This window comes from Dunckerocampus dactyliophorus, chromosome 10, assembly GCF_027744805.1.
Source record: "Dunckerocampus dactyliophorus isolate RoL2022-P2 chromosome 10, RoL_Ddac_1.1, whole genome shotgun sequence".
In the NCBI taxonomy this organism is placed as follows: Eukaryota; Metazoa; Chordata; class Actinopteri; order Syngnathiformes; family Syngnathidae; genus Dunckerocampus; species Dunckerocampus dactyliophorus.
Genome location: NC_072828.1, coordinates 6,077,909 through 6,149,997, shown reverse-complemented (window position 1 = coordinate 6,149,997; position 72,089 = coordinate 6,077,909). Strand labels below are relative to the sequence as shown.

Genomic DNA, 72,089 nt, shown 5'->3' with positions numbered 1-72,089 from the left:
TTGACTAGCGTTTTTGTTTGAATCTATTTTCCTTGCAGTAGGACCTTAAAAAGAGCAGAGTGTTGCTGTTATCAGGAGGACCTTTAACTAGTGTTGTTTTTTTTACTACTTGTAGTACTGTAAGTCCTGAAAATCAACAGAGTATTACAGTCACATACTCTGACAGGCATTTTTACAGTGGGACTTTAAAACAGCAGAGTGCTCCTGTTATATAGATGATCTCGTGCAGTTGACCTGTAGAAACGCCATATAGCGCTTCTGTCACATACAGCAGTGGTCCCCAACCTTTTTTGACCCACGGACCGGCTGGTGTTCCCACAAATGTCCCGCGGACCTGGGGGAAAGTGTCGTACATTACAGCGATCTAATGTATCTTATTTATGATGTATTGTGTAAAACTAACACATGAATAACATCACATTTAAGCACAAAATGAATGCAGACCCACCATCCACCAGTTCAAGCCTGGAGTTTTTCCAGAGAGATGATTACATGGCTGTTTGACGTGTGTGGTAAAAGGCAGTGTGCTAGCATGAATTACCTTGAGACAAATGTGCACATTAGCACTCAATAAGTCATCAAAACTTACCTTTATGCATTCCCACATAGTATCAGCATTTGACACCAAATATGAGGTGAAAGAAAAATGGTAAAAATACAGTAGTAGTCTATCTGTGTGGCATGAGATAAAGTTAGCACACGCACAATGGACATGCGTCAAGTGAGACGGATGTAACAGCGAGAATCCGGCCACTTTTCAAAATAAAACATACAAAAAAAATGAAATAATGGAAATTATTTTTTCTTTCTGTGCGGCCCGGTACCAAACGACCTGCGGCCCGGGGATCACTGACATAGAGGATCTTGCAGTCAGACTTTTAACACAGCAGAGCGTCCCTGTTATGTACTGTAGAGGATCTTTGACTAACGTTTTATCTGCTAGTAGGTCCTTAAAAACGGCAGAGTGTCCTGTCAGATACGTGTAGAGGATCTTTGACTTTTGCCGTCGCCCATTCGAATCGTCAGAGAGCTTCTGTTATATAGAGGAGCTTTGATTCATGCTTTTGCGGTGTAGGACCTTTAAATCAACAGAGTACTCCTGTCATATAGAGGATCTTTGACTCGCATTTTTGCAGTAGTACCTTAACAGCAGCATGCTCTTGTTTTATAGATGATCTTTGACTCGCATTTTTACGACCTTTAAAAGCTGTCGTTCAGAGGATCTTTAAACTCACATTTTTTCAGCAGGACATTAAAAGCAGCAGAGTGCTCCTGTTATATTGAGGATCTTTGACTTATGCAGTCAGCCTTTTCGAAACAGCAGAGCACTGCTGTCATGTAGAGGATCTTTGACTTGCTTCGCTTTGTTTTTAAGCAGGGTCGTAAAAACAGCACAGCCCTCCTGTCATGCAGAGGATCTTTCGCTCGCATTTTTGCAGTAGGACCTTCAAACCTGCAGAGTGCTCCTGTTTTGTCTTCTTTGCCCCCAGCGCCTTTTCGTCATGGTCATATCATGAGTACCCCCTCGCTCGTACGTGTCGACAATTCTCCACAAGCAGAACGTAACACAACTGATCATTCAATGGAAACTAGTTCATTTCAACTCCTTCATTTTGGCAGCTCATTCCCAGCCATTTTATTCTTTTTTCACTCAAATGAATTCAACATAAAAATAAATATGTTGCCTTGAAAATAAATAATAAATACAACATCAAAATAAATAATAAATCTGCATCTTTCTTTGCGTGTGTTTCGGCCATTCATCTACTTGCTCGCAGGTAGCAGCTGCTAGCATCTTGGCGCAGCGGTGCCACACGTTATTGGGAGACTAGTTGGAGCAAAACACGAAATGATCATTTTGGAAATCCATCCATCTTCTATGCCGCTTATCTTCACTGGGGTCGCGGGTATGCTGGAGCCTATCCCAGCTGACTTCAGGCGACTTCTTCCCGTCAGTCTTCTGACTGTGTGGCCAACATGCTAACCACTCGGCCACCGTGCAGCCCCAGTTTATGAAATGTTTCCACGGACCCCCTGCAGTTTGCTTGCACACTATTAGGGGTACGCGTACGCCGGGTTGGGAACCACTGATATAGATGATCTTCCCATTACATGCTAGCATCAAGCTAGTGGAACAACCGCTAGCTGTTTCTGCATAGCTGCATTTTTAAAATAAGATGTAACCCTGTTCGGTTATCAGAACATGCGTCATACGTTTTATTTTGTGTGCTTCACTTTTCCAGTGACTTCATTTGGAGGCGATCAACTTGCAACCTTGTGTCTCTACCGTGAAGGACTGTTAACATTTTGCCAAACTCGTTCATTTGGGGCAGAAATGGTGCTCCCCCACCAACGAACAATGACGGAAGATGGGTAGAAGAGATGGAACCCAAGTCACGGTGGAGCCTTTAGCCTGGTTGTCAGACTCGAACTACAACTGCGTTCGCTCCACCTGCTACTAAAGTGCAATGAACGGGTGTGCTTTCCCACAAATCATTTTATTTTGGAACGCAAAAGCCGCAAATGCGAGGATCAGCTGTATTGGAAGTCATGATGAATGGAAGACGGGCCAGCTTGCGGCGGTGTGTAATTCCTAAATAAAGGCCAAACAATCCATCTTTTTTCCCCCCCACTTGTTGACGAAAACAAGTTTGCGGCGTCAGCTGCTGCTTTCAAGTCTTCCTGGCGACAAAGCGATGGCCGAGCACACGATTGGGGGGGGGAGCAGCCTGGCGCGCGTCTGTGGGAGTCGCTAAGCAGCCGCGCGGAATGAAAACCTTCACAAATTTGCCAGCATTTCTTTGACAGCTGCACATTACAGCTGGATTGGGTTCCAAGGTCCAACGAGGCGTTCGAGAGCTCCCTGCCAGCGTGAGAAATAGCGGCCTGGCTGCGTGCGCCGTGTCACAAAGCGTTAGCTTACGCGCTGATTGACGCCTCAATGGCGCTGCTATTTTTCCAGGATTTGGGGGAGGAAAGATCTTATTTGCTTTGTGTGATGTTTTATTGTCACGTGGTGCAGTAAACACCATTGAGTGATATTTTCGGAGATGTCAAGGCAGGGATATGAGATTCACAAATCTTCATGTCCGCATTGTGCTCATCTGGACACGTGTCACGTCTACTCCGACGTTTCCTGACACTTAAATGCAAGCTGTCGTGAAAGACCCCCATCCCCATGCGCACACCGTCATTAAGTGAGGCAACACCCTTTTTCTGTGTGTAGTTAAGCTCTCTGTTGTTTGCAGGAAACAATCTTTGTGCACATGGTGCAGAAAAAGTGCTCATGACACCAAAACACATGTTAATCCGTGAAAACTAGCATTGACAGGCATGTTTCCTGTGGTACCCTCCGTCCTTCGTGGAGAACCCTCCCACTCGGAAGTGCCCGTGGAATTACACTCCTGGTCCCAATTTTAAGACCATTTGAAAAATGCCAAGAATTGACATTTTGCACTGTTTGGTGTTCAGGAGGTTCTAAGTCAGGGGCGTGCACATGCGGCCGAGGCCATTTGTGGCTGTGCTTTTTTTTTATTGGCATATTATAAAAATATATTATTTAACAAGAAAAAATAAAAAAAAAAACAGAACAAAACTGGTAAAATCAGCAGTAATTTTAAAAGTCCAAACATTTGTAGAAAAACAAAATACATTTTATGAGAATAAAGTTTTATTATGAGGAAAATTATGATAGGATTATTATGAGGAAAAATATCCTAATTTTAGTAGCATTGTTACGTTCCAAAAGTGTCTAGAGTAAGTTGGGACGAACAAAGTTGAAGAAAGAAAAAGTCTTGGGCAGGCAAAAATAACACACTGGTACGTCAACGGAAAATCAAGTATTTGATTCCAGGAATAACAAAAAACAATCCCCACAAAAACTGGGGACGGAACAAAAAACAATCCTCAAAACCAGGACGGAAAAAAAATAAATATTGACACAAAAGGCTCAAAACTACAAAAAGGGAAACACGCTCACTAGAAAATGGTCAGAGTGAGTTCACCTCTCCATGAAAAGTAACAGCGCCAAACTACAGGGTTTCCCCTAAGGGTTTTTGAAGCTGTGGTGGTGGGCCGCATGGGAGGGCGGACTGCCGCCGCTGTGTCGGGCTGCTGCTGTGTCTGCAATTTTTTCTTTTTTTAATGACAAATACCATTTTTTTATGATTTATTTATTTATGAACTTACTTATTTAACTTTTTCAACAACTAGCTGAACATGAACCGCAAACATTGCAAAACTGTTCATTTAATTGCAAAATTGCTGAGAGCACTGCCAACATTAAAATGGCACTACGGTATTTACAAAGCACATCTCCACTCAGTGTGCTCATTTGTCATTAAATATAGGTGTCATGTTTGAATAGAACACTTATAAAAACACTAGAGGTGAAGCAGATATTCTTTGGTGAGTTACTCAACATCAGCTGGTGAGCTACTGCTAGCTTACATGCTACCTGTTGGAGACCCCCGTGACTGTCACTGTCCAAAGCTGTACACACTACGTGTTTCAGGTGCACAACTTGGACACACAACGAGTGTTTTGAAGACAAGCCAGAAGTATTTTAACGATAACAAGAGAGCAAGATTGTTAAGTGACACTTTAAAAGACATACGTTGTGATGATAATCGATGATTGATGTATCCCATGAACATAATAACCACTTGTAGCTCCGAGTTAGCGAGATGCCGCCAGAGCCAGGCATGTAAACAAAGATGCCAAAAAGTGGAATGAGATTGAAACGTGAGTGATCTCACACGCTGGCATAGATAGGCTTAGCATGTGACAACCTGTCGTCAATTGGCTGCACATTTTCCGGGTTATTGTTCATTCTCCCGATAATACGTAACAAAGTGAAAGTCAACACAAGACGTGTCGCCTATCTGTTCACTGATCAAGTTCCCGCAAGGCAGACAGGCGATTCCGGTGCATGCTTATCAAAATAAAGTGCAATGAAACATTTTTATGATATTTTAAATCGATTTCAAAGTAATTGTGGTCGATATGTGCGTAAATAATAAGCTTTATATGTAAAAATCATACAGCTTGATGGGACAACGGAGAGGATTCTCGAGATCTTCCACCTGCTCGTCGTACAAGTCTTTTTTATGTGAACTTTGTATAGCATATATATATATACACACACATTCATACAATATTTTACTTAAAATTGTTTTCAAGTTTTATAAAAAAAACAACTCCTCTTTAAGGTGCGGGGCTTTTATTTTGTAGTGGCGCACCGCCACGATCAAATACATGTAGTGGAAACCCTGCACTAAACAAAACACATTTGAATTGTGAATTGCAACGTGACGCATTCAATGTAAACTGCATGCATGTTTGAAATGAATGAAAGCAGCACAGATATGACAAACAGCACTTCTGTCTTCATCCCACAGGAGAGATGGAGGGAGAGGAAGAGAGCGAGCTGCTTGCTGTCTGCCTCCTTCACCTGATTGCCAATCACCTACACCTGCGATGCACCTTCCACGTGTGTCACCACTCTGCAAAGGGGAGAAAACACACAAACACACACACACGTACACACAAGCAGCCACACCCGCTACGGGACAGAACAGCCCCCCTTTTCTTAGTGTCATAACCATCAACACTCACTATGAGCCATCAAATGAAGGAACAACGCAGGGCCTGCCATGATAGGTTGGAGCTGTCGGAAGCTTGACCCCCAGTGTGCAGAGACGAGGCGATGGAGTGCAAAAATAAAGGTTCTTTAATAGTGTAAAACAGGAGCAAACAAAAGGCGACAGAGAAGAGGCTCTGTGATAAAAAGCGCAGGTAGTCCAGGTAAGTGGATGGTTCAAGTGACGGCACCGATTAGGAGACGAGGTGCATAGGAAGCACAGACAATAGCAATGAACCAGCGCCGCACATACGACGGCACTGGCCTTTTAACCGCCGTTAATAACAACTGGCCGCAGCTGTGCGGCCACCAGGCGTGATGCGGCTGTCTCCTCCACCATGCAGGAAGTACAGCTCGCCAAAATAAAGGCGCAGGACAGGAAGACCTCGCTCCTGTCCTGCGAAACATAACAGGGCCAAGTCAGTCTATGAAGTCATCCAAAGGGAATGAATCTTACACAGTAACTGTATTTACTTTACAAAAGTATAAAATCTGGGAGTTTGGTCAGACTTGGGCGCCACCACGCATGGTGAATTCCATGGGCTACCACTGGCTAAAGCTTAGCACAACGCTTACCAAGTAATTGGCTTCTTGTTGCATGACCGCCCTCTTTTCAGGTGGACAGCAGTACGCATGCAACATGAGTACGCATTGGCACGTCACCCAACACTACCGGGTATGCGCCAAGCGGATTAATTATGTCTCGTTTGGGAAATCTTGACAGATAAGCCAAGTGGTCCTCAACTGTGGACAATCCAATCCAATCCACTTTATTTATACACACATTTTATAAACACTGTTTCCTAAGTGCTGCACAGACAAGTAAAACCATAAATAATAAGTAAAAATAGAAATTACTACAGTAGAAACTAAAAGATCAAATAAAAACAAAGATACTTGAAGCAGTAAAATATTTGAAACAAGAAGTAAAAACAATAAATACAAGAAGTAGGTAAAAAATAAATAAATAAATCAAATAGAATAAAAACTAAATAAAAGAAAATAATAAAAGACCACACGACTCACGCCGAGTTAAAAGCCAGAGAATAAAAGTGGGTTTTAAGATGAGACTTAAAGCTTTCAAGTGTGGGGGTCGTTTTTACATGAGGGGGGAGAGTGTTCCACAGCTTTGGGCCGACTACAGAAAAAGGCCCGGTCTCCCCTGGTCGTAAGTCTCGTTTTGGGCACCACCAGTCGGAGCTGGCCTTCGGACCTCAATGTGCGCGCTGGAGTGTAAATTTGGATGAGGTCCGAGATGTACTGAGGGGCCAGCCCATTCAAAGCCTTAAAAACAAACAATAAAATCTTAAAATCAATTCTAAAACACACAGGCAACCAGTCCAGGGAGGCTACAATTGGGGTCATGTGCTCCCTCTTTTTGGTTCCTGTTAAAAGCCGTGCCACAGAGTTCTGGACTAACTGTAAGCGAGAGTGTAATTTAAAAAAGCGCATTACAGTCGTCCACACGTGATGAAATAAAAGCGTGCATGGCTTGTTCGAAATGTCGCAAAGATAAAAATGATTTAATTTGGGATAAAAGCCGAAGATGATAAAAACAGGATTTTACAGCGGCATTGATTTGTTTATTAAGTTTTAAATCACTTTCTATTATAACGCCAAGGGATGAAACATCTACCATTGCGGACTGTGATTTTCCCCCAGTGGCATCTGTGGAATGGTACAATTCCAGCATGTTACAGTTTGGTTTGACTCTTTTCTTGACAGAAATGACACTCTCAAAACAGCATGGACAAACCTCCAAAACACTTGGCAGTTGTTCACAACAGAATGGAATTTCTCATTCATTCATTCAAATTGCAAATGTAGTACACGTTTCAATGTCTACGCACAGCTTTGGAAATGATTGAGTACAGGTAGCAGACAGTTAGCACAGTTAGCCTACATTTAGCACAATTTACAATCGAATAGATCTTGTTGAGCTAAACCAGGGGTGTCCAAACCTTCTGAAAAATGAAAGGATGCTAGGGCCACTTTGATATTTTGTAAAGCAACACATGGAGATATGCTAAGAAGCTACATGTAGCTCATTTCAGCTTTGTAAAAGAGGTGAAATGATACTAAAAATTATTTTTTTCCATTTAAAATATTTATTCTTGTAAAATTGCGACTTTTGTTCTTCATTCGATTATGACTTGTTTTCTTCATATTTTGACTTTATACTTGTAAAATTACAGCTGTTCTGCTGTTTCTGCTGGTTCCCCCCCCCCACTATTTCATTTCAGCTTGTGGTGTGCTGTGTACTGCGATACTGCCCTCTCCTGTGCTCTTTTTGCAGTACACCCTGCACACCAACATGAGGAGCTAATTGGCAACACCTGGAGCTGATTACCTGTGCTGCTTTTAAGATGCAAGCTCCCCAGCCAATGTTGATCGTTGACTCTTACTCCTCGACCCAGGCTCCTCTGCTACCATCCTATTCTCATTGTTACTAGTAACACTTGCCTAGCCTTTTGCTAACCTTTCCGCTGCGTGGATACTCCAGCAGCGTAAGCTTTCTGCTAGTTTTCTCCTGCTTGATCTCTCAGCAGCCTTTTTCGTTACTAGCTCTACTCTTTTGGTAGCTCCTTTTGTTCCATTGGCTTTTTCCCGTGTGACATTCGGGTCCCCCTTAGTTACTAGATCCTTGTTTGTATTTTTGCCTGTGTTGTATATTTTTCTCCTTTTGAGTTTTGGAATAAACACTTCTTCCAAGCTCACGTCGTCTCACGCATCTTGGGTTCCAAAGTGTGGCTCACTCCGTTCCTGACAGAACGATCTGGCCAAAGATATGGACCCCGCGGAGATTGACCGTTTTCGTTCAGCTCTCTCGCACCAGGGTGCGCTCGTGGGAGAACACTCACACTCCCTGCGAGAGATTATGGAGGCGCTCGCTGCCATGTCCACCAACATACAATCGTTGGACTCACGCATGGAACAGGTGCTCGCCACCAGCGGCACGGGAGGCGCCAGTTCCGCCTCTGAATTAACTTCTACCCGCGAGTCCCAGGCCTCACGCTCTCCTCCCACCTCACACAGAGAGCCCAACATTCCACCGCCACCTCGCTTCTCAGGTAATGAGGCTTCGTGTGAACAATTCATCCATCAATGCACTCTGGTATTCGACCAACAGCCTAACACATATGGCTCAGACTCAGCCAAAGTGGCTTTTATCATGAGTTTATTAGTGGACAAGGCAGCAGCGTGGGCTATCGCCTTAAGTAAATCTAACCCAGCGATACGCACCTCCTTGACTGTTTTTTTGATCGAGTTACGAAAAGTTTTTGAGCACCCCGTGGGGGACCGTGAGGCTGGCAGCCGCCTTCTGGACCTCAGACAAGGCAACCAGTCTGTCGCCACCTTCTCGGTGGAGTTCCGTGTATTAGCGGCAGCGAGCGGCTTTAATGATGCAGCCCTCCGCGGCATATTCCGCAAAGGATTTCAGAGACGTGTTATGGACGAGATCACCGTCCGGGATGATACCACCACACTCGATCAGCTGATCGACCTCGCTATCCGCCTCGATGACCGTTTGAGGGAAAGGGACCGCGCACACCGGGAACGGACCAATCACGGCGGAGCAACGGCATCCACGCCTTGCCGAACCAGGACCCCGCCTCCCAGAGGACACTCCCACAGCACCTCGGATTCGGGTTGGGACTCCTCCTCTACCGACGAACCCATGCAGCTTGGGGGACGACGCCTTTCATCGGCTGAACGTTCCCGCCGGCGGCGTTTGCAACTATGCCTGTATTGTGCTGGAAACAACCACTAACTGTCGAGGTGTCCAGACAGACCCAGACGCCGTTCCGGATCGCCCGCGGGTTCAGAGAGCCCCGACATGCCGGTATCACCGCAGGATTGACCCTCAGGGGGGGATCGATCCAAACCACCTATCTGTGAGTATGCGGCGAGGGGCTCCCTTGGGCCAACGTCGACTCCAATTGGCTGGGACTATAACGGGGCAAGGAATAAACATTTCCGTGGTTGCGCTCGTTGACTCAGGCGCCGATGACAATTTTTTGGATTCAGACTTTGCCAAGAAACATAGGTTGGCTACTATTAGGTTGTCTAATCCCAAAGAAACTGGAAAGCTATTAGCCATTATAACCCATCAAACCGAATCCTTATCCCTACAACTTTCCGGTAATCACCTTGAGAGGATTAGGTTTTATGTCATTCCTTCTCAGTCGGCCCCGGTCGTCCTGGGTCTTCCCTGGTTGCAACTACATAACCCCACCTTTAACTGGGAGTCTGGCAGAGTTATCAACTGGGGGGGGAATTGCTATGCCCGGTGTCTCGTTTCCGCGTTTTCTAAGGACCCACCGCCAAAGAGGCACGCGGAAAATATTAACCTCACCGGGGTTCCCCGGGATTATCACGACCTTAGCGCTGTTTTTAGCAAAGACTCGGCGCTAAGCCTACCCCTCATCGCCCGTATGATTGCGCCATTAAACTTGTTCTGGATGCGCCATTTCCTAGTTCAAAACTGTATAATGTTTCCCAACCGGAACAAAAGGCCCTGAGAGACTACATCTCTTCATCCCTCACTGCGGGTCTTATTCGGCCATCCTCCTCGCCATTGGGGGCCGTTTTTTTCTTTGTGTCGAAGAAGGATGGTTCCTTGCGCCCATGTATCGATTATCGGGGACTAAATGATATTACCATTAAGAACAAGTACCCTCTTCCGCTTATGGACACCGCCTTTTCCTCGCTCCACTCTGCTAGCATTTTTACTAAATTAGACCTGCGAAACGCCTATCACCTGGTTCGCATACGGGAGGGAGACGAGTGGAAAACAGCCTTCAACACACCTTTGGGTCATTACGAGTACCTCGTGATGCCGTTCGGGCTCACCAATGCACCCGCCGTGTTTCAAGCTCTTAATGACGTGCTTGGAGACATGATTGGCCAATGCTGTTTCGTATATCTAGACGACATACTGATATTTTCCAATTCTCCACAGGAGCATGTGCAGCATGTGAGACAGATCCTCCAGCGGCTCTTGGAGAATAAGTTATTTGTAAAAGCTGAAAAGTGTGAGTTTCACTCCTCCTGTGACCAAGGTACTGGGGGCGGTCCTATGGGAGGTGGAGAAGCAAGTCACCGAAGCCTTAAGGGAGGTCGACACGCCGGAGGGGTGTCCAAGGGGTAAGCTGTTTGTTCCTCCCAACCTCAGGTCAGAGGTCCTGCAGTGGGCACACACAGCCAAGGTGTCATGCCACCCGGGCGTCCAACGCACCCTATTTTTGGCTTCTCAACGCTTCTGGTGGCCATCCATGGCCAGGGACGCCAAGGAGTTTGTGGCAGCCTGCTCTGTCTGTGCCAGGAGCAAAGCTTCCCACCGTCCTCCTGCAGGCCTACTCCACGCACTCCCGGTTCCACCCAGACCCTGGTCCCACATCGCGCTGGATTTCGTCACCGGACTACCTGCATCCAGGGGTAACACTGTCATACTGAATATCGTGGATCGTTTTTCAAAGATGACTCACTTCGTCGCACTGCAGAAATTACCCTCAGCTCTAGAGACTGCACGCCTGCTCGTCAGACACGTGTTTCGCATCCATGGCATTCCTATGGATATTGCGTCAGACCGGGGTCCCCAATTCACGTCACGAGTATGGAAGGATTTCTGCCGGGCTCTTGGCGCCACTGTCAGCCTATCTTCTGGTTACCACCCTCAAAGCAACGGCCAGACAGAGCGAGCCAACCAAGACTTGGAAGCAGCGCTACGCTGTGTGTGCCACCGACACCCCTCCTCCTGGGCGGCACACCTCCCATGGGTGGAATACGCCCATAATTCCCTCATCAGCACGGCCACAGGCATGTCCCCGTTCAAGAGGGCTTACGGATACCAGCCCCCCCCTGTTCCCCTCACAGGAAACGGAGATTGCCATCCCCACTGTGGACTCTCATCTCAAGCAAGCACACCGTGTCTGGCGGGACACCCGCACTGCGCTTGAGCGTACAGCGGATCAAAATAAGCTACTCGCCGACCGTCATCGCATCCCGGCTCCTACATTCCGACCTGGACAGGAGGTATGGCTTTCCTCCCGGGACTTGCCACTGGCGGGGACGCACAGGAAACTCGCGCCGAGGTTCGTGGGACCTTACAAGGTGGAGTCTATAATTAACAAGTCTGCAGTCAAGCTCAAGTTACCTCCCGCACTGAAGATACACCCGGTCTTCCACGTGTCCTGCCTCAAGCCTGTCAACGCCACCCCTCTGTGCCCTCCGGTTGAGGCTCCGCCCTCTCCTCGCATCATCGATGGCCAGCCAGCGTACACCGTGAGAGCCATATTGGACGTGAGAAAAAGGGGGAGGGGGGTGCAGTATCTGGTGGACTGGGAGGGTTATGGGCCTGAGGAACGCTCCTGGGTCGCCCGCTCCTGTGTTCTCGACCCGCAACTTCTCCATGATTTCCACTCGTCTCACCCCAACAAGCCAGGTATGCCGCCAGGGGGCGTTTTATAAGAGGGGGATACTGTGGTGTGCTGTGTACTGCGATACTGCCCTCTCCTGTGCTCTTTTTGCAGTACACCCTGCACACCAGCATGAGGAGCTAATTGGCAACACCTGGAGCTGATTACCTGTGCTGCTTTTAAGATGCAAGCTCCCCAGCCAATGTTGATCGTTGACTCTTACTCCTCGACCCAGGCTCCTCTGCTACCATCCTATTCTCATTGTTACTAGTAACACTTGCCTAGCCTTTTGCTAACCTTTCCCCTGCGTGGATACTTCAGCAGCGTAAGCTTTCTGCTAGTTTTCTCCTGCTTGATCTCTCAGCAGCCTTTTTCGTTACTAGCTCTACTCTTTTGGTAGCTCCTTTTGTTCCATTGACTTTTTCCCGTGTGACATTCGGGTCCCCCTTAGTTGCTAGATCCTTGTTTGTATTTTTGCCTGTGTTGTATATTTTTCTCCTTTTGAGTTTTGGAATAAACACTTCTTCCAAGCTCACGTCGTCTCACGCATCTTGGGTTCCAACCTGCGGCTCACTCCGTTCCTGACACAGCTTCCCTCTTGTAAATTTTCTTCTTGTTATTATAACTTTAAAAAAAAATTTAAAAATTCTTTATTTCAACATTGTTACTAAAATGATATATTTTCTCATTTTACAAGTTTATTCTCATAAAATTGCAACTTTTTTCTCATGAGAAAACAATTTTTTTTCTCTTAATATTTTGACTTTAATCTGGTAAAAATTTCTGCTGTTTTCCATTTCTGCTGTAGATTTTTGTTTAATTTTCCAAATATCTCAACTTTCTTCTTGTATATTTTCTTCTCCTAATAGTTTGACTTTATTCACATGTTATACATTTTCCCCCAACTTAAGTTTTCAAAAATTATGACTTTATTCATTGTTTTTTACTTTAAAAAACCAAACCTTTCTTTAATATTTCAACTTCATGCTACTAAAAATGACATTTCTTGACATCCTCATATTATTTTATTCTTGTGATTTTAATTATGGCTTTTTTTCTTTGCTAGATCACAGCTCTTATTCTTAAATTAATATTTTAACTTTCCCATTTTTGCTGGTGGTGTTTTTTGTTAAATTAGAATTATGGTAAAGTTACTCTAAATGCAACAATACAATTTCTTAAGTAACTCATAAAGAAAAGGCATCCATAACAAATGGTAATAGAGTGTCGTCCTTTGAATTTCATGTCTAGGATTGGACGTCAACCCACATGGGTGGCGGAGGAAAACTTCTCAATGAACAAACTGTACCGTGGTGATGGCAAATAATGCCATCACATTGACGCAGATCCACGCTGCGATCCTACAAGACATTGGCATCTTGGCAAGCATCTCCACAATCGATGGGACGTTGAACAGGCATCGGATGACCTTGAAGCAACTTTACAGAGCAGCATTTGAGAGGAACTCTGATAGAGTGAGACAGCTGCGGTACCAGTACGTATACCAGTACATATACCAGTACGTATACCAGTACGTATACTGGTAAGTAAGTCAGTTACTGGTCGTCTATCATTGTGACCTTTTTGTACTTCAGCAGTGCTTCATAAACTTTTTGGGCTTCACTACCCCCTTTACCTCATTGCTGCATCCAAGTATTTACTTTATCTGACGGGACCAAATGGGGGGGAAGTCCCTGCTGATATAGTCCACTGCCGATGGGGATGTCATTCAACTTCATGTCAAAAAATCCACACTGTCCCTTCAAAACTGTACCTGCAAAACTGTAGCCTTAGCCTTATTTTGAAGAATACAGTATGACATGTAATCAAAGAGCTGCAGTTAGGGGCCCCAAGCACAAGCAGATCCATCTAATACTGTGCTTTGACTGTAACATTTCAGTAACAATGATTTCCCCTTCCCTTTCGCTCAAATACCCCCTTGCATAGGCCCTGGCGTTCATGTACCCCAGGTTTGGAACCACCGGAGTGGTGGCCCATATACTGCACTGGAGAACATAGAACCTTCCTATGTAACTTTCTGTTACTCTGACTCTTCTTATGGCTGTATTCTTATGGCTGTAGAGACTAAGGCATTGGAAGGAAACCAGACCGCTCTCATCCTCGTGTTTGTGGATGAAGCTGGCTTCAACCTGGCCGAAAACGTGGCTGTAATATTATTGGCCATCGAGCCACGGTGGATGTCCCAGGCCAGCGTGGGGGCGATTGCTATTTGCCAGAATGGTGTGGCCACTCGCATCCCCCGTCTTGGCCCATACAATACACAGAAGCCGCTCAACTTCTTAGGGAATTTAGGTTTTGTTGAGCTGCATCTTAAGCACAAAGCCTGGGTTTGTATACCCTTCCCAGGTTTGGGAACTAACATCACTTTGTCACCTGGCTGAGACTGCTGCTCTACTGTTTTTTTGTCATCTCTAGTTTTCATCTTGGTTTGATCAGAAGAAAGTGACTCTCTAGCCATCTTGTTACATTGAGACTTCTCCATGACAACAGATTTTATACGTTTTATACGATTTTATTTATTTAAGATAGGGACGGTACATATTAATGAAGAAATACCTGATATGTAAATATGTCAGATTCCAACCAAAGGCTAATTTCCATCTGTTGTCCCTGGACAGGTTGATGTTCAGCACATTAACACACGGTTAAAACACATTAAGACACTAGAAACATAATAAAACACATAATAAAAAAAAGGTAAAACTGAATTAGATTGCACAACATGAGACACTTACAGAATACACATACTGTATCAACTGTAGTTAAAATGATTGAAGCAAAGTGCTGAAATGCATAGTCCAGAATAAATACAAAATAAAATACATTGGCTGTAGTCATGGACAGCACGCTACACCTGGCCATTGTCGTGATCACATACCTGCTTGGACACAAGCCACTTCTCTAGTTGACGTTTGAAGGCAGCAAAACTAGAGAATCTCTCCAGCTAACTGGCGGAGTGTTCCAAAACTTACTGCCTTTGAAGGAGAGGACATTTTTTTGTCCGAGGTACGTGACAATCACCTCTGGATATGGCCTGTAATTTGGACCAACTAGTCATTCAGTAAATTATGTGAAAAACATAGCAGCTTCATCAGTCAAAGACCTCCTTATTTGCGCAAAATAGTTTAGATTACCGTATATTAAACAGTCTTCGACACAATTTTAATATAACCTTTGAATGAGAGCGTTGAATCCAATATTACACCTAAGTATTTAACCTCATTAACTACCTGTAGTTCTTCACATTTAAAGAATATATTTGATCATGACATTAGCTGCCTTTTTTGAAAGAATTTGCGTATTTATTAAGAGGCAAGATTTTGAGAGCCAGCTGTGTATGTGTCCAAGAGCTGAGGAGAGCACAAGAGCAGCTTCCTTGGGACTTTTGGCTCTTCACTGCATCATCAGCATATAATTGAATGTCCATTTGCTTGCAGATTTCAGGAAGATCATTGATATACAAACAAAATGGTATGGGCTCCAGGATGGATCCTTGAGGGACCCCTGCATCACAGTTCATAAGGGATGATCACACCCGATTAGCCGCAGTGCGCTGTTTTCTATTAGCCAAATAAGGTTCAATCCAATTTATAGCTTTGCTTGAAAAATTAAAATGTGACAGCTTAGCTTTTTTTTTTTTTAATCAAGATATCCTTTTACTTTCAATGAATGTTTTGCTCCAAAAGCAAATTTCATGGGGTGCAAGCATGTTTGTCTTGAGATGAGATGTTTGATCAACTGCTTAGCAACCCATCTTTCAAGCACGGGACCAAGTGGGGCGTGAGTCACTGCTGATGGACTACACTGCTGATGGACTACACTGCTGATGGGGATGTCACCCAAACTATCCCTTTAAGGCTGCTCAGCTCAGGATTGGCCACAAACTTGTCCAACATAAAGGCCATGCTCACAAAATAAGCCACGTGACCATCTTCACGATTCACCAAGAAAAATTTGCTTCACTTAAACACATCGGTTGAGTCTTCCACCAAAAACTCAAAAATCACAAATAACTCCACAGAAAACAATCATCCTCAGTACCTTCCGAATGCAACTCACCTATCTTCTGAAGTCGTGCTCGAGGCGATTTTTCAGGCACACATCAGCACCAAGAGCCCTGAAATGCCAGCCCCCTTTGGAGAGCGAAGTCTCCGCCCAGAAGTGACTCCGAAAATAAAAAAGGAATGCAGCTCAGCTGGACACTCCCCTATCTAGCTTGAGAAAGCAGTTTCACAAGTGAGTGAAGTTTCACTCAACACACAGGCAGGCACCAACACACATGGCGAACAATACTTCATTTATGATCACTACCAATGGCTCATCAAAAACCCTTACAAAATTAAATCCCGCACGAGCCCCCAAATGTTACATCCCAAAAGCGTCAAGAGTAAGTTTAAGAAAGAAAAAATATTGGGCAGGGAAAAATAACACACTGATAGGTCAAAGGAAAATGAAGTATTTAATTCCAGGAATAACAAAACAATTCCCACAAAAACTGGGAACGGAACCAAAAAATTCTCAAAACCGGGACGTAAAAAGAAAATACAAGAAGGGAAACACAAAGACTCACCAGAATCGGATCAGAGTGAGTACACCTCTCTATGAAAACTGAACTTGCCACACTACAACAACAACACACAGTTATAAGGAAAATGGCCGAGCACTAGCGATGTTACGAGATGTGTGTGTCGAGAAATGGAGGGAGCGTTTCCGCGAAGCGCGTATCGAGGCTTGCTGCATTTAGGGGAGGAGCTAAAATGATGATGTCTGAAGCCTGGCTGCCCAGCTGTACCACGTGGCTGCTTCGGGTTCAGATTTTGTCAAGAGGTTTGACGGCAATTTAAACCCCTCAGGCACCAATCAAAATGTGGGTTTTTGATGAGGAGTTGCAGTCAGTTCAGCGTTTGGATAGAGGTTATAGAGTTTGGATAGCATTTATATACAGTAGTTTGGAGATAGCTTGGAGAGAAATAGTTTGAAGATTTAGGAGAGTGAGGAGAGACTACGTAAGAGGATGGAGCCAGTGAGGAAGAGGAGGATTTCCCCTGTGTGGGAACAAGCTTAATGGAACATTATTTCTGACACACGAGGTTTGTTTATCAAGAACAGTAGTTTTAACTGTTTCATATTTTTTCACAAGGTGAGGTGTTTGCTGTGTTCCAAGGAGTTGGGGTACAATAACAACACCTCATCCATGCTGAGGCGCTACCGTGCCTTGCATGGGGATAAGGAGGGAACCGGAGCTTCACCCAGCCAAGGTAAGTCATTACAGGCTATCACAGTGTTTCCCATATTGACTGTTTATTGTGTAAATAAAGATGCTGAACAGACACTTCATTTGTTCTCTTTTAACGAGCCACCAGAACACAAGAGCTGGATGACGCGCTCGTCTCCATGGTAGTGAAGGATACACAGCCCTTCAGCATTGTGGATGATGTTGGGTTCAGGACATTCGTGTACAAATTGGATCCCAGTTATGTTCTCCCTACAAGGCAGGTGTGTATGGCTGCATGCATGAAACACATGAGTCCTTTATTGGATGTTACCAATGTTATTGTATGTGGTTTTCCTTTAGGCTCTGAAAGCCATGGTGCAGGCCCAAAAAAGACGGCTAAGGCTAAAGTGGAGACGGTGGCTGCTGTTAGCCTTACGTCTGATATGTGGACATCCATCAATATGGATGCCTACCTGGCTGTGACATGCCAATTTGTGGATGGGAAAACCAGGCTTGGTTCAGTGCTGATGGGAGTGCAGGCCTTCCCCCAGTCTCTGAATGACTGCTGGTAATATTGCTCGTGTGAAAGCCTCCATGATGGAGGAATGGGGAATCACTAATAAGGTGACATGTACGGTCACTGGTGGTGCTCCCAATATGGTTGCCTGTGTGAGAGAGCTGAAGCTTGGGCACCATATTTGCATCCGTACCTGCACGTGACCAGCACCGATGTGCTCTCTGACATTCGAGCCAAAGCAAGGAAGCTGGTTGGCTACTTTAGAAGCAGCACGGCTGCTGCGGTATGCTTTTCCCCTTTATTCCAATTGATAATAACGCTAATAGTTTGTCTGTGTTCCTGCTGCAGTGATTTAATAGCCTACTCATCTGTATCTTTAAAGGAGATGCTTACTCAAGTGCAGCTTCATCTGGGGATGGATAAATGAAGTTAATTCAGGAAGTGGGGACCAGGTGGAACAGCACGTATTCAATGCTGCAACGTTTGGTTGAGCTCAGGGAGCCAGCTGTAGCAGCATTAGCTGGGCTGCAACACGACATCCCCTTCTTGACCTCAGATGAATTCAGCGACATTGGAGGTGCCTTTCTTTACCTTCTCCATTCTACGATGCCACTGTAGAGCTGTCAGCAGAGGAAAACGCGTCTGCCTCTAAAGTTGTACCCCTCATGTAAATGCTGGAACAAAGACTTCAGGAGGAGGTAACAAAGCCAGCACCTGCAGAGGCACTGGAAATGGGTGACCAGCTCATCAGGCAACTCCGTGAGAAGCTGTACACTTTGCAGTGGATGAGCATCATGTCACTGGCTACACTTCTGGACCCCGCTTTAAAGTCATCGGATTTTTCAGCCAAATAAAAGCCGTGTGCCACCATTACAAGATCAAAACAAAGCAGAGAAGAAATTCCCCAGGCTTCCACCTCTCGTGCATGATGTCACTGGAGGTAATCTATTATTTTACATTTATTCTTATTAGAACACTTACTAACATGATCGGTGGTTTCTTTTTAGGTAGCAAACTGTGGCATCGTCTGGACACCAGTGTCATGGAAGCACGAAAAACCCAAAATATAACTGCAGATGCCACTGGAGGTCCAGCGCTACATTTCTGAACCAAATATCAGCAGGCTGGAAAACCATCTGGTGTACTGGGAGAGGCAAAAACTGTACCCAAATTTATATAATCTGGCAATTGCATTTTTGTGCACGCCAGCGCCTTCTGTCCCCTGTGAAAGGGCGTTTTCAAAGGCTGGAGAAGTTGTGTCAGTAAAAAGAAAACCAAAAACTGTTGAGAAAGTGTTATTTCCTAATAAAAATGAATAAAATCTACCCTGTCCCGTACATCATTGTCCTAGTTACACAAGCATATTCAGTGCCATCTTCATAGTTCCACAAGCACTTGCACTGTCCTGTACCTGCATAAGGCCATGCCATCTTTCTAAAGTGGCAAAGAAACATGATTACACAACCTGTCATATCAATAGATGGTACCTTTTGGGGAAAATTTACACAATACATTGAAAAAATATATTATACACATGCTGTATGTGCTAATTTATGGAGAGATATTTGGTCATTTTTGTTATTCATGGACACAAATTCAATGAATCAGACACAAAGCGGTTCAGATACAGCTGCCCGTGATTATACACCTGGCCTGTAGGAGGTTTCATGTGCACATGAAGTTTCGAGAAATGAAACCTTTCTTGAACCAATCGGCTCAAGCGGTTCGATGCCTCATGAGGCTCACCGGGCTAACAGCACAGATATGGCAAAGAGCACTTCTGCCTTCATCCCACATGCAGAGATGATTGAGAGAGTAAGAAAAGAGAGTAAGAAAGCGAGCTGCTTGCTGTCTGCCTCCTTTCTGCCAACTCCACCTGATTGCCAATCACCTACACCTGGGATGCACCTTCCATGTGTGTCATCACTCATCAAAGGGGAGAAAACACACAAACCCACACACGCACGTACACACAAGCAGCCACACCCACTATGGAACGCAACAAGCATAATGTAGAAATTTTAAAGAAAAGACATTTTTTTCAATATGAGAAACAAACAAAACAAAAGATAAAGTTGTGATTTTTGAAAGTGTAGTGCTCCTGTTTATATAGAAGATCTTTGACTACGTTTTTGGAGCAGGTCCTTAAAAACAGCAAAATGATCCTGTTCTATCGATGATCTTTGACTTGTGCAGTCGACCATTCGAAATGGCAGAGCGCTTTTGTCATATAGAGGATCTTTGACCAGATTTTTAAATTTTTTTTTGCAATTGAGTCTTAACAGTCTAGTGTTTCTGTTATCTGCGATTGGCTGGCGACCAGTCCAGGGTGTACCCCGTCTGTCGCCCAAAGTCAGCTGGGATAGGCTCCAGCATGCCCCCGCGACCCTAATGAGGATAAAGCGGTATAGAAAATGGATGGATGGATGTTCCTTTTATATAGAGGATCTTTGACTCATGCAGTGGAAGGTTAAAAACAGCAAAGTGCTCCTGTTAAATAGGGCCTCTTTGACTACTGTTTTTGCAGTCGGTGGTTAAAAGCAGCAGAATACGCCTGTTATGTAGAGGAGCTTTGACGAGCTGTCACGGGAGGCGATGCACCTGTAATTCGGATCCCAAGATGCAGAGAGAACAGTGTCCGTGTTACAAAAATTAACAACAACAAAAAAAAAAACAAGCACAAAAAATGTTCACAGGTGGAAAGTACAACATAAAACTCCAAAAAAAACACAAACAGAAACGGCTGCTGAGAACCAAGCAGTATCAAAAAGGGTAACAATTTTTTCAAGAATATTTCAAGTCAAGTATTTGTGTATCATTCAGAGCGCCGTTACGATGCATACAAACAGGAAAACAAATTATTTGTAGCGCATGATGGGGAAAGCAGTATAGTACGTGACAGAGAGCAGTCATCTTTCCCGCAGCGCTCCAGTATCCAACTGATAACATAGCTAGTTAGCTACGTCAGCGAGTGCAGCTTGTATGGCTGAGATGCCATTGCGTGTCAACGCAAGTTGCCAGTGTGAACCAAGAAAAGTTGTAGGAGACTTGTAGATTTCTATACAGATGTGTGGGTTTATCGCCCAGGCCTAATATATATACATATGGTAATATATATATTTTTTTACATTTTTGTCAACATTACCTTGTTGTTAAAAAGGAGGATAGAATTTAAGATAAATCATTAACTCATTAATAGAAAGCACTAATTATTAATTCACAAATTTCACACAATAAAGAAAAAGCTAAAATTACGACGAGGTTGAAAATATATAATTTGTCTAACTTTATGAATATATTATTTATCTAAATATAGTATGTCAAATTTACAGAATTTAAATAAAAATAAAAATTAGTGACGTTATCATTGCATCACAGACAATAGAGTATTTAAAAAAATGAAATAGTATCGCATCAGTCCGGGGTGTACCCTGCCTCTCGTCCGATGTCAGCTGGGATAGGCTCCAACATACACCCGCGACCCCAATGAGGATAAGCGGCACAGTAAATGGATGGATGGAAAATATATATATTTTTTTATTATTATTATTATTTTTTTTTTCAATCAACTTTATTAATGCCTTACAACAGGGGTCACCAACATTTTTCCTTGTGAGAGCTACTTTTACAAAATGAAAATGACCAAGAGCTACTCATATTTGTAACATTTATTTCCAGAGCTTATTTTAAACCCAAACAAAGCGAATATGCTTGTTTTACCAGAACATTAACAAAATGCTGGTGTCCACAACTCACATTTTGTATTTCAGAATGCATTTCTTTCTACTCTTCTTTCATTATTAACTGAAAACCTGAATGAAAAGCAGGCTTGGGGGCACCTCATGTGGTCGTGGGGGGCTACCTGGTGCCCACGGACACCACGTTGGTGACCCCTGCCTTACAAGTTACACTAACAGTGCATCAAACCATGGGCATTAAAAAATAACAGTTGGTTAACAAAAACACAAATAAAAACGTAGAGAAAAGTGATAAATAAATAAATAAATAATAAAAAAAATAAAGATAATAATAATAATAAGAATTAAAGTAAGATACATGAGGGGACATGAGCAATGAAAACTAAATTGAATTAAGGATATTGAAGTGGGAGCACAGATTTATAGTCTTGATAGTTTTCTTGTTATTAGCAGAGGATATTGATTTGAAGTACAGCTTCAGTTCTTTCATGTAAACATCAAATGGATGGAAAACAGTATAGCAGTAAATTATGCCATCCGTGACATCACACCCGGAAGCAGGAAATGCTGCACCTGTTGCTGTTTGATAGTGAACGAAGGAGCAATAAGCTTTGACGTTAAATCTTTGTTTTGTTTAAAAAACCGCCTTCAATTGACACTTTAAAAAAATTCTCCAAACAATCGTTAAAGAAGAGTTCAATGGAGAAGACGGCGCAGGTGGGAAAGGTGACCGGAGATGACCGCCCTGAGACGGCCGAGCAGGGGCCAGCTGAAGGCGAAAGAAGCAGCTCGCAGTTCGGCCACTCGTCCGAAGAACCACCGCTGCCTCTGGATCAGTTTAAACGCAACAAGTTCTTCGTCCTAAGGGTAAATAATGCTGAGATTTACTTTATAAAAAGCCACAATGTCCCGCTTGAAAGCCAAATAAACAGCACAGAAAACATCTTTAGATACTGTTAAGTGATGTACAGTGTAGTAGTGTTTGTGTTTATCGGCTAATAGTAACAAAATTCTTCTATTTGATCACTTTTGTCACCTTTGGACTACAAAGGTAATGGTTTAATTTATTTTGAACATGCATAAAAGTTATATTGGAATACATCACAAAGTGCAATTCACTGTTCCACACGTCCAAAAAGGAGTAGGAAGAGGAAAACATACAATATTTAGACTCTAAAATTTAGATTTATTTAACCCCTAATACTGGAGTGTCCAAACCATACTGTATATGTCAATATTTGACATGACATATTAATGGGACATTTTCAGGAAAATTAGGGAAAATGATAATAGTAATCACACACATACACAGTAGCCCCTCCAAAAAGATGTAGTTATTAAAAAATGAAAAGGGCAAAGTCAATCATTCAAATCTTTTTCCACTGAGGAACGGATACTTAAAAAATCGAAGAATACGGGAGGGCCACTTTATTATTTTTCTTTTTCTTTTTATTCCATTCCATTCCATTTTCTTCTGCTTATCTGGGTCCGGGTCACGAGGGCAGCAGTCTCAGTAGGGAAGACTTCCTGGTCTCCAGCCACCTCGGTCCACATAATCCCTCCGGTGTGTCCTAGGTCTTCCCCGGGCCTCCTCCGGGCATGCCCGGACCACCTCACCAGGGAGATGGCTCGGACGCATCCGGACTAGAAAACCTTAACTGGCTCCTCTCGATGTGAAGGTGCAGCGGCTCTACTTTGAGCAGCCGTTGTATTTTTAGTCTTAGTCTTCCTCTTTTGGATGAAAATTCTTCTTGTTTTAGTCACATTTTAGTCTGTGAAAACTTAAAACGTTTTAGTCAGTTCAGTTTTAGTAAAACAGGTATGTCAAAAAAATAGAATGCTCTTAACTATCAAACAAGCATAAGTATCCACACAGTACTGAAGCCTTCTGACTTTTCTTAGAAGGCTAAATTTAACCTGAAGTTAGCACTAAGTTTGCATCAAGACTTACATGGAAAGCTTTAAGCTTACTATGAAATGTATCACAATCCAATTGTCAAGTAACATTGTATGTACAGTATATACTGTATGTTAACACAACTTGTTGTAAATTACCTGCAAAAGAATATCAGTGTGATGAGCTTTCAGGTGCTGCTTCAGATTGCAGCCAAATTGCGTTCAGTTTTTCTTTTGGATAGATTATATTTAAAGTATATCTACAAATCAGTGTGTTGTTTCCCACCAAAGGTGCTTTGGTGGCCCACATCAGCGGCCAGTGTTCCGCAGCAAGTACGCTGCATGCTAAGCTGGTCTGCATTGCTATGTTGTAGTTTTTGACTAAAAGATTACACATACAATAGGCGGAAATGTCGTACATTTTAAACATCTGATAGACTACCCATTAACATTTTCATCCAGGATCGTCTTGTCAACGACTCGTCATGTTATATTCATCAAAGAGCCATGTTTAGCTAGTGACCGTCTTGTTTTTGTCATGAAAAAAGGTTTGTCAATGAAACAATTTTGTTATCGTCATCCTCACCCCATCTCTTAGAGTAAGACCAGCCACTTTATGGAGGAAACTTATTTTGGCCGTTTGTATCCGTGATCTCGTTCTTTTGGTCACACCGCAAAGTTAATGACCAGAGGTAAGGGTAACGTTGGGCATCGTTTGAATTTGAGCGATTCCAGTTCCAATTTCGATTCCGGTTCCTATCGATTCTTGATTCAAGTTCTTTTCAGAGGTAGCGTCATAAAAGTTTGCAATGGTTTAAATGAGTTCTTGGGTGAGATGTCTTAATGTCTCCATGATTGTTTTAAATTATATTAACTTTTTATGAATTACTTTACTATGAATTTCTCAGAGGGCTATTTTTAAGAAGAATATAAATATCAAACCATTAAACTTGAACATAAAAAGTATCTCTACATAGGGGCACACGTTGACGATTTTTATTTTTGAAAATCTCATGAGAAACAATTACACATATCCTGTTGTTTATGTGTTGGCGAGTTTCTTATGATGCAGACTAGCCAAAGTGTAACCATGTTACCGAGTTCCTGTTAACCTGCGTGCATAATATTAAACAAGTACGGTGAATAGAGTAACACTTAACGCACGATCTGGTGAACTTCCTGGCTTAATCTAACGTTAACGTCAGGTTTGTTTGTCTATGAAAAAGTACGCAGCCTGACGTTAGCTGGATATTTGAGTTGGCCACCGTATTCGCAGTATAGAGTACAATTTGTTTGCTGCTTCAAAGTTGGCATAAGATAATTTATTGTTTTACTCAATGACTGGTAGGAAGAAGTCCGGCGTAGCGCGTCAAAAACGGGGCACTCTGTACACCAAGAATCTGGCTAAGTTTAATCCTGCAAGTGGTGCACCCTCCTTTGCACGATGTGATGGCGTTGCAAATGTTGCATGACGCCAGCTGTTTATTTTTTAGCAGAATTTCAGCCAAACTTTCTAGCGCCCTTGCACACTGTCCATGGCTGACATGGATGAACACAAACGCTTGCTGCAGCTTCTTCTTCGTGGGTGTTCGCCGGCTTCTTTTTTATTGGAGTTATGCGGCCATTTTTGCCGCTCGGCAGGCTGGTCGATCACCGAACATAAGGATTGAAATTTTAAAAAATTAATGATTTTGGGAGAATTGGAATGTTAGTCCCGATTCCCATTGATGCTCAATGCCGAAAGCCTAGGTCAGGGTGGGAACATAGATCGACCGGTAAATGGAGAGCTTTGCATTCTGGCTCAGCTCTCTCTTCACCACAGTGGTCCGGTACAGCGACAGGATTACAGCAGACGCTTCGCCAATCCGCCAGTCGACCTCACGCTCCAACCTCCAACCTCACTTGTGAACAAGACTCCGAGATACTTGAACTCCTCCACCTGGGGCAAGACCTCACTCCCAGGGTGCAATCCACCCTTTTCCGACTGAGAACCATGGCCTGGGATTTGGATGTACTGAGTCTCATCTCAGCTTCACACTAAGCTGCAAACCTCCCTACTAAACACTGACAGCCTGATGAGGGCATCAGAACCACATCGTCTGCGAATAGCAGAGACGAGATCCTAAGGCCCCCAAACCGGACCACCTTGATGCCTTGGCTGCGACTAGAAATTCTGTCCATACAAATTCTGAACAGAATCGATGACAAAGGACAGCCTTGGCGGAGGCCAATGTTCACCGGGAACAGACTGGACTTACTGCTGGCAATGCAAACCAGGCTCCTGCATTGTTGTACAAGGACCGAATGACACGTAGTAGCATGCCGCCAGTCTCATACTCCCACCCCCCACAGGACACCATGAGAGACACGGTTGAATGCCTTTTCCAAGTCCGCAAAGCACATGTAGACTAGTTGTGCAAACTCCCATGTATCCTTCCATACCCTTGCAAGGGTGAGTTTGTCCTGTGTTCCACGACTGGCAGATTGGCAGACTTGGGTGGTGGTGACCGGACGGAGGGTGTGCTCCAACTATTACTTTTATATATTTTAAAAATGTTGTATGAAGACTACAACCACCCCCGTCATACAATATATATGTAAAGACAAAGCTTTGTGTTAGTCGGCCCTCACCGCATCATGGTTCGAATTTTACAGCTTCACGCTAGCATGGTTTTTAAATATATATTAATGAATAAATCATGCAGTTTTGGGGTTGAATATGGCCTATTATTATTTTTAAAAAATGCATATTAAAGCAAATTGGATGTACTTTTTGCCGTAGTTAAGCATTTTCAAGAATGCAAAAATGGCTAAATGAATGATCTATCTTCAAATATAAGCTGTTAAGAAGACGCATTGAAATTGTGAATGTAGTATTCTACATTGGTCACTAGGTGTCAGTAATTGTTCGGTGAGACAAGCACCAGACTTGATCGCTGGGACAACAGGTTTTTAATTCAGGTTTAAATGATCTCACAACAGGCACAATAATAATAATAACACCATCATCATCATCATAACACAGACTACTGTTGAGGCCGTAACCCGCGACAAATTACAACTCAACTCTGAACCACCGACGTCACTGCCTGTCACCCACATGGAACACCTTTACTACGACACACACGAGCACGAGTCTTATTGATGTCTTAAATGGCTTATTTTCTCTTATTATGTTTACTATATTGGGTAATAGTGTAAAGGTGACTTTAGGGGTGTTATTTCCTGTATACAGTCCTCTCATATGTGATTTAGTGTGACGCCGTGACATGATTGTGTTGTCTGCACACATTGCGGGTGTTCTGTCGGTGGATACAGTTTAGCGAATGACACCTCTGTGTTTGTCTCTCCTTCACCCAGCCTGGCACGCTGCACGAAGCCGTCAAGGAGGTGAAATCTCTGGTGGATAAACAAGTCGACGGCAACATTCTCGGCGTGTGGCTGCTGGCAGAGTGAGTCGGCAACACACCAACCTGCACGAGTCCATCTTTCCGATGATCAAATGTGAACACGAAACCACAAACTCCAAGAACACGGCAGGGAACGCTGTTTAACTGGCACACGGAAAGTAGCTTGGACGTTTATCCAGCGGGTGCTTTGTTGCGCCTGCTCCGAGCTTTCAGGAAACATTTACAGTAACAGGCCGGCCGTGTGGTAATAAATTATAAATACACTTTTCACGTTCAGGTTTGTCCTACATTTGGTTGTCAGATTTGGACGCTGCAGGACTTTTGTCGCATTTCATGCTTAAAGACGCTAGTGACCTATGGCAGGACAGTGCGCAGCATTCATAGCTTGTGTTAGATTTGGGTTTGATTCACTCCATTTGACTGTTTTCTCTTTGTTTGTTCTGTTGGGACCCTCTTTGCAACTGGGTTTGTGTTGTATGGTGTGGCAGTGGTTCAGAGGGTAGATCAGTTTATCCAGAAACCGGAGGACGGGAATCCCTCGAATCCCTTCTCCATCCCAGTCACTGCTGTTGTGTCCTTGGGCAAGACACTTCACCCACCTATAAATGTGAATAAGTAATGAGTAGCTCCACCGTTCTTGTTAATCACTTCAAACATTGGCTTGATGCGAGTGTTTCCAGGAGGCTAGTGGGAACATTGCTCCAAGTGGTGAAGATGGCTTCACCAAGGGCATCAACTGTCTGGAACTGATGGCCATTTTGATAAACTTCCCTTGCCATCCATCCCCAAATGTTCTCTATGGGATTTAAATGAGGGGAACATGCAGGATGGTCCAAAAGAGTGATGTTATTCTCCCTGAAGAAGTCCTTGGTCAAGCCAGCATTGTGAACTGCAGCGTTGTCCTGTTGAAAAAGCCAGCTGTTACCACACAGACGAGGGCCCTCAGTCATGAGGGATGCCCGCCGCAACATCTGCAGGTAAGCGGCCGCCGTTTGACGACCCCGCACCACCTGAAGCTCCAGTGTTCCACTGAATGAAAAAGCCGCCCCAGACCATGATGGACCCCCCTCCACAGTGCCGGGTAGAAGACATCTCAGGTGGGATCTCCTTGTCATGCCAGTAACCTTGAAAGCCATCTGGACCGTCAAGGTTACATTTTTTCTCATCAGAGAATAAAACTTTTGTCCACCTTTCAATGTCCCATGTTTGATGCTCCCTGGCAAAGTCTAAACGGGCAGTTTGGTGGCGTTGAAGGAGACAAGGACTTTGAATTCCTTTTTTGTTTTTTAAACCCTTTTCCCGCAGATGCCGTCTGATGGTTATTGCGCTGCAGTCGGCACCAGTAAGGGCCTTAATGTGGGTGGAAGACCGCCCTGTGTCTTGATGGACAGCCAATCGGATCCTCCGGCTCAGCGCAGGTGTGATTTTTTTTGGGGAGGGGGTTTACCACTTGACTTTTGTTCCATAATGCTCAGGATCCTTAAAAAAATGTAGAATGAATGATTTACTGCGGCCAACCTCAGCAGCAATGGCACGCTGTGAGAGGCCTTGCTTATGCAGCTCCACAATCCAACCACGTTGAAAAAGAGAAAGCTTCTTAGCTTTAGCCATCAGGAGGGCATTTTTGTTTTTTTTGTTTGTTTGTTTTTTGGTTAAATTACAACTTCCAAATCTTTTTTGTCTCACTCACCCTTCTTGTTTTTGTATATTGTAGCTCTACTTAAAACCTCATTAAGATCCAAATGTGCAAAATGCAAATTCTAGCAATTTTTCAACTGGTCTTAAGATTTTGATATATATATATATATATATATATATATATATATATATATATATATATATATATATATATATATATATATATATATATATATATGTATGTGTGTGTGTGTATATATATGTTTGTATATGTGTGTGTGTGTATATATAATATATATATGTATATATATATGTATATATATGTATATATATATATATATATATATATATATATATATGTATGTGTATGTATGTATGTGTATGTATGTATATGTATATATATGTATGTATGTGTGTGTATATATATGTATGTGTGTGTGTGTATATATATGTATGTGTGTGTGTGTATATATATATGTATGTATGTGTGTGTCTGTTTAAATGTGTATATATATATACACACATACTGTATATGTATTAAGTATTCACAGCACTTCACTTTTTCCACATCTTTTTTTTTTTATCTTACCGCCTTTTTTCAAAATGGAATAAATTAAATTTTTCCCCTCAAAATGTCAAACTTTTTTTTTTATGTTTGCAACGGTATTAAAAACATTAAAAAAAGTAAGAAATCCCATGCACATAAGTATTTGCAGCCTTTGCTCAATACTTTGTTGCAATTACAGTCTTTTAGCAGCAAAGACTCCACATTTTCTTCACTTTTCACTTCCTGTAGGTGTCCAAACACTTTTGTGCTGGGTGTAGCCCCGAGCCTAGCGGAGGTTAACTCATGTCGTTAGCACAGTCAAAGCTCTTTACCCACAATTTTCCCATGATGCTTCAGTCAAGTGGCTGTCATGCAGGATTTTCGCGTTTAACTCGGAGGCCACGTGAAGAAAGAATTAGCAGTGTTTGTGTGTTTGTTTATTAAAACGTTTGAAGACAGACTTTCAAGACAAAGGGGGGACGCAGTCATTTGCATTGCTGCTTTGAAAGGTGACTCTCTTAATGACTTTTTCTTTATTTGCTGGTTGCTGTCGGAGGCCTTAGAAACACTCGCATGCATAGTTTATGATCTTTGCCCAGGGCATTTTTGGAAATTGTGAAGCTTTTATAGTACATAATTGAGCAGCTTTCCTATACATGTTTTTTGGATTAACTTTGAAGGCAGCTCATGCAGAAACACTAACAGCGTGTCTGCTCCCGTCCTCTCTCCACAGAAAAAGTGATTTTGTTTTGCTGCCATTGAAGAGGGTGTTTTTAAAGGCAAAAAGGGAAAATATCGGACCAAACATCAATCATCTTGCTAGCAGCACTTAACAGAATAGGCCAGCTATTTCCGCACACACCACATTGTTGTTGTCAGTAATTGCCATAATTTCTATTTGGTCCTCTGCTTTGGAATTAATCCAGTAAAAATCCGGTGGGAACGTCATGCCAGTATTGCACGTTACTCATGCTAAAGACATTCATTACAAAAAAAACTTGTGTTGATCTGCATCCAATTTGCATAACTGGCCATACCGGAGAAGCAAAACTAATGTGTTGAAAAATGCAAATGAACTTTCTTGTGGCTTTTTTTGTGGGGCAGTTTTTATGTCACAATCAAGACTGAGTTGTCTGTGAGTACATTTAAATTGGGGGTGGGGGTGGGGGGTGGGGGGGTCAGCACTCGCTGCTCATTGAGAAGAGCAATGCAGTAATACCTTGTTTATCACAATTAATTGGAAGTCGGATTCCTTATTTAGAAATAAAATATTTCATAATTATGGCATACAAAACCTGTTTACGACCCTCTAAATAAGCTTTTTAACATTATTAGAGCCCTTTAGACATGAAATAACACCCCATAGTCACCTTTACACTCCTGTTACCCAATATAGTAGACATAATAAGAGAAAATAAGACACATAAGACTCATGCTCGTGTGTATCCCTGTAAATGTGTTCAGGTGCTAGGGGAGCTGAGTCGGGGACTGGACAGGAAGTGACGATGTGGGTTCAGACTTGAGTTTTAGCTTGGCGTGTTTTATGGCCACAACAGCTGACCGCGTTGGGGATTATTGTGTCTGTTGTGAGGCCATTCAAACCTGCAATAAAAGTCTGTTGTTCCGGCGCAAGTCTGGTGCTTGTGTGTCTCGTGTCTCACAACATTGCTGACACATTACAGCAGTGTAGAATACTACATATCATCACATCGTCTTCTGAATGCCTTATATTGGTACAGTATTTTAGGTAATTTTTATGCTTGAAAATTCTTAATTTAGTCAAAAATATGTAACATTTACTTAAATATGCACATTTTTGTGTAATAATAAGCCGTACTAAACCACAAAACAGAATGTTTTTTTTAATTGATATATTTTGGAAAAAAAGTGAAGCGCGAAGTGCCGAGGGATGACTGTACGTGCTTTCATGTTAGACTCCAAAATGTCCAATTAGACCAGAAAAAGTCGCTAGATTTATCTCTAGTCGCTTTTTTGGAAAACCAGAATCAAGAGGGATCTGAAATACTTGTTAAATATACCAACAAAGATGCTAATTTGCAACACTGATCCCTCCTGCTACATCTTTTTATTCTCTGGCAGACCAGGTGCATACGAGGTGCGTTGAGAAGCACAGCCACGATGCCATCTACTGTACGGAGTTGGAATGACAAACTACATTCACAGACAATCCCATTATAATGTGTTGTGAGCAAGGGCCAACAGGTGGCTTCAAATGTACAGTCAAACTTGTCTATAGCGGCCACTAGAGGGAGTCTGCAAAAGTAGCCGCTATAGACAGGTTGGCGTCCAGTTTGAATGTTGACCAGTAGAGGAAAAAAAAAAAAGGGAAAAAAATAATAATAATAATGTTGACCAGTAGAGGGCACTGCGGCCTGCGGATAAAAGTTGTACAGCACTACTCGGCTTGTTATGATCATGGTTCATGGTTTTAATTCATCCTGAACATGCATATGAGTCAAACAGTAGCACATCACATAGTACAATTCACAATTTTGCATGTCCAAAAAGGAGTAGGAAGAAGCAAAGCTTATTTAATCCTACCCCTCATCAGTTTCACATCAGTTGCAATACATTTATTCACCTCTTGTTCTTCCAAGTGTACTTTGTAGGTCTACATGACAATGTAGTGCAATCATAGCCAAGGTTTTTACTTACTAAAAGGAAGCTAGAGGCTTAATAATAACTGATAGAATATATCCACGACCCACAGAACAAAGCTGTGCTAGTAATGTCTTACGCTTGTTTTTAATATTTTACTTTTTATACGGCAGAGTGTCATTACAGCTTTAGTTCATCAGGAAGTGACGGTGGGCGTCCCGAGCAGGAGAGCTAAGCTCAGTGCTAGCTGTGAGTTTGGAGAGAGTTGGGAAGTGTGTTTATGTTGGCGTGGATGTAAAGTCCTGCAGTGTTCTCCGCTGTTAATAAAGCCATTAAAGTGCATCGGCGACGTGAGTCTCTCCTTCCCCACAACAAGCGGCATTACAGTATTGACCAGTGCACACCAGGAAATAAACGGTGTCACTTGTTACAGGCATTGCCTGGACAGCTATGTAGTGGGGCTTGTTTAACCTTTGCCTTGTGGGCAAGCAGGAAGGAGAGACGATGCTGAGAGATGTGTGTGTGTTCTGAGCTGCTGTCTGGTGGCCGCGTTCAGTAAATAAAGTTGGCAGAAGCAACAGGAGAAGTTTCCTTCTTTGCTTCGGAGCTGAATAACACTGACAAGTTTGATGAAAAATAACGTGAGTACATTCTAAAATACTTCAATTAAGTACAACCGAACTCAGTTTTGCTCCCGCTGCCGCATGCATGCTGGCCTATGGTTTTTTTTTTTTTTTATTGTAGCGTCGATGGGAGAACGTCCTGTTCCCAGCCTACTTTGCGGTAATGTTTTGGTGCAAATGCTCTTAAAGTTACATGTTTGACCAGGAAATGGTAAGCTCAAAAGAAGACGGCTTTTTTATGTGGAACAACTGACAGTTTGTGTGGATCTTGTGAATGATTGTGACTGAGCTAGGACTCAGTAATTAAAGTCTACACACGACGGCTTCATTGATTGAAAAACAAAACTTTTTCGTGCATGAAGCTTCGTGCATGAAGCTTCTACTTGAGTCAACTTCTACTTGAGTATTGACCAAGGGAGACAAAATGGGTGGCCGCTGGCCGCGTTGGACAGGTGACTGCTATACACAGGGTCTATAACATGTAAATTTGCTGCGGGGGATTTTTCAGTGGCTGCTATAGGCAGGTGGCCGTTCTATACAGGTGGCCGCTAAGACAGGTTTGACTGTATTAACTGCATGTGAAAAGCTTCCACAAATTAATGTATGGGAAACACTGCCATGTGAAAAACAAATGGCTATAGTGAGGTGTACCTCAGGGTTTGGTCTATGTCAGGCATTTTTAGGTGCATTAGATCAGCGGTCGTCAACTGATCATCAGTTTTTAATGTCAAGGGGCGACCCAAAATGCGGAAACGTTTTAATTACAATTCAACAGTTTAAGGAAAAGACTGAGAAATGACACAGTGTGCCAGCACTAAACAAGTTGAATGAACATTTCAGAAACAACATGTTTTTATCCACAAACTAGCTAGCTTTGCAGGTTCTCAGTAAAGGCTCCTGTGGTTCCGAGCCTTTATGTTGAAGCACTGTCAAACTCGACATACAGAAGTAAACTTACTTACATAAGATACAAAATAATTACTCTGTGACATCCAACAAAAACATTCTTATGGCTGTAGACTAAACATTGTTGGTCTTCTATGACAGCGGGGTTTCAAATAGCTCTGCAGAGTGTTGTCAAAACCTGTAGGACTCTCAATAAACGACACTTTACTACATAAAAAAATCCCCTTCAGAGTAAAAGTGCAAGATTAATGTTGTATTTATTTTGCCCAGACAAAGACCTACGATCTGCAGAAACCGTTCACAGACCCACCAGTTGAGCATAACTGCGCTGGAAAATGCACACATTTTTCTTGAAACATTGGATCCGTGCGCAACCAGAGCTACACCATGACCTGGAATCAAACCATAGACTGGCAAACGCATATGTTTGCTGAGCATAAGTAAACCCGGTGTCTGTCTGTGTCTTCAGGGTGGATCACTGGAACAACGAGAAGGAGCGTCTTGCAATCATCACAGACAACTTCCTGTTGCTCTTCAAGTATGACTTCATCATTTTTAAATGTGAGCAGATCCAGAAGATCCCGCTCAACATCGTGGACCGAATCTGCTACGGCACCTTTACCTTCCCCGTGAAGTACCTACTGCAGTAAGTAATCACTTCAACCTGATACTTTTTATGGCTTTTCCACGCAATAGTCCCAGCTCGGCCTTGGTTTTGTTTCCCGTGAAAACCACCCTGCATTGAAAGCTTTATGCGCAATGGAGGCACTTAACGGAGGAACACACTCCTGTCGCCTACAGCGTCCATTGCAATTACATGCACATGCATCATGGTTAATTATGCATTATTTTGGTTTTTGGAGGTGTTTTAATAGCAGGCTTTGTAGGCGGAATAGGTGTGTCCCATTACGTGCATTAATGAGCTGCCTCTTTTGAGCTGTTTTTGTATCTTGAGAACGCACAGAAAAGAGAAAGACGTGTTCATAAGGATTGTGGATGATGGGCAAAAGTTCCAAAAAAGTGCAGTTTTCCTTTAACATCACTCTCACAAATGGCAGGTAAGTTCCACGCAGCAGACATGTTTGTTTTGGTTTTGTGGCCGCACGTCTGCACCGTGTCAAGGTGAGTGGGAGGGGGATGCCACACAAGACGTTAGAGCAAGACATTACACTGCACACACGGGTTCGCTCTAGGCTGCAGTAGTATGAGCCAGAGGCGATCGCTGTTGAAAGGCATTTATTGGCATATGCCGATCATGTGCTTTTCCACGGAAGTCGGTGGCCAATCGATCGGTGCATCCCTAGTTTTTGCACATCCATGTGAGCAGTGAACATTTTCACACTTTTTAAAAAGGGAATAAAAACATTCAAGTGCATGGGTCCAAGGTTCATTTGAGTCCATGTCTCTGGTAATGTGTCTCATTGTTACTAGCTTAGTACGCCCACTTTAAAACTGATCTTTGTAGGCTTTTAGCGGCTAATTAAAAAATAGAACTCTCTGCCTCGAGAGTTACCGAAATTCCTTCTAATTATCAGCATGGTGCTCCACTTTGCTTTACAAAAGAAAGAAAATCCCCTTTGCGTCGCTGTTTTGTTCTGCACCCAAACAGGCTTTAAAAAAAAAAGCATTTTGTTCACACCTCATCGTGTAATTGTTCAACAAGAAAGGCTTTCATCGATTCCGGAGCTTGTAAGTCGTCAGTAAAGTGTGAAAGTAATGAAGGGCGGCGGGCTGAAGGCGGCGAAGCGAGGGCCGGGCGTGGAGAGCGTCAACGCCAGGTTAGCAGAGCGGGTTTTTTTTCTCGGGGAAGTGTAGGAAGTGCAGAGCTGTCACTTGGAGCTGTCACTGAGCTGATTAGTGGCAAAATTAATGTAGTCCTTTCATCTAAACCTTTTAAAGATGGCTCAGGGGATAGCAAACCAACTAAAACTAATTTGATGAATAAAATGTAATGTGCTGTGAAGAGCTTAGAGAGCGCCGGCTTTTATTTGAGGCTTTATCTGGGCGCATTACGTTGAATTATACATAAAACGGCGGTGAAAGACGCACGGGACAGCGGGGAGACAGATCCATGCCAGAAAGACGGGAGCCTTCCACGTCCCCGCTTTTCTGTCTTCTCGCTGTCTTCTTCCCGCTCCCTCTGGAAGTGTCTCCTTTTTGCGTCAAGGTCGTTCTGTCGCCGCTCGTTATTTGATGCTGAAGTGATCCGCTGCGCACGTTTGAGGGAGTCTGTTGTCCGCTCAAAACTTTCTCACAAAATCCATGTGAAAGCGTGCAGAGTTTTGATGGGCTTTTTAAAATCTAATTCTGTGTGACGCGGGGACTTTAATGTCAAGCCGGGTTTGAGGCCATTGTTTGACATTTGAGGGAACACTGTGAGCCTGGAATCGGGTTGGAATCTGTCCAAACACGACAGAGACACAACGCAGTGTTTTCCATGCATTTGTTGTGGTGGACCACCACAAATACCTGTCTGCTCTTGCTCATAGACACATTATAATGGGACTGTCTGTGAATGTAGCCTGTGGTTCCAACTCTGTACAGTAGATGGCATCCTAACTCTTCTTCTTAATCCATTTCATGTGTGCCTGGTCTGTCACAGTCAATAAAAATGATGCACATGCATCATTGCCAATTATGCAAGTTAACTTATTCCCACACTTTTTAAAAAATATAATTTTTGCTGTTGTTTTTTTTGTTACATTTTCCAAATATTTAAACTTTCTTCTTAAATAGTCTTTGTAAATGTTCTTCTTCTAATATTATGACTTTTCCCATAATATTTTGACTTTATTCCCATAATATTATAGCTTTTTCCCCAAACTAATTTTCCAAAAATGGCAACTTTCTCATAACATTACGACTTTAATAAAATAACATATTTTTTCTTTAATATTTCAACTCTTATATATCAACATTATTTTTCCTCATAATATTACAAATTTATTCTTGTAAAATTAGAACTTATTTTCTCGTTAGAATATGACTTTTTTTTTACTCAATATTTTCACTTCATTCTTGTAAAATTACAACTTTTTTTCAATTTCAGCTATTTTTTCCCCAACTATTTAAACTTTCTTCTTGTAAATTTTCCCCTCGGAATTATGACTTTATTCCCATCACATTTTTGCTTTATTCTTGCAACATAACTTTTTCCGCAACCTAAAGAATTCCAACTTTATTTTCTTGTGTTTGTTTCTCATAATAGTCCAACTTAGTCTTTCTTTTTTAATATTTCAACTTTATGATACTAAAATGACGTTACTGTACATTTTCTCATAATGTTACATTATTCTGAGAAATTGTTATTCTCATAAAATGTCAACTTTTTCTCTTCATATTTTGACTTTTAGATTATTTTACTGTAAAAATGTGTTTTATCCACCTTGAGAAAACAGAATAAAACACCCTGACACACCCAGTGGGAAAAAGTCAGACCATGATGTACGTCTTTGTGGAACTTGATGGCAGTGTTGGCTTACCTGTCATTTTTTTTGACAAGCTTTTTTTCCACCAGTAGAAAGATGGTGTCATGTTTCATTGCCTCTTTACTTTTGCTTTCAAAGGAGGAGCGTTTCCTTTGGTCCTGCACCGAAAGCGCTGACAAACGTGGTGACACAATGACAAAATAATGACCAATATTATTGATCATAAGTCTGGTTTTACTTGATTGATTGATTGACACCATTTAAAGACTTGTATGCAATTAGAAGTCTTCACTTTTGGCGCGTCTGTGTCGCTGCACCAGCATGAACCGCGGACATGAGGTTGTGGACTCCTGAGAGTTAATCCGTTCCAGGTTCAACCTGTTGCCACCATAACGTTTTTATTAACTGCACAGGCAATGTACTACTGAATGGTACAAGAATACAGTAAATTAAGCTAATAATCGAAGTACAGTGGAGACTGAAGTACAAATTTGGCAGCTGACACTTGCTTGTCATTTGACGGCTGGATGTTAGCTTGCACCCTCAGTCATGTTTGAGGGCACACGCCACTTCAAGCCTGTCTTTGGCTTTGTCTCGCTGATGCTGTCATGGACGATGAGGATGATGATGATGATATGGTCACACAAAGAGTCTGTCAGGCCTCAGCACGTTTAGCTTTTTGGCACACGAGTGACAGGAGGTCTTTGTCACCAGGAGGTAATCAGTTTCTTCCGCTACAGCTGAGAGTGACCGCAACAATAAAAGTAGAATCTAATGACCAAAACAGACCAAATAGAGTTAATGTACATACAGGAAGCAAGATTAAAAGATTTGTAATGATTTCACATATTTCTCTTGCATGGCAAACTAATTATTCTCTATAAAATGAATTATTTTTGGGTATATACTGTATTTATATCATGTTTTTGAGTGTCCAGAACGGATTCATAGATTTACATTATTTCCTATGGGGAAAAATTGCCTTGGTTTTTGTTACTTTCATTTTTTGTCGGGCCTTCTGGAACAAATTAATAATGAAAATAACGCTATATAGTCGCCCCTTGCCACTTTGCGGTTCGAACATTGCTCCCTGACTCTTATCGCAGTTTTTCAAAAATGTATGAATGAATAAGTGATTGCTGTTTCATGCTTGATCAGCGCCTATTGTTAGTCCAAAGTATGCATATCTAAGCAAATTTGATTTGCAAATTTTTATTGCAGGTTTGAATTATCACAACCGGCACAATAATTTCTAAGAAAAATCTCTAATCTTACTTATGTCTTAAATGGCTTATTTTCAGTTATGTGTACTATATTGGGTAGTAGGAGTGTAAAGGTGACTATAGGGGTGTTATTTCATGTCTAGAGGACTCTAATGTTAAAATCCATATTTTAGGAAGGTCATAAGGTCAGGTTTTCTATGCTCTAACTACAAAAAAATATTCCATTTCTAAATAAGGAATCCTACTTTATGGAAATTCACTTATCACAGTCTGGAACAATTTAACCACGCTAAACGAGAGATTACTATACTTATTTGGACCGCAAACTAGTTGAGACTGAACTCAACGGCGCCTCTGCTGGTTAGTAGTGCACTCCCTTTAGCCGCAATAGCTTCAAGACACAATGCATCAACAATGAGTACTTTTAGAAGTGGCCAGATCTACTGTTTGATGAACATTTAACCGTGGTGTTCCCATGGTAGCAGCTTGACAACAAAGACGGTTTACAGGCTTTGTTTACGGCCCCGGTGCTGCTCACACATCCTTCATGATGCCAGTGGAAAGTGCTGAGGGGGAGTCTGTATTTTTAGTCCTGATGATGTGGTTTTTCATCTCTAAATCTCCAGGTGCACAAAAAGCACAGTGTACTCTGCGTCTGTGCTGAAATATGTCTTTAAAGTGTCTTCTCTCTAAACTGTCTAGACAAACTAATTATCTAACGCATCATTCCTGTTTTGTTTTTTTGTTGTCGTTTTTTTTATATTCCCACCCTGCCTAAAAGCACTGGTTGTTGAGCTGTAAAGATGCCCCAGGAGAGGCTTGATTTTGTACTATGCTGATTGCTTCCATTCCGCTTTTAATGTGAAGGTCAGCCTTGAAATGTGATGTGGCGTTCGAGTGCACTCAGTGCACACCTCAACCATATGGAGCAGTTTATGCACCCAACCAGCAGAGGGCAGTCAAGCACAATATAATGAACTTGGATTGCTCCCGGATAACACAGTTCACTGTGCTTTTATCACACACATACACACACAAACCTGTGCTCTTTGGAGAGGACGTGTCAGCTCTGTTTATTGAATGTGCCTACATGTGTACTACACTGGATGTAACCCTTGGTAACCACAGCAGTCGCCTTTACATGATGTCATTTGTGTGCCCCACTCTACAGGCATGAATAATCAACTTGGGCCAAATCAAACTGTGACACACGTCTTTATCATTAAAAGTGGTAAAAAAGAACAAAACAAACAACACACATCTGTGCTTCTTTTCCTAGTATCGATTCAATCAATTGATTACCTTTTAAACTATGTTAGATTGATATATCCTTCCGTTTGAATGGATTGCATTTGAGCTTCACTCTTTTGGTCCACTGACGATGGCTATGGTTTAAGTCTGCATATTCATTCAATACCAAGTTGAAGGGGGAATTTTAACAATTACGATAAAGCAGTATCCGAAGTACAAAAATACACACACGCAACGATAAAGCCCCACTCACAGTGACAGGTTTTGACTGCTGCGCCGTGTGGGGATTGGAATGCCAATATCAATGAAATATTCAGGATTAAACACTCTTTATGCACAAAATAATCATCAAACGTACTTATTTACTGTATATGATGCACACAGAGCAATGGATGTACCTCCATGACAATTTGCGCACACCTGGGTGTACGCGTACCCCACTTTGGGAACCTAGGGTATACTGTACATGAGTGAGTCAGTAAAAAACTTGAGAGTTTTGAATGACTCTGTCAATACCCGACCAGCTCTACTAACTAGTTAGCTCAGTAGCTTGCTATGCTAGCGGCGGCCGTCTCTTGTGTCCCTGCAGTGGTCCTGTAGCCTGTGCAATGTGGCGTATAAAAAGAATAATAGCAGTGTAAAGGTGACTATATGAGTGTTATATCATGTCTCTAACTATGAAAATATTTCGTTTATTAATATTGAATCCTACTTTGCAGAAATTCACTTATCGCGGTCAGGTCTAAAACCAATTAACCAAGGGAAATGATGGACGATTGTACTAAACTAGTGATATTTAGCATGATTGATCATTAGCAGGTTAGAATTAGATTAGAAAAGATTTGAAAAAATTCTCTTCATCGTACTTCAAACAATGATGTGATGCAGTCTCCCAACACTACCCAGCAGAGGCCAGTGGTGCTCAGAAAAACGTCTTGCGGCGCTTATAATGGCAAGAAAAATGTGCAATGAGCCTGATACAGATGAGATTCTTTGCAACCTAGAACTGATTTTTAGGGTCTTTTGGTGCCAGCTGAATTGTGACGATTGTGACAAATGGAGTTCCTCTTGACCTCAGTTCCAATAGAATTAGCCTTGTATTAAAAAAAACCCCCCAAAAACACCTTGTACCTACAATGCTCCAAAAGCAAGACAAATGAAACATTTCCACTCCTTAAAAACAGAAAGTGCAGAAGAGCCAGCACCAGAGCTTTTCCCTGGATATGCAGGAGGGTATGAATTAGTAACGACCAATAAATATGTGATGCTCCCAGCGTACTGATCTAAATTCATTCACCTGGAGAGCAGCCGCGGTGCTTTTTTTCTGACCAGCTTCCTCCTGAATAAAGTAGCCATGACTTGGCAGTTTTATCGGAACACGGTCACTGTGTGTTCTTTCTGAACGCCACTCCACACCCTCAGGCTCTCCCTTTTCATTCAGTGGCGGACGGCAGCGGTGGATGGATGCGCCTCTGTGGGGCTGACAGACCTGCAGGCAGTGTGTTGAGCAATCGCAGCACATTTGTTTGCTCGCCGTGAGACAATGTGGGACACTTGCCATGACAGCTGGAGCTCAGCACAATATTTATCTTGCATGTTGACTTACTGAGTCCTAAGCGCTTGAAAGCCCATGGAGGAATTTTTCATCACTTGCCCCGAAGCTCGCAATACAGTGTTTCTCTTTGGCGTGTGTGCGTTTTGTGTATGTACACACTGGGGATTAAGTGGAGCGCCACAGGGGAGGTCAGTCAAGGGTGGATTTCCTTACCTTCCTCCTTCAGGTGTTGGATTCTATTCTTTTCTTTTTTTTTTTGAGACATTTAGATGACGTCAGCCTCAACTGAAATGGACAAAGGCCATGTCCTCACCAACACCCACAAGCACTGTTTTTTTTCTTTTTTAAAAGACATATTTTTCCATGCAATTTGTTGTTGTACTGTATATCAGGGGTGTCTAAACTTTTTCCAGCGAGGACCCCATAGTTGAAAATGAAAGGATGCAATTTTGCCACTTTGATATTTTGTAAAGCAACACATGTAGATATGCTAAGAGGTTATATTTATATTTCAAGAAAAAACTACATCTCAGCTTTGTCTAATAGGCGACAAAGGCAGTAATAGTATCAACTTTGCTCTTTGCTCATTTTTATTTTTTATTTTTTCCTGTTGTTTTAATACATTTTCCAAATATTTCAACATTCTTGCTCTTAAATAAACTACGTAAATGTACTTCTCATTAATATTATAACTTTATTTACATAATATTTGCACATTATTCCTATATTTTTAATCTTATTATTAATCTTATCGCTTTTATTCCCAGCATAATTTTCCAAAAATAGCTTTATTTTTTTTGTTAGTTTCTCATAAAATTATGACATTTTAAAAATAACTTTTTTCTTTAATATTTCCACTCTATGCTACCGAAATGACATTTATTCTTCCAGAGAATATTATGAGTTTATTCTCATACAGTAAAATTTGTCTCTCATTAGAATTTGACTGTTTTTTTCCTTTATTTTGACTTTATTCTCAAAATTGCATCTGTTTTTTCCATTTCTACTGTTTTTTTTTTAATTTAAAAAAGTATTTCAACTTTATTCTTGTAAATTTTCTTCTTGTAATTATGACTTCATTTCCATAATATTTCCACTGTATTCCTGTAACATTATAACTTTTTCCTCAACCTAATTTTCTTTAATTTTTTTATTTTATTTTTTTTCCACATTGTTTCTTTGATATTTCAACTTTATGCTACTAAAATTGTTATATTTAAAAGCATGCGATCATGTTGCATATTTCTTATGACACAAACCAAAAAGGTCAGTTTTACCCATCCACACACACAAACACTGAAGCCAGAGTTTTAAAAAAAGCTCCACTTGGGCCAAAAAGTTTTAAAAATCTCTGTTTTAAAGGACAAAAACCTACGTTTGGGTGTGTTGCTATTTTTTTTATTGGCCTGCAGCACATTCTAAGAATATAATTTAACAAGAAAACACATCCATCCATCCATCTATCCATCCATTTTCTATACCGCTTCTCTTAGGGTCAATGCCAAAGACATAGCTATACGTTTTCGTAAACCCGAATGCCCGATGCCCACAACATATGCACGAGAGGCTAAAGGAGGTGACGATGCAACTCCTCACCGATGGATTAGGCTTGAGAGCAATTTCAATGCCATAAAACCGGCCGCTAGGTGGCAGAAGTGCATCATGAGAGGAAGGAGAAACACACATGACAGGAAGAGGAAGCCTTTGCATAAAGGCAGCTGTTAAATTGCATACCATATGAAAAAAAAAATGACGGAATTTCAACGCATACACACACCTGCGCATGCACACACACATATAGGTGCACACACACATGTGCACACACACACAGTTCAGTTCCAACTCACATTGTTAATTTACAAATGTGAAAATTATAAATAGCTCATGGTGTTGTATTTGTGAATACATTATTTTGATGTTAAAAAAAAACAACCCTTTTTTTGTGTTATCTTGTGATATAGTTGTTTAGATATTTGAGCACAAAAGCAAAAAATATTTGTGTCAAAAAGAAAGTTATGCTTGAAATGTATCTTTTCACAAAAAGCTGGTTTTCTCCCTTTTTTAGTCAGCAACTGATATTTTCCTGAAACCTACCTGCTCATTACTAAAGAACGGAGAGTGATAGTTTTCACCTATATGACAAAGCTGAGATGCAGTTTTTACTTGAAATATATGTAACTTCTTAGCATATCTACTGTACATGTGTTTCTTTACAAAATATCAAAGTGGCAAAGTTGCATCCTCTCATTTTTCACTATGTAGCCCTTGCTGGAAAAAGTTTGGACACCCCTGCCTTACACCCTATTCATGTTTACTAAACCCCCTTATCCTGTTCTTGCCCCAGCTGACTGAGGGCGACAGGTGGCGTGCACCCTGGATTGGTTGGACCTTAAAGTTGAGTTTCCTGTGACTTGATGTGTTTTTTTTTTTTATTATTCTACCGTTGTTTCTAATTTGCTGAAAGCGCCAGAGGCCAAGACTGTCTGAGGTGCAGTGAAAGTCCAAACCCTGGTGCCCTCCCACATAAAGCCAGTGAAGACGTCCAAGGCCTCTGGCTGCAAAAGCCCCGCCCAGTTCTGCCTGTTTGGGCTGGTCTGGCTCCTGGTGATAGCTTACCTGTGGAATTCACAAAGCTTTTTTTTTTATATATACATATATCCCCATTTACAATAGGACCATAGCTCAGTGCGCTCACAAAGACCAATGTGTACCCACCTAACCCCCCCGTCCTCACTTTTCTCTGTGGAAAAATAATCACTCTTTTAAGGCCGGTCTTTGCTTTTGTGCTACCTTTTTATTTTTTCTTTCCTTCCTCTCTCCCTTTTCTTGCTGCACATTTGCACTGGAGGGGGCACAGAATGTTCAAGCGCTGCATTGTCTTTCCTGAAAGCTCTTCTGTAAACACAAGCCGATGGGTGCACGATGATGCAGCCCCTCCCTGCGCGCCGTGACATACGAAGAACCGCGTCGCTATTGTTTAGCCTGCGGGTTTTTCATTTAATCTTGTGCAAGGTTTGCGGTAAAATGAGCACATAGCATGATGACGGGTCATTAAAGAAATGCTGGCGCTTGGGAAATCGCCCACATCCAGGTTGCTAAAAGTGATGTCTACTGTTATAAATAAGATTTAAGCAATAGATGACTCAGACGATAAGAAAGTTGTAACTGATGAATCTTTTTTTTATATATATATATGAATGTTGCAAAAGAGACCCAGTATGCTTTTCCTCTTTTCTTACCTATAAATGTTGTTACAGTGTTGTATTCTCGTATTAAACGATGCCAATGCATCAGATCATGAGGTTTGCGCATTTGGAAGTGAGATCCAAAAGCAGTTTTGGATGAGTCCGCATGCTGTGTTTTACAGTTTTTTTTTTAAACACACAGTCCCATTGACATCAATGCAAACCAGACTTCCTTATATAGGCATGTACAGCACCCCCCGCTATGCTTCGCTCTGTTCACGGTGTTAGCATGTCGAGCAATGGCTGCCAGGAAATGTTTGTTGGGGTGTGCCTAAAGAGGAGTGGGCTCGGCGGGAGGCGTAAAGTACACAAACGGTTTGGACGGGAGGCAGCTAACACTGCAGGAAGAGGTGCAGAATCTGGAAGATCTAGAAGGCATTCTGTGCGGGTTATCGTGTGTAGCTGCTCTACACTCGATACATAGGCCAATGAGTATAATACAGTAGGTTCCCTTTAAGAAGTACAGTAAGTTTCCCATACATTCATGACTGGACTATAATCCTATGCTAGAATGTGTGTTTATTTTGCCCTCAAATGGTACAGTGATAAATATGTGTCACCTATTTATTATGGTCTTGGCTGACCAAATGCTAGAAATGGTACAATGTTTCCCATACATCAGGGGTGTCCAAAGTGCGGCCTTGGGGGCCATTTTTGGCCCGTGGCTGTTTTTTCATTGGCCCGTGGCACATTCTAAATGTATAATTTAACAAGAACACTAAAAAACAACAGCCAAAAATTTTTTTTAAATCTGCAGTAATTTTACCATGATCAAGTCAAATTATTGAGGAAAATAGTTGCAATCTAAGAAGAAAAATACATTTTATGAGAATAATGTAATATGACAAAAAAAACATTATTTTAGTAGCATAACGTTGCAATATTGAAAGAAAAAATGTTTTATAAAATCGTGATAATATGAGAAACCAAAAAAAAACAATGAAGAAGGTTGTAATTTTTGGAACATTAGGTTGCACAAAAGGTTATAATCTTACGAGAAGTCAAAATGTTATGGGAATAAAGTCAGAATTATGTCATAATTCTTTACAAGAAGAAAGTTTAAATAGTGGAAATAGAAAAAACACCTGTAATTTTATGAGAAAGTCAAAATGTTAAGAGGAAAAATGTTGTATCCTAATGAGAAAAAGTTAGAAATTTACAAACAAAATAAAATGAAGTTGTCATTTTTGGAAAATTAGGTTGGGTTAAGTTCTAATCTTATGGAAATAAAGTCATAATAAGAAAAGAAGTGCGTGAAGAGTGATGTAGGTTTTTTTTTAAATGTATGTAACTTCTTAGCATATCTACATGTGTTGCTTTACTAAATATCAAAGTGGCAAAGGTGCATCCTTTCATTTTTCACTATGTAGCCCTCGCTGGAAACAGTTTGGACACCCCTGCCAGACATTCATTCAGATCTCATTCATTTGATTTTCATTCTATTTTGGACCACCACAAATGGATTTGGCACTACCTGCTGACCCTCACTCATAAACACATAGCGGGGCTGTCTGTGAATTTAGCTTGTCATTCCAACTCTGTACAGTAGCAGGCTGGGTATCCGCGGTCTTAAAACATCTTAAAAAATGTCAAATCCAATAATTTCAATTCATGGCATTAAAATGTTTAAAATTCTCTTGAAAGCTTATAAAAATGTATTATTGTTACTTTTATTTAAAACAAATGCGTAAACTTCAGTCTCGCTTTTGAATGTTTGGATTTTTATTTTAATGAAACTACAGTACCACAGCAGCGTGGTCAGAATTGCTCCAGTACGAGCTAGCGTGGTGTACATGCGCCTGAAAGAAGTGTGAATAAATTTGTATCTGGTAATCCCTTGCCACTGCACGCTTCAAATTCCACGGCTTCACTCTGCCACAGTTTTTCAAAAATATATGTACTAATCATGCTGTTTTGTTGTTGAAAACAGCTTATTATTAGTCAGAAAAATATGCATATTTAAGAAGGTTTACATATTTTTGTCATTTTCAAGCATAAAAAGTGGCTAAATGAACTAATACACAAATATAAGGCATTACAAAGACACATTTGAAGATGATATGTAGTATCAATAACTGGTCACTAGGTGTCACTAATGTTACTGTAATGTTGGGTGAGCCACACAAGCGCCATACTTGATAGGCAGAACAACAGGCTTTTATTGCAGGTTGGAATGACCTTACAACAGGCACAACAATCCCTAACACGGGCTACTGTTGGGGCCATAATCCACACCAAGATAAAACTCGACTCTGAACCCTTGACGTCACTTCCTGTCCAACACCAGAACACATTTACAGCAACACACACGAGCATGAGTTTTATTTATATCTTATATGTATTATTTTTTCTTATTATGTTTACTATATTGGGTAATAGGAGTGTAAAGATGACTGTAGGGGTCTTATTTTATATCTAGAGGGTTCTAATAATCTCCGTGAATCACCACCTTACCGTGGTGGAGGGGTTTGTGTGCCCGAGTGATCCGAGGAGCTATGTTGTCTGGGGCTATATGCCCCTGGTAGGGTCTCCCAAGGCAAACAGGTCCTGGGTGACGGGCCAGACCAAGAGTGATTCAGAAGACCCGTATGAACAAACACACGAGGAGAGACCGCACCTCGCCCGGAAGTGGGATACCGGGGCCTCACTCTGGAGCCAGGCCTGGGGGAGGGGCTCGCAGGCGAGCGTCTCGTGGTCGGGCTTTCACCCGTGGGACCCGGCCGGGCTCAGCCCGAAGAAGCCACACGGGATCTCCCCCCCCGTAGACCCACCACCTGCGGGGGCAAGCATAAGGGTCCGGTGCATTGCGTTTTGGGTGGCGGTCGAGGGCGGGCACCTAGGCGACTTGGTCTTCGGCGGCCAAATCTGGTTCTTGGGACATGGAACGTCACTTCTCTGGCGGGGAAGGAGCCCAAACTTGTGAGAGAGGTTGAGACATTCCGACTAGATATAGTCGGACTCACCTCGACCCACAGTTTGGGTTCTGGATCCAAACTCCTCGAGAGGGGCTGGACCTTGTTCTACTCTGGAGTTGCTGAAAGGGAGAGGCGGCGAGCTGGTGTGGGCTTATTAATAGCCCCCCGGCTCGGTGCCTCTGTGTTGGAGTCATCCCTGGTGAACGAGAGGGTCATTTCCCTACGCCTTCGGGTTGGGGAAAGGGTCCTGACTGTCGTTTGTGCGTACGCGCCAAACGGCAGTTCAGAGTACCCAGCCTTCCTGGAGTCCATCAGAGGGGTGCTGGAGAGCACCCCAACTGGTGACTCTGTCGTTTTACTGGGAGACTTCAACGCCCATGTGGGCAGTGTGACCTGGAGGGGCGTGATTGGGAGGAACGGCCTCCCCGATCTGAACCCGTGCGGTGTGATGTTGTTGGACTTCTGTGCGAACCACAGTTTGTCCATCACAAACACCATGTTCCAGCATAAGGATGTCCATAAGTGCACATGGCACCAGGACACCCTAGGCCGCAGGTCTATGATCGACTTTGTAGTCGTATCATCAGACCTGCGTCCGCATGTTTTGGACACACGGGTAAAGAGAGGGGCTGAGCTGTCAACTGATCACCACCTGGTGATGAGTTGGATTAGATGGCGGGGGAGGATGCCGGACAGACCCGGAAGACCCAAACGTGTAGTGAGGGTGTGCTGGGAACGTTTGGCAGAGTCTCCTGTTCGTCGAGTCTTCAGCTCTCACCTCCGGCAGAGCTTCTCCTGCATCCCGGGGTAGGACGAGGATATCGAGTCCGAATGGGCTCTATTCCGTGCCTCCATTGCTGAGGCAGCCGATCGGAGCTGCGGCCGCAAGGTGGTCGGTGCCAGTCGTGGCGGCAAGCCCCGAACCCGATGGTGGACACCAGAGGTCAGGGCTGCTGTCAAGCTGAAGAAGGAGTCCTATCGAGCATGGATGGCTTGTGGGACTCCTGAAGCAGCTGACGGGTACTGGCAGGCCAAGCGGCACGCGGCTTCGGCGGTGGTCGAGGCAAAAACTCGGGTGTGGGAGGAGTTCGGTGAGGCCATGGAACACGACTTTCGGTCGGCCTCGAAGAGGTTCTGGCAAACCGTCCGGCGCCTCAGAAAGGGGAAGCAGTGCCCGGTCCACTCTGTTTACAGTGGGGACGGGAGCCTGCTGACCTCGACTGAGGATATAGTTGGGCGGTGGAAGGAATACTTTGAGGCCCTTCTCAATCCCACTGACATACCTTCCATAGAGGAAGCAGAGACTGAGGATACGAATGCGGACAGTTCCATCACCGTGGCTGAGGTATCTGGGGTAGTCAAAATGCTCCCCAGTGGCAAAGCTCCGGGGGTGGACGAGTTTCGCCCTGAATTCCTCAAGGCTCTGGATGTTGCGGGACTGTCTTGGCTGACACGTCTCTTCAACATTGCGTGGAAGTCGGGAACAGTACCTCTGGATTGGCAGAGGTACTGGATTGGCACCTCTGGGGTGGGGGTCCCCCTTTTCAAGAAGGGTGACCGGAGGGTGTGTTCCAACTATAGGAGGATCACACTCCTCAGCCTCCCTGGGAAAGTCTATTCCAGGGTGCTGAAGAGAAGGGTACGACCGTTAATCGAACCTCGGCTACAGGAGGTGCAATGTGGTTTTCGTCCTGGTCACGGAACACTGGACCAGCTCTACACCCTTGCAAGGGTCCTGGAGGGTACTTCGGAGTTTGCCCAACCGGTCTACATGTGCTTTGTGGACCTGGAAAGGGCATTCGATCGTGTCCCTCGCGGTGTCCTGTGGGGGGTGCTCCGGGAGTATGGGATTGGTGGCGCGCTACTACGTGCCATTCAGTCCTTGTACAACCAGAGCAGGAGCCTGGTTCGCATTGCCAGTAGTAAGTCAAGCCTGTTTCCGGTGAACGTTGGCCTCCGCCAAGGCTGCCCTTTGTCACCGATTCTGTTTATAATTTTCATGGACAGAATTTCTAGGCGCAGCCAAGGTGTCGAGGGAGTCCAGTTCGGGGGCACTAGGATCTCATCTCTGCGATTTGCAGACGATGTGGTCCTGATGGCCTCATCGGGCTGTGACCTGCAGCGTTTACTGGGACGGTTTGCATCTGAGTGTGAAGCTTCTGGGATGAGACTCAGCACCTCCAAATCCGAGGCCATGGTTCTCAGTCGGAAAAGGGTGGATTGCTCCCTCCGGGTTGGGAATGAGGTCCTGCCCCAGGTGGAGGAGTTCAAGTATCTCGAGGTCTTGTTCACGAGTGAGGGAAGGTTGGAGCGTGAGGTCGATAGGCGGATCGGCGCAGCGTCTGCAGTAATGCGGTCGCTGTACCGGACCGTCGTGGTGAAGAGAGAGCTGAGCCGGAAGGCAAAGCTCTCAATTTACCGTTCGATCTATGTTCTCACCCTCATCTATGGTCATGAGCTTTGGGTCATGACCGAAAGAACGAGATCGCGGATACAAGCGGCTGAAATGAGTTTTCTTCGTAGGGTAGCGGGACTCACCCTAAGAGACAGGGTGAGGAGCTCGGTTATCCGGGAGGAGCTCAGAGTAGAGCCGCTGCTCCTTCACATTGAGAGGAGCCAGCTGAGGTGGCTCGGCCATCTAGTCCGGATGCCTCCCGGACGCCTCCCTGGTGAGGTGTTTCAGGCATGCCCAGCCGGGAGAAGGCCCCGGGGAAGACCTAGGACACGCTGGAGGGATTATGTCTCACAGCTGGCGTGGGAACGCCTTGGTGTCCTCCCGGTGGAGCTGGAGGAGGTGGTCGGGGACCGGGAAGTCTGGTCTTCCCTACTGAGACTGCTGCCCCCGCGACCCGGACCCGGATAAGCGGAGGAAAATGGAATGGTTCTAATAATTTAAAAAACATATTTAGAAGGTGGTAAACAGCTTTCCTGTGCTCTAACTACAAAAATATTTAGAAATAAGGAATCCTACTTCGCGGAAATTCACGTATCTTGGTCAGGTGTAGGATAAACGAGGGATATGTATTTTACAAGTAATTTCATTTTCCTTCATGTCTTTTGTACTTTTTTTAATATGCCAATATGGGTGTGAAATGGCTCTTAACTTGTTTTCATTATGGTCTTGAAAAGTCTTACATTTGACTTGTTGAAACCTGCAGAGACATTGATGGCACCATAACCGCCAGAGAATAAGAAGATGTTGCATGATGGAGCAGTGTTGCCAACTTGGCCACTTTGTCGAGGATTCAGACCCATCTAGATTCTGTTTTTCAAAAATGCAACTCGCAGCTAATTTAGCAAAAACTGAGGTACCACTGTACCTCATTGGTCTTATTGGTGACTTTTAGACACTCTAAAAAGAAAGCATGGATCGCTCTTCTCAATGAGCAGCCGGTGTTGCTCTGTTTTTCCTATCGCAGACCTTTTATAGCACACGGCAGTTCAGGTAAATATATATATATATATATATAGCATCGCGCTTAACGAAGATGCAGTAGAGAGAGTTTTGAACTTCCTGTGAACCTGCAGCTAAGGTACTGTATTCCTGGCAGGTTTGAAAGTCTTGGCTTGTGAGGCGTAGATTGCATTTGATGGACAAACACGATGCAGAGTTGTAAATATGTTCAGTGCGTACGCGAGGATGAGCAACGATAGTTCAAAGACTTGGATCTGTGAGTGTTCAGTCATCGGAGGCCTCATCTAGCTGAGAAAAGATGTGACCCCAGGGCTTTTTCATTACAACCTTTGGTATTTCTCCTTAAAATGAGCACAGGCAGAAGAAAGAAGAGAATATGACCAAGGAACTGTTGATCATCTTTAAGTCTGCTAAAGCTGAGATCACACTCACATAATGAGTGTGCCCTGGAGACCGCTGTGTCCGCTTGTCCCCTGCAGGGAAATCATATGAAATGATGGGTGAAAAAAATAGCATTGGAGTACACATCAGAGACTTGCTATATTTTTAAAATCTAACTATGAGAGGATAAGCTTGAAAGTTCTCAGGCAGATGAAAGTTTGTGCTTTTCATATCACTTTAATTAAACCGTTGCAACTATACGTCATTAGAAGTACTTTAATAAGAATTCATGAGGGAATGCCAAGACAAAACACTGCAACAAAGAAAGTATGCAAATGGTTGCCGTTTTTATTGTGTACACCAGAGGTCACCAACACTTCAGTCGCAATCTACTAGTCGATCTTTAGGACTTTGCCGGTCGATTGCGGGAATATTATGGGGAAAAAAAAGTATTTTCACATCAGTGGCTTCAACTCGCATCGAGTGACCAACAGGGACACAATTTGTCCACTGAACGCGGCCGTACGCCTCGCCGCTCTCCAGTCAGGCAACCCACAAGCCCCAGCAAGGAGCCCAGTTCCCAAAACCTGGCCGGAGCGACCAGCGCACGCACACCGGCTCGCCTTTCCGCGCAAACAACCAGCGTTGAGCGGATGGCGTGTAGAGGTTGAGCGAGAGAGGGAATGAGAGACCGCAGCAATGTGCCTATGCACACAACAGTAATTATTGCACGTTAATACGGCTCAAAAATCTGCTTTTGCTTACTCAAAATGAAGGCACAAATATAACTTGTAGACGTGCACCTCCAAACAAATCTTCGAGCTGTGGCGACGCGGCTCGTTAGGGTTAACTGTTGTAACGGATTGACAAACCCCACTCTCCTCAAACGCCATCGCTCACCCACGACAACAAGCCAAATGGAGTTGCGGTGTGCTCATGGAGACGACGCCACAAGCTCGACCACGATCAAGATCCACAAAAGTAGGGGTGCTCAAAGTGCGGCTCAGCGGACATCCAAGGCCCGTGGCGCATTTGTCATTGCATCATTGCAAAAACAAAATAAAATTTTAAAAAACAGCAAACATGGTAAAAAAAAGAGCAAAAGGCATAATGACAAAAAGCTGAAACGTTGGCACCAACAACCAGTGTATTAGACATAATAAGAGAAAATAAGACACATGTTCGTGTTCAGAGTTTTAGCTTGGCGTGGGTTACGGCTGCAAAAGTAGCCCATGTTAGGGATTATTGTGCCTGTTGTGAGGTCATTCAAATCTGCAATAAAAGCCTGTTGTTCCGGCGATCAAGTCTGGTGCTTGTGTGTCTCACCCAACATTACAGTAACATTACTGACATCTAGTGACCAGTGTAGAATACTACATATCATGTCTTTGAATGGTCTTCTGAATGCCTTATATTTGCATTTTACTTCGTTTAGCCATTTTCATTCTTGAAAATGCTCTGTTTAGGCACAAAATACATAAAATGTATATATTTTTCTAATCATGGTCCGTATTCAACCATGAAACAGCGTGATTTATTAATTCATATGTTTTTCAAAACCCATGACGTGAAGCTGCAAAATTTGAAGCACAACTTACCGAAGAATTACTCTACAAGAAGAAACGCTAATTTGTTTGAAAGATAGAATTTTTATTGCAGTCAAATGCAAAGGATTGCACTTCCTCAACATTGCTAAACTATTTATCACTAAATCAGTTTGCACATTCCTCGTCTACGTGCGAGTTTCGTTCAGGGACGGCGATTGTAATTTGAGTTTTGTATAAGTGGGAATTTATACGTTAATGATGGTTAAATGAACACCCAAGTGACTCACACTGCAACAAAGAACACATGAAGGACATGTATAATACGTTGCGTTCCCCAAATCACTGCAGTTTTTTTTTTTGTTCTTTGAGAGCGTAGTTGTGGTGACCATGAAGAAGACACACATGGAGGATGTACACAATGATCATCAATCTGAACGTGCATTGGCTGCACTGATTCCATATGAGCGGTGCACATGTGGCGCACGACACACATACACAGTCCGCAACTGCGATGTAGAAAAATCGACAAACTTGACACCAGCAAAACGTACAAAAGACACACGTCGGCCGTACGGACAACACACAAAGATGTACGAAGTGCTTAAGTTTGTCTTGCAACGTGAAGAAAACATAAGTGCTGGGGGGGGGGTGTCACAAGATCTCGTGAGATTAAAACGTGACAAGATTTCTCGTATCGGCCAGGGACAATAAGAAGTAAGTTAATTCATCACACAATATCCAGTATTGCCATGGGTCTGTCTGTCTTGTGTCTCGCCTCCAAACAGGCAGGAAGAGTGTTCACTCTGTGCTTTGGTTTTCAGCACCTTGGTGCGTTTGTTCCAGAAAACAACGGCATAAGCGGAGTGAGCCCTTTTGTCAGTCATACGGTCTCTTTCTCTCGGTGGGTGGAGGTGGGGCCGCTAGCATACACACAGAGTGCAGAAGAGTGTAGAAATAAAATCAGTAGACTGCAATATATTGTTGTAAATTTTTTAATTGTGCTTTTCGTAAAAGTACAGTCATCCCTCGAACATTGTTCCCTCACTCTCGCGGTTTTTCAAAATTTAATTAATAAATGATCACTCTTTCGTGGTTGAATACAAAAGATAAATCAAATGCATATACAAGCAAATTGTACAGATGATTAGCCCAAATTAAGCATTTTCAATCATAAAAATGGCTAAATGAATGAAAATACAAATATAAAGCATTTAGAAGATGTTTTATCTGTGATGTTGTGTGCGCCTTCAAAAGGCAGGGCCTGGGAAGTGATGTGTGTGACGCCCGCTCGCGACTCTAGAGTTGCTGAAAGTTAGCATGGTTAGCTGTGTGGAGAGTGCCAGTGACCTGGCATGAGCATGGCTACTAATTCTACTAAACTGGCCACTAGGTGTCAGGAATGTTATATTGATGAGAAAATAGCTCCCAAGAATGAATGTTAACATGTGAGTCAATGTAATGTGACCAATGTTGGTTGGCATTTTACCATGTTTAATTTCACCTCAGTTGGGTTGCGTGATGTTTTGAACACTACTCCACTGAAATGATGTTATCCTCTGAGACGTGGCTGTTCTTCAAATGCCACACGGGGAAGGACACTTTGTCATCGCCTTTTTTGTGTCCTCTCTTGATGTGATCAGACGTGAAGGCGAAGGCTTGCGTGTCTTCTGGGATCGGCTGAGGGAGCCATCCTTCACCTCCTGGTGGAACCCCTTTGCCACCGACCTGCCCTACGTCACCTTCACCTCCCACCCTGTGAGGCACCTCAACGACACCTTCGCTTCTATCTGCAATGTAAGCCAACGCACGCTACGAGTATTGTGAAATATTGTGGATCTCCGCATTGTCCCAATTCGGCATTCATATTCGTGGCTTTTCAATGAAAGCAATTTTTTAAATTTGTGGCAGATCGCGCTCTTTTGTGCTTTTAATCTCCGTAAGTGGGACATGTTTTTTTGGTAGAAAACCCATCTGATTTACTCACTACACAAACCAACAGCAGCTTATTAACCCAAGCACCTTCCTCACTCACGGTGCAACCAAAATGACCCAACAAGTAACACATGCAGAACACACAATGTAACTGCATCCACAAGGTCCGACTCTCTCAAAAATGTTGACACAAAACACATTTTTATAGCTTGCAATTTTAGGTTATCATGCAGATAAACACATGTAAATGAAAAATAAAAGGGATAAACATTTGACGGCACTTACCTTGATTGAAGATGTGATTGTTGACAAAGACGGTGTTGATGTGGCAACGAGATCAAAACGAACACCACCTATGTGTTTTGCCATGAGTTATTTCTTGAATTCAATTGTGTTTTTAAACTTTTTTTTTAAATCAAAATGCGGGCAACTTTGTTTGTCTCCATTGTGGCTTATTTTGCAGCCATGATCAAAAGAAAAGCAAAGACACGGTGTAACTGTGTTAGTTAGCAGAGAACTACAGAGTCAACTGCTGATGACATCACAGATGGGCGACGGAGCTGACTTACGATTCCTGTTTCCATGTATTAGCAGGCTGCTAAGAAGGACGTTTTGTGCTAAAAATACCTTAAGAATAGGGGTGTCATGACGAGATTTCTTTTGATCAATAATTGAAATTGATCACACAATAAATTAAAATGAACTGGATCATTTTGCCAGCCTCCATATATTGCCATGCGCATGCGTGTCTGTCTTACTCTTCTCTCGCCGCCACCAAAGCAGTAAGAGGGTTCACTCTGCATTGGTTCGGCACCTAGACACTATGTACGCTTCACACATATATACAATGGCAGAGAGACCTCTTGCCAGTAATACAGTCGTTTTGTCTCTTGTGGGGAGAGGCTGACACACACACACACACACACACACACAGCAAAAGAGTGGCGCTTCGTGAGGAGCATTGCAAGGTAATGTGAGGGGAAAAAGATGCTTACAAAGCCAAATGCCACAGCCCCCATGTGGGAATGTTAATAATGAGCAAGGTGAGCCAGTATGCCAGATTTATTCAAAAGTGGTAGCAAAATAAAAGGCAACAAAAAGTTGCCTACCTCAAACATATCCACCCGACCCAGTTTTCCCATCTGGGGAAAAAAACTACACATCAAAATGCAGAACCTTCATCCCAATAGTCAACACGTTTGGTCGTTTGGTCAGCAATGTTTGGTCAGCAATGTAAGTACAGAATACGGAACAGCGCAAAATTTTGTGTGTTCACAAAGTAATCCCAAAAGAAATGCTGCTCTTTAATACAGTTGAAAAGCCAGCATATTAAGAAATGCTGCAAAGACTAGACAGTATGAAATTGCCTGAGAGAAAATACATGTCACAAATGGCAATTCCACAACTTTACAGACTTAAAGTAATATTAAAGTAAATATTGTGTTATTTTATACGTACTACGGTCAAACCTGTCTATAGCGGTCAAGGGAAACGGCAAAAGTGGCCGCTATAGACAGGTGGCCGTTATAGACAGGTTGGCGGCCATTTTGAATTTGTGCGCACATATTAACATATCTGTGATTAGAAGCTTGTTGTGTTTACAGATACATATCATTATACTCTTACATGTTGACCAGTAGAGGGCACTGTGGGACTGCGGATGGGACCAACAGTAGAGAGAGTGAATGAGAGAAAAGGAATTAGGAAGTTGGAATGATATGATGCAACCCAGCCGAGCTGGCGATTAAAAGTTGTAAAGAACTACTAGGCTTGTTATTCTACATCACCCGCAGAACAAAGCTGTGCTAGTATTGTCTTTTGTTATGTTTGTTTTTAATCTTGAAAGGCAAGTTATAGTAGTACCAATAAAATGGACAGCAACAGGCTACATATATGCGTCTGTTAACGTAACGTGAATAGGTGGTATGGTAACATAACATAACATAACATAACACAACCCGCAAAGTCATCTATATTCATCGCCTTGGCAGCTACCTGGGCGTGGAGAAGTAACTGCACTGTTGGCAAGCCTCTCCCAGTAGCATGTTGTTCAAGCACCTATTTGTGAACTTGCCCCTTTAACTGTGGGCTAAAAGATAGATGGCTTTTAGCCCGCTACTAGCTTTTTTTGTTTCCTTCACTGCAGTTAGAGTGTCCTATTTTCGCCTCATCTCTTTCTCGTTCACTCCAGACTGCTTGATTACCATTTTCGGCTGCATATATCACTACTTGCAGCTTCTAATCTGCAGAATATGATTTTCTTTTTGTCAATCTTTCTCAGTTGTCTTTATAAGTGCTGTGTGGCACTGTGAACAGGCACGCAGACGGGCACACGTGACAGTCTGAACCATAGAAGAATAAAGAACGGATGCACATAAGTCCATTGTCTTCCGCTTACAAGAAGTGGAATTACTTCTGTGAGTCATTATGGAGTGTAAGAGAACAAAATATCAGGAGAATGGCGAGTGAAGTGAGTCATGTCCATCGAAATATTCAGATATTATGCTGGCTGGTTGTCAAAGCTCACTTCACGTGATTGCGATGAGGTGGCGGTGGGTCGGGGACGTCATCGTTCATCGTCATCGAGTAGCAGATACTGGCTGTGATATCTTCATACTGTATATCAACTAAAAAGAGAAATTTAACTCTTCTTTGGGTGGCTTTATTTCAGAATAGGCGGCAACATCTTGTCACTAGCATAGCGACAGCAACTGACAGCTGCTCCATACAACAGACATACTCCACAGATGCCTAACACATTAGTGCCATCTCGGGGCATTGAAACAACATGTAACAACATGACAAATTCACTCACTAGCACACAAGCCAAGAGCGCCTTGTTACGGCTATCAGTGTGGAGGAAAAAAAAAAAACATATATAAATCGCTCCGGAGTACAAGCCAAACCATGAAAAAAAGTGTGACTTGGAGTCCAGAAAATTTTATTGTTATATCCACTAAGTCCCCAACTAACGAACACAATTGGTTCCAGACGACCGTTCTTAAGTCGGATTGTTCTTAAGTCGGGGAAAAGGTAATATTACCAATGATATAGGTACTACATGTACGTGTATACATATATACAGTATATGCGTATGTATGTAAATATGAGTTTGGATGCAGTAGTAATATTAAACGAGGATAATTAACGAAAAAAACAATAATAAAAATGATATAATAATACGCAGTGATAAATGTTATTTACCTTTGAAGAGGAGTGGTCGAGCATACGTCGTTGTGGTGGAGTTGGAGGAGGAGTTATTGAAAAAAAAGGACAAATTGTCGTCGTTAGACTCTTCTAAAAGGGGTAGTGTTCTATGGGTGGTGTAGAATTAAGCAGGCCTATTAACTCTAAATAAAGTTTTAATCACGCTCTGTCCGGGTTGTTTCATAAAACTCTTAGCCTTCCTCTCTCCTCTTCCTCGTCTTCCTGTATCTGTTGGTCCCATTAGGAGTGTCATTGTGCCCTCTGCTGGTCAAGCATGTACCAGTATAAATATGGGCTAGCTGGTCAAGCATGTATCAGTATAAATATGGACCTATAAGGCAAAACACATGAAAAAATAGACTAGTCGGCTTGTGTTTGTATCTCCGAATGTTCGCACGTCGGATGTTCGTTAGTAGGGGACTTAGTGTATTATCATAACATTAGTGGCTTATTTGGTCTAAAACATGTTGACTAACATTGTTTAGCATCAATATGTGGGACAATAAACATTTCGAAACGCACCTGCATTGTTTTGTGATGCGGTTAAATTAAATAGTTTGTTTGTCCAGTCATGTTTTCATTGTACTTTTCTTAAAATTAATGTTAAAATCTCGTTTGTCTTGTCTCATGGATCCAACTGGAAAATGTACGCAAACCAAGGCAAAGTTTGGCCGGAATTTTTTTACGTTAACCGAAAAACAGGCTGACCATGGCGGGTGGTTATGTCCACAAGTATACAGACATTTTAAAAATGTATATTTTTCTCCACACAAACGTAGGGTTGGGTCTTTAAAACCTGAACTTTTAGAAGACGTTTTGGCCCGAGTAGAGCTTTTCAAAAACTCCGGCTTCATGGGATGTATGCTAAGCGAGGTTCCACTGTACTATTATAACTAATATACAACCCGCAAGGCATGCTGGGAAGCCCACGCCCAAATGCTAGTATTGTTTTCACATGTTATCGGTGTGTAAGTGTTTTTTTGATACCCGCATAGTCCATGTGGTGCAGTTACATTGTGTGTTCCACATGTATTACTCGTTATTTTTGGTTGCACTCTGAGTGAGGTAGGCGTCTGGGTTGATAACCTCCTCATGTTTTGTATTGTATGAGTAAGTGTGTAAATGTCAAGAATATGGATGTAATGTACAAGAGCATCTTAACAGCATAGCCCAGGATTGAGTACTGACGTTGTTAGAGGCTTATGTGATTTTATTTTTTGCCATTCTCAGGTGGTCTTGTAAGCCCGTGAAAGACAGGGTTCTACTGCACAGATGAACCTTGAAAATCATACGTCCTGTGGTCATACTGTTCTAAATGAGACCACAATGTTAGGACAAAAACATGAATTGTAGCCACCATCATGCAGTTTAGCAAAGATTATCAAAGGTAGCACTTACAGTAGGTTTCACCTTTTACTATTATTGTACCTGTGGTTAACTTCAGTGATTGCCTTGTGACATTGCCAGTACGGTTCAGGTTTTAGGATCATTTCTATTTTCCTCTGAAAAAATTCCACTTTAGAGGTTCCACTCTGTGTGTCGTCGTCTTCAAGGTCTCCTGCAGTCAGACCAAGTGGAGGAAGAGGTGTGTACAAGGTGCTCAACTATTATGTCATAAAAAATGTGATGAGAAGCTTCCGCGTGGGCAAAGTGATTCATGTCACGTACAGCAATCATAAACAACATACCAGAATCATTCTTGAGTCATATAACACATTTTACCTTGGAAAGAAAAGTTGGAAAAATTTTGCAATTTCCAATAACGGGCTTTAAAGTTCCGGAAATTGCGTGACAAGGCACATGTGTTCCACTTGTAAAAGTCTGAAATGTTATTATTCTTAATACCGTAATCCCCCCTATTCTCGGGGGTTGCCATCTCAGACCACCCGTGATGGCAAAAATCCACGAGTAATTGATAGACCCACATAAATGTCTATTCTGACACTCTATTATGGCACCTCTACATAACATCAATTGACTTGAGGAAGTGCTGTCTGTCTGCAATGGATTATCGTGACATTTACACTCCTACTCACACAAACGCAACGCCTCACTCACGGTGCAACCAAAAATACCATAACAAGTAATACATGTGGAACACATAATGGAAGTGCACCGTATGGATTAAGTGGGTATCAAAATAAAGCCTAAAATACATGCAAAATAATACTATTTTATACTAACGTATAACCCACAAGGTATGCCGGGTAACCTCCTGTTGGAGAAGTGTGTGCATGAACTTCCCAGCATGCCTTGCAGGTTTTCCTCTGACTACCTCCTGTGCAAGTCAACATAGGGCAAATCAGATGGGTTTTCTCTCAATAAAATACATAATCATGGCAATTCTAGGCACAAAATGGCAGGTTTTCCTACAAATTAAAAAACAATCTTTTTTTTAATCAAAAAATAATTTTGCGGCGTTGTGAATGCTGAATCGCAAATATGCAGGGATTAATTGGACTGTGAAACTGCAACTTAAGATCTTGCGATATTAAAACTTGACTTCTTGTTGAGAGAAAAAATGGCTAGGCCTGGGACGATAATAAATTAATCAATTAATCGCACAGTAAATGAACTTGATAATTTTGCCAGCATCCATATATTGCCAAGTGCATGTGTCTGTTTTCCTCGTCTCCCGTCTCCAGACAAGCAGGAAGAGGGTTCTGTGCATTGGCTTCATCACCTTGGCACGTTTGTTCCATAGAACAACGGTATGAACGGAGTCAGCCCTTTTGTCAGTCATACAGTCTTTGTCTCGATAGGTGGAGGCAGGGCCCCTAGCATGGGAATGGTTTATTTTATTTGAACGGAATGGAACACAGATTCGCAATTCCACATTTCGAAAAGGATTAGGAAGAATTCAAGTTTATTTAATCCTACCCCTTGTCCATTTCACATCAATTGCAATACATTTATTCACCTCCTGTATTTCGATGTAGTCTTTACCAGTTGATACATGGGAAAATGCCATCCATTCATCTTTTACCGCTTATCTGAGATTGCGTTGCGGGGGCAGCAGCCTTAGCAGGGAGGCACGGACTTCCCTCTCCGGCCACTTTGTCCAGCTCCTCCCAGCGGATCCCGAGGTGTTCCCAGGCCAGTTGGGAGACATAGTCTCTCCAAAGTGTCCTGGGTCTTTCCCGAGTTCTTCTACCGGTCGGACTTGTCCTGAACACCTCCCCGGGTAGGCGTCCGGGAGGCATCCTGACCAGATGCCCGAGCCACCTCATCTGGCTCCTCTCAATGCAAGGGAGTAGCGGTTGTAAACCGGAACCCCTCAACACCCTGGCTGCGCCTAGAAATTCTGTCCATAAAAGAAATGAACAGAATCGGTGACGAGGGGCAGCCCTGACAGAGTCCAACCCTCACTGGAAACGAGTCCGACTTATTCCCGGCAATGCGAAACAAACTCTAACAGGTCATACAGGGAACGAACCGCCTGAATTAGCTGGTCCAATACCCCATACTCCCGGAGTACTGTCCACAGAATTCCTCGAGGAACGGCCACAGCTCCGATCAGCTGCCTCGACAATGGAGGCACGGAATATGGCCCATTCGGATTCAATGTCCGCCACCTCCCTCGGAACATGGTCGAAGCTGTCCCAGAGGTTGGAGTTGAAACTCCTTCTGACAGGGGACTGCCAGTCGTTCCCTCACAATACATTTGGGTGTCCAAAACCCGAGTGTCCAAAGCATATGGCCGCAAGTCCGATGATACAACCACAACGAAGTGCAGCCTAGGTTGTCCTGGTGCCAAGTGCACATGTGGACACCCTTATGCTTGGACATAGTGTTTGTTTTTGACAATCTTTGATGAGCACAGGAGTCCAATAACAAAGCACCGCGCAAGTTCAGATCAGAGGGGCCATTCCTCCCAATCACACCTCTCCAGGTCTCACTGTCGCTGCCAACGTGAGCGTTGAAGTTCCCAGCAGAACAAGGGAATCCCCTTGTGGGTATTCTGAACTGCTGTTTGGGTCATAACCGCAAACAACAGTCAGGACCCGTCTCCCTGCCCGAAGGCAGAGGGAAACTACCCTCTCATTCACCGGGTTAAACTCCAACATACAGGCCGGGGCACAACGAGAATTACCACCCCTGCCCGTCGCCTCTCACTGTTTGCAACGCCAGAGTGGAACAAAGTGGAACAGAGCCCTTGCTGTCCGTTGAGGTGATTCCGACTATATCTAGGCGGAACTTCTCAACCTCGTTCACCAGCTCAGGCTCTTTCCCTACCATAGAGGTGACATTCCACCTCGGACCGCCAAGGTCCCCACCTTCGGCTGCCACCCAGCTCACTCTGCACCCGACCCCTTTGGCCCCTGCCATGAGTGGTGAGCTCATTGAAGTGGGGGGACCCATGTCGTGTCTTCGGGCTGTGCCTGGCCTGGCCCCATGGGTGTAGGCCCGGCCACCAGACGCTCGCCATCGTGCCCCTCCTCCAGGCTTGGCTCCAGAGGGGGCCCCGGTGACCTACGTCCGGGCAAGGGAAAACTTGGTCCAATGGTTTGTTTCATCATAGGGGTCTATTGAGCCACTCTTTGTCTGGTCCCTTACCTAGGACCTGTTTGACCTGTTTGATAAATCAAATAAATTCCACTGGTCTTAAAATTCCATCCATCCGTCCATCTTCTTCTGCCTATCCAAGGCCGGGATACGGAGGCAGGAGCCTAATCAGGGAAGCCCTGTGTGGGGTGTACGTGGGTAAGCCTCACTCCCTGACACCTTGAGAGTCGTGCTGGACATTGAGTTGAAAGTCCGGGCTTTTAGCTCGACGACTAGCGCTCTCAACTGTCATTCTGCGGACCATGGTGAAATCAGGCAGGGTTACATATCTGTTTTCTTGCAGTCCTGTCAACAAAAAAACAAACGCTAGCTAAAAATAACAACCTTGCTGAAGGTAACTGTGCACTGAAATGTTTAAAGACTTGGACTTTGCTGTTGAAAGTCAAATGTATTGCAAAGCTTTCACAGGAATTTCATCATCACAGAGTTGAGGAATTGCACTCGGCATGAGGAGGAGAAAAGAATTGAGCAATCGCAGCTTTTACCCAGAGATGGCAATTGAGCTGTGTCACAACATTTCACAGAGTTTCAGCTCCGATTCACTGCTGCAGGAAGGAGGCGTAGGCGGTGGAATGTTGAGCCCAGTCTTGGTCTGACCAGCACCTCAAAGTGGAGCCCGACAGAACCAAAGAGCTGGAGGCACATTTATTTAGAATATCGTGAAAAATATGTCATGAAGGAGAAATGTGCCATGTTGGACACAAGATGCATCTTAAGACCTGAAATTGAGTCCCACGTTTGAGTTGTTCTTGGCGGCTAACCCCTCCCTCCAGACTCAAGACAAGAACTTCAACTGCCTCATCCAGTGTTCAGCACCTGCTCACCCTGGTCTTTAATTCCAGTAAACCTGGAAGTAAATCTGACTCTTGGGCCATGTTGTCCACAGATTCAGAACTTCCGTGAGGAGCTCAAAGAAGCAGCTCAGAAAGCCCACAAGGTGAAGCCGGTCCCCGGGAAGGCCAATGGTGTTCTGGTCCTGAACCAGTGCATCTACATCGAAGCCTACGTGGGCCTCATGTCTTTCTTGGGGAACACCAACAAGCTGGGCTACAGCCTAGCCAGAGGAAACCTCGGCTTTTAGGAGGCTTTCACACAAAGGCATCTTTTTAATGGAACTCTGGGTGTTCTGGCTTGGTGCGGTTCATTTGGTCTGCTGTGAACACAGTAACCCAACTTGGATGTGGACCAAATCAACTGGTGGTCTCTCGTTTAACCCTTTACTGTTTTCCTACGCTACAAGAATTAAGTAGTGTCATCTTGGATGTGCTACAATTGGGATTAATAAAGTACTACTACTACTACTACTACTACTACTACTACTACAAGCTCTTAAAAATGGTGTGATTTCCTCCAATGAGTGCACGGGAACATTCTCATTCAGCTCTGCACTTGAATGCATGAGTGATCCCTCGCTGCTTGCGTTCTGCTTTTACTATTTGCTCCTCACTGATATGCTAATTCCTTCCTCTCACAAGGGGACGCCTTTCTTCCTCCCTCTGTGTTCTGTATAGCTGCTTGAGATGCACGTTTGTTACTGTTTATGTACTTTGTTGGGGTGTTTTTACAGCGTTCATTCACTGGTGATGGCGCTATTTTTGTTAAGCTTTTATATTTGCTCTTGTCTGCTTTTTGTGTTTTGTTAAAGTTCAGTGTTTGTCTCTGTGTTGTGTTTGAGTATTAAGCACTCCCATAAATTATTTAAAAACTTAATATTGTTCCGTTAACACAGACTAGCTGGAGAACTAGTTGTAGTTTTAGTTTTACATGCAGAAAACAATTCAAAATACACATAAATGACCAATAATGACAAATGAACATTTAAGGTTACTTTTGCCTTCATGGAAGACTTGAGACAAAGGCTACAGTCACATTGCAGGACAATCCGATTTTTTTTTGTTCGTATGTGACTTGTATCAGATTTTTTTCATGTCAGTTTGAACAGTACAATTCCGATTTTTCACATGCAAACTCGGGCGTAGTTTGTATGTAGATATAAATTTGATGTATCCGATCTACTGCACTCTGAATGGTCAGGTTGAATACTGTATATCCGACCTACTGTATATGTCATCGAAAGGCATGGTTTACCGTGCGAGACTTAAAGAGGTTAAAAGTGCTCACGGATGTAGGCAAAAGCGGCTCACGGCAATGTCCTACCACTCCGGATTGTGGTCGACCAATTAACCGCCATAAACAAGGGAGTACTGTGTGTTTTAGATCTGTCTTTTTCTAGCATTCAGATGATCTGTTGGCAACAATCCTTTGTACAGGAAAGCAGCAGTTTATAAAAAAATAAAAGATACCTTTTCTGACAATTTGATCTATGATGCTTTACTTGAAATGCTTGTTTCCCCTTATGAAAACACAACAAAATTAGGACTCTTTGTACTGAATTAATTTATTTTCAAATGTATAGATGAGCAGGAACATCAAAGGTAAGACTTTAACCGGGGTAAAATAGAGTTCCGTGCCTGCAGTAGTGTCCTGATTGACAAATTCAATTGAATGTAGACAAACTAAAGCTGCAGTAATAGTCTCTCTCAAGGCATTCTTAGCAGGAAACGAGGTTAAGTAGCGAGTGTCGTCCAGCTGCAATTCCACCAGGCAAAGTAAAAGGTAAAGTTCAGCACATTCAGTATCACGTATCATAACCTGAGGGCTTAGAAGGGGTTAACGTGTTTCCTCCCAAAGTGAGGACGTGTCTCTAATCTGGGATCAAGCACTGCTCTGGCCTGGAGCGAAGCACCTCGTCCATATTTCTGCTCCCCGAGTTGTAAAAGATGTTCAGAACGCAGGATTAACTGCGCCCATAAACATTGGTGCCTTATACAAGTACTCCCTCAAGAAATGTTCTCCTCTCACAGTTGGCTCAACAAACTGTGAACGGTGTCATGGTTAAATCCTATTATATTTCTTTTTCCTTCAAAAGACGTCATTTAGTAGTTGGATTGTCCTGATGGTTAACTTGACAATCATTTATATCAGGGGTGTCCAAACCTTTTCCAGCCAGGGCCACATAGTGAAAAATGAAAGGATGCAACTTTGCCATTTTGATATTTTGTAAAGCAACACAAGTAGATATGCTAAGAAGTTAGATATATTTCAAGAAAAAACTGCATCCCAGCTTTGTGACATAGGAGGAAAAAGCTAATTCTTAGTATCAACTTTGGTCTTTGCTCTAATTAATGCTTTAATATTTCAACTCTGCTACTAAAATGACATTATTTTTCGTCATATTACAAGTGTATTCTCGTAAAACTGCAACTTTTTTCTCGTTAGAATAACTTTTTCTCTTAATATTTTGTCTTTATTATCATAAAAGTGCCGCTGTTTTTTTCATTTCTGCAGTTTTTTTTATTTTGCAAATATTTCATCTCTTCTTAAATAATGTTTGTAAATTTTCTTTTTGTAATGTGACTTTATTCTCATAATAGTATAACTTTTTCCCCAACCTAATTTTCCCCAAATTACAGCTTAAATTGTTGTTTTGTTTGTCTCTCATAATATTACGCCTTACAACAGTAACGTCTTTTTCTTTCATTTAATATTTAAACTTTATTCCACAACAATGACGTTATTTTTCCTCATAATATTATGTTATTCTTGTAAAATTCCAACCTTTTCTTGTTAGATTACAACTTTATTCGTGTAAAATTACTGCTGATTTTTCAATTTTTGCTGTTGTTGGTTTTTGTTCTTATTTTTTTGTTAAATTTATATTTGTAGAATGTGCCCAGTTCCAATGAAAAAAAAACAGCGGTGGGCCACAAATGGCCCCTGGGCAGCACCTTGGACACCCACGACACCTACATGCTCACTCCATTATTTAGCCATCAGATGATTCTCACTGGAATCTTCCTCTTTGAAGTGACACCAATAATATAGGTTAAATATGGGCGTGTGCACGCCGCACCAGTGAGCGTGGGCGTGTTGTTGTCAGTGATCAGCACTGTCCTCAGCTGCTCCTTTTTTGCAATTACAGATCATTATGTGCCACCCTCAGGCTACATAATCAACGTTTGCATTTGCAAAGTCAACAAAACTTAGGAGGGGTCTTTACATTTTTGCTTTTTTAGCTGCTTGACTCAAATTTGTTACCAGAGGTCAAATTTTGCTATATACGTTGGTTGATTTAAAAAGTTGGCATTTCCTAGTTAGTTACCCCAGGATACACCCTTTCACTTGCTGGCGAAACATGCTGCAACCTGCCTGTCTTATTAAATTCAGTTGGACCTGAACTACAATCCTCACACTTAGCAAGGTGATGTTGTGCTAAACCCACATTTCAACCGTGACTACATTGTTTTGATTTAGGGCTATTCCACTGAATCAGCGGCATTTGGCTTGTTGTAACGCTCTCAAAAATGTTTCAACTTGAAATTGGATCATATACATATCGAACTACTCCAAGTGTGTGTTGGCCCATCTCAGGCAACTTTTATTTTATTTTATATTTTGAACAAGTTTCCTAAGCCGAAGATGACTCATTTGTGTAACACGAGTGAGTTGGCACATACTGTACATGGAATACAGCCACATGGTATGTATGCTAAAAGCATGGTGACACTCTACACATTACAAATAAACAGGTACCATCAGAAAATAATGTAGGTAACAGGACTGTGCCGAGGTTTTAACGCACCCCCACCCCCTACCAATTAAATATCATTGAATATACAAAAAAATAAATGAGTAAACTTACTTTTGGCCTTTCCGTGGCCTACAGAGGATGGGCATAGGGCTCCCTGGTGCCCACAGGCACCAGTTTGGTGACCGCTGGGCTATATGATATTAAAGGGGAACCATAATAATTAGACACAAACATATTTGACTTACTTTTTCAAAATCACAAACTTAGAGGATCAGCAACTATCGGCATATGCCGATACCGTACTTTTTCATGGAAATCGGCCGATAGTAGATTGACTGAATGCTTGCTAAATGCTCACAAAGACAGTAGGGAAGGGTTGGGTGGCTGGGCTCTCCCTTAGAGATAGGGTGAGAAGCTCCTCTCGGAGGAACTCGGATTAGAACCACTGCACCGCTGCATAGAGAGGAGCCAGATGAGGTGGCTCGGGCGTCTGGTCAGCATGCCTCCCGGATTCCTCCCTGGGGACTGGTAGGGAGGCCTCGGGGAAGACCCAGGACACTTTGGAGACACTGTGTCTCTCACCTGGCCTGGGAATGCCTCAGGATTCGCCGAGAGGAACTAGAAAAAACAAGTAGGGAGAGGGAAGCCTTTGCTTCTGATCTTTGGCTGCTACCTCCACGACCCGACCTCAGCTAAGTGGAAGAAGATGGATGGAAGGGAAACAGTGTGATGTCAGCTATAGGATGTTGATCTACATCCGTACAATGGCTACTACTACTACTGCGGCCAACATTATTTTAGATAGTACGACACGATTTTACCCAATGTTGATTAAGGACATTTTGTCCAATGCCCGTTCCTAAAAGTCTCACTTGTCTTGTTTTCTTTCGCTTTCAGTCAGAACACAGACAAAAAATGACTTTCCGCGCCAATGATTGCATTCCTGTCTTGAAAGGTAAGTTGTTACCTCGGGGTAGATAATGTGCCTCCTGCCTCTTTCCAATTATTTTTCCGCCCGTCGACTGATCGGTTGGCGGTTGGCGGCTTTTGGACCAACCCAAAAACATACTTTGTTGGCACAGACTTCCCCTCCGAGTCACACTGTTGAGTTTTTGGCGGGCTAAGGAACGGGCTTCTTACCAAAGACGCCTTAGCAGTGATTGTTTCCTTTTGAGCTGCAAATGACAAGGGTTTGAACTTGGGGACCTGATATAGGTTGAAATTGTACTGAATTTATTGACCGGTGCAACCACATAACATTTGTTTGTCGCATCACACAAGTGTCTGTCCATTCACACATACGCAGCTGCCAGAATAGAGGGGAAAATGACAGAGGTCCGGACATCGGGGCTCTCATAGGCCGCAGGGAAGGGATTTGGTCGCTGGGGTTTAACTGGAGGTCAAGGTCTGCTGGAAGTTATCTTTCGGGAATGTGAGGCGAGGTGATTTCCCCTCTGCCCTGAAGAGGAATGCGATCAGGAAAGTGAGAGGCTTAAAAAAGTACCCCTCAATTCCTGCGACCCCAAACGGCCCCGGCTAACGACCAGAGCTGCTCGGGATGCTTGAGGCGCGTAACATAAGACAAATTCTATGAGACACTCTCGCCATCCCGGTGCGGCACGCCGTCTTGTCGGCTTTCGGAAATACCTGCAAATCCGCGGCCCGTGTAACCCGGCCTCATTTTCGCTGGTCGGCATTTTCCTGGTTTGTTTGGTAAACACGGTCCACCTGTCAGGGGAGCGCTGGTTGCTAACGGGCCAAGTCCATCGGCTTTTTATGCTATTTTGCGGCGCCACAGCCTCCCCATCTGTTGCCCTGGCATCAGCGGATGCAGTAAGTGTGAAGGAGCGAACGTGTGAGGAGAGGTGTGCGCGTACGTATGTACTGTATGTGTACGCAGGCTACCGGCTTGTTGTCCTGCTCTTGTCGCGGACATGGAGACACTGTTTTTATTTATCCTCCCCCCAGCTGTCACTGTTGTGTCTGGAGCTCTTTTGCTGAACTCGCCGGCCGATGGGACCCTTGGAGAAGTGTCAAATCCATTAACCCTCCCAACTATGTAGAATGTTACAGCCGAGAACACACCCTGGATTCCTGCAGGGGAAAACAAAAGCTGAAATGGGACGTCCAATAAACACGCGGCTCTACCTTTCTACTGAGTCAGCAACCCTTTCAGAACATCATACGACCTTGTGATGAAAAGACGGCACAATAATCACAACTTTTCTCTGTCAACCAATGAAAGTATTTGTTTTTGTCTGTTTTTAGAACTAACAGCGTCTCCGTGATGGACAGATACGCTAATAAAAATCTTTTGAAGTACGTTTATTACGACTGTCTGTCTGATTTTAGCGCTCTGTTTACGGTTTGTTTTCCTGCCTTGAAGTTTGATGCTGGCTTTAAATCATCAATACTTTTTAGCTCCTATTGCCATGAGCGGTTTAGAATATTCGTTGCTGTTTTGAATGTGCTCCCGTGAATGACATCCGACCCCGCCGACAACCTCAGTTCAAAACTTTGTAGAAATGAATGTAGAAATGAACATTTTTGCAGAAGATTCCGAAAACAGCAGTTCATTCTTTGCATATAGAGAATCTTTGACTGGTGTTTTTGCAGTAGATCTTTAAAAACAGCAGCACGCGTCTGTCACATTGAGGATCTTCGAATAGCATTTTTGCAGTAGATTCTTAAAAGCAGTTCTCTTGTCATATAGGGAATATTTAACTAGCATTTTTTAAATTGTTTTTTCAGTACATCCTTAAAAACGGTACAGCACTCATTTTCATCATTTTGAGGATCTTTGACTCGTGTTTTTGCAGGAGATCCTCAAAATCAGCAGAGTGCTCCTGTTATGTAGATGATCTCCGACGATCTTGTTTTTTCTTTTGCAGTAGATGCTTAAAACAACTGTTATACATAGGATCTTTGACTAGCTTTTTTTCAGTATGTCTTCAAGAACGGCAGAGCATTCCTGTTATATAGAGGATCTTTAATGAGCATTTTTGCAGTCGAGCCTTAAAAACAGCTGTGTGTTGGTGTCATATAGAGGATCTATGACAAGCATAATTGTTTGCAGTAGGTCCTTAAAAACAGCAGGCCGCTTTTGTTATATAGAGAATCTTTGACAAGCTTTTTTCCCATATGTCTTCAAAAACAGTTTGTTCCTGTTATTGAGAATCTTCGATGAGTGTTTTTTTTTGTTTGTAGGTCCTTAAAAACGTTAAGGATCTTTAAGAGTGTATTTTTTTTAAGCAGGTCCCCACAAACAGCAGTGTGCTCCTGTCATATAGAGGATCTTTGAATCTTTGACTAGCATTAACATAGTGCGCCTGTTTCAGTTTATGACTTTCTGACTTTATAGCTGACATTTAGCCATTTGATGAAAAAATGTACAATGTACAAAAATGAAAAGCTTAGTTTTCCAGCGTGTAGTGAAGCAGCAGTAAGTGTGCATCTTTTTAAAAGTGCGTCTGATAATATAATACTGTAGTTCTAAAAATACCACAAACATTTAAAAATATGTTCAAAGCTAAAGATAATGTTGGGATGACAGTTTTAAAATAGTAGAGCTTGGGGTAAACATTGTTCAGGTTTGACACGCATATGGAAACGCTGATCACATGCTGCAGCTGCACGGTGCAAGTGAAGTGGAAAGTGGGGAAAACGTGTCGTCTTAGATGTTAGATGGTGGAGTGGATCTGTGGCAATTTTTGTCCACTGGTGAAGTGAGAGGTCCTTCCCAAAGGCGGAAGCATGCATTTGTCCAAAATGTCTTCATAGATGAAGATGATTAACTAATTAAGAGGTGTGTCCCAATACTTTTGCACATGGATGCAATGTAATTACTTGAAGTAAATGTTGTAAAAAGGCTGCATGTGCAACTTTTGGGCTGACGTGTATGATGATGATGATGATGATTGCACTCTCAGGCATATTTTGCATGTCGGGCGGCATTCGAGAGTGAATCTGCGCTGCCGTGTCAGTCATCTTCCCGGGTCATTTTGGACGCCGCTCCATTCGGCGGGCAGACGTGAGGCTGAGCTGTGATGACAAGCTGCTGGAAAGGCTGCACTGAAGAAGAATGAGCGGAGTCTGTTGGCATGGGCAGGCAAGATGATCTCACACACACACACACACACACACACACACGTTACACACACTGTTTATTATTTATACCTCACTGCACAGCTGTCTTCTATGTGATGAGGGTCCAAGTCCAGATTTGTACCAGTTTATTATGTTGAACCTCACATTTCTGTCCTGTTGCATTTGATGTTCACCTTCTGGCCAGCAGGGGGACTCAACACATTTTTGGTATGTACAGTCATGGCCAAATGTTTTGAGAATGACACAAATATTAATTTTCAGAAAGTCTGCTGCCTCCATTTTTTATAATGAGAATTTGCATATACTCCAGGGCCCGGTTGTTCAAAACTCGGTTGTTTTAACCACTGGTTAACCCCTAACCAACGGTTAAATTGTTAACCCGCCGTTAGCTACGATAAATATGCGTTGTTTATCGGTAACCTATGGTTACCGATGAATATGTTGACAAGGACAAAGTGACAATTGTCACAGACTGGAAGCTTTAAAAAGGTGCGTGGTGCTTGAAATCTTCTTCCTCTGTTAAACATGGTTGCCTCCAAAGAAACGTGTGCAATGGCAGGGCACATATAGACAAACAACAAATCACACTCACATTCATACCTAGGGACAGTTTAAGTTTCCATTTACCCTAATGCATATTTTTGGAATGTGGGAGGAAGCCGGAATACCCGGAGAAAACCCGCGCACGCACAGGGAGAACTCCACAGAGATAGTCATGAACAGATGTGATCCTGCACGACCAAGTCATCTGCGGTTGCTTTAAATGTGCGTGTTTGAAAATATCTGTGTTTGTGTGGACATGGTATGCGATTGGAGCGGGGGAGATTTTCAGACATGTGTGATATCTTTTATTTGATTTAAATCTTCACTTCATTAGGAGCGGTTCATACTAAGAAATATAATATATATATAAATATAAATACATATATATATATATATAATCATATAATATATAATATACATATAATCCTGTCCTGTCATTTATCTTTCTGTTCATAAAATACAGAAAAAATGGGCTTATTTCAGACGTAATTGCACATGGTGATTAATCATGATTAATCCATTTGAAAACTGTGATTAATCTGATTTTTAAAAATGGTATTTTTTTGACAGTAGTAATAGTAATAATATCAACAAAATAATCCATTCTATCCAATGTTCATGCTCTAGTGTGACCCTGGAGTTCATTTATTATCCTTCAGTAATGTTAATCACCGTGGGCCTTTATGCCTGGGGGGCCAGTTTGCTCAGAAAGTCGAGCGTTTTACGAGCGAGGTTAAGATGTCACTCTGAGCCTCGGTTTAACCAGCTCTCCTCGAACTGTCCCTCCAGCCTCCTGACCTTTGGTACGGGGCGTGGTAGACTGGGGGGTGAGAGTGGGATATCTCTCTCTCGCTCTCCCAGCAACCCCTCTCATACTTGACAAATATGCCTGGGACATGGCTGGCATGTTGTACGCAGATGTCCCGTTGGCGGGAGGTAAATTTGAGAGCGTGGGGATGTCAGACGGGTGACAGCTGTGGGCTCCCATTTCACCAGATGTCCACGGTTGCTAGCCGATGTAAGCCGGACATCC

The 72,089-nt window shown here is 42.9% G+C and overlaps 1 protein-coding gene across 4 annotated transcripts; it reads left to right on the top strand.

Annotated features, from left to right (window-relative positions):
- Positions 1 to 22,075: 22,075 nt before the first annotated feature.
- tprg1 (tumor protein p63 regulated 1) lies at positions 22,076 to 69,006 on the top strand. Of its 4 annotated transcripts, none has more exons than XM_054788995.1 (6): positions 22,076 to 22,378; positions 26,768 to 26,859; positions 33,620 to 33,796; positions 53,751 to 53,904; positions 58,772 to 58,834; positions 68,375 to 69,006. In XM_054788995.1, exons 1-6 carry the CDS (start codon positions 22,211 to 22,213, stop codon positions 68,405 to 68,407), a joined length of 687 nt encoding a protein of 228 aa, XP_054644970.1. In that variant the 5' UTR covers positions 22,076 to 22,210; the 3' UTR covers positions 68,408 to 69,006. The 4 variants fall into 4 exon arrangements, with proteins under 4 accessions (XP_054644970.1, XP_054644969.1, XP_054644967.1 ...); XM_054788994.1 differs by lacking the exon at positions 58,772 to 58,834 and adding an exon at positions 67,304 to 67,361 and having other exon boundaries at positions 68,375 to 69,005; XM_054788992.1 differs by lacking the exon at positions 68,375 to 69,006 and adding an exon at positions 62,702 to 65,178.
- Positions 69,007 to 72,089: the final 3,083 nt, after the last annotated feature.

Coding starts and splice junctions, on each gene's coding strand:
- tprg1 (XM_054788992.1), top strand. CDS start 22,211: ATGGAGAAGACGGCGCAGGTGGGAAAGGTGACCGGAGATGACCGCCCT. Junction 33,797..53,750: donor CCCGTGAAGTACCTACTGCA/GTAAGTAATCAC, acceptor TGATGTGATCAG/ACGTGAAGGCGAAGGCTTGC. Junction 53,905..58,771: donor CCTTCGCTTCTATCTGCAAT/GTAAGCCAACGC, acceptor ATTCCACTTTAG/AGGTTCCACTCTGTGTGTCG.